The sequence below is a fragment of the Hordeum vulgare genome, chromosome 2H (assembly GCF_904849725.1).
Source record: "Hordeum vulgare subsp. vulgare chromosome 2H, MorexV3_pseudomolecules_assembly, whole genome shotgun sequence".
NCBI classification, from domain to species: Eukaryota; Viridiplantae; Streptophyta; class Magnoliopsida; order Poales; family Poaceae; genus Hordeum; species Hordeum vulgare.
This window is the reverse complement of record NC_058519.1, coordinates 62526652-62598270: the sequence shown is the minus strand read 5'-3', so window position 1 is coordinate 62598270 and position 71619 is coordinate 62526652. Positions and strand designations below refer to the sequence as shown.

The 71619-nt window shown below is 43.7% G+C and overlaps 4 protein-coding genes across 4 annotated transcripts; 2 read left to right on the top strand and 2 right to left on the bottom strand.

The window, feature by feature from the left end:
• Positions 1–46006: 46006 nt before the first annotated feature.
• On the top strand, positions 46007–47759 carry LOC123425002. Its single transcript, XM_045108677.1, has 3 exons — positions 46007–46176; positions 47237–47399; positions 47495–47759. Exons 2-3 carry the CDS (start codon positions 47238–47240, stop codon positions 47540–47542), a joined length of 210 nt encoding a protein of 69 aa, XP_044964612.1. The 5' UTR covers positions 46007–46176; position 47237; the 3' UTR covers positions 47543–47759.
• Positions 47760–48167: 408 nt separating this feature from the next.
• LOC123425001 lies at positions 48168–50710 on the bottom strand. The gene is made up of 3 exons (XM_045108676.1): positions 49956–50710; positions 49059–49860; positions 48168–48439 (listed from the first exon to the last, which is right to left on the bottom strand). The coding sequence occupies exons 1-3, from the start codon at positions 50301–50303 to the stop codon at positions 48417–48419; spliced, it is 1173 nt and encodes a 390-aa protein (XP_044964611.1). The 5' UTR covers positions 50304–50710; the 3' UTR covers positions 48168–48416.
• Positions 50711–51322: 612 nt separating this feature from the next.
• Positions 51323–55991, bottom strand: LOC123425000 (E3 ubiquitin-protein ligase SP1). Its single transcript, XM_045108675.1, has 11 exons — positions 55744–55991; positions 55606–55658; positions 54476–54600; positions 54293–54388; positions 53502–53639; positions 53361–53426; positions 53139–53251; positions 52950–53060; positions 52456–52499; positions 52277–52376; positions 51323–51813 (listed from the first exon to the last, which is right to left on the bottom strand). Exons 1-11 carry the CDS (start codon positions 55818–55820, stop codon positions 51711–51713), a joined length of 1026 nt encoding a protein of 341 aa, XP_044964610.1. The 5' UTR covers positions 55821–55991; the 3' UTR covers positions 51323–51710.
• A 231-nt stretch (positions 55992–56222) lies between these two features.
• Positions 56223–59815, top strand: LOC123424999 (DEAD-box ATP-dependent RNA helicase 57). Its single transcript, XM_045108674.1, has 11 exons — positions 56223–56528; positions 56612–56748; positions 57046–57137; positions 57254–57350; positions 57444–57524; positions 57603–57835; positions 58341–58535; positions 58612–58702; positions 58995–59117; positions 59245–59395; positions 59477–59815. The coding sequence occupies exons 1-11, from the start codon at positions 56285–56287 to the stop codon at positions 59677–59679; spliced, it is 1647 nt and encodes a 548-aa protein (XP_044964609.1). The 5' UTR covers positions 56223–56284; the 3' UTR covers positions 59680–59815.
• The last annotated feature ends 11804 nt before the right edge of the window (positions 59816–71619 follow it).

Below are 71619 nucleotides of genomic sequence, written 5' to 3'. Positions count from 1 at the left end.
CAAATGGAATTTATTGGAGAGAATTAAACGCAACTTTGAAGACTAGGAGCTTGAAGAAGGTAAGGAGTCAGGTATGAATTTCATGTTTGATTGCGTTAAATCCTTTGTTGAGACAAATACCTTTAGTGATTTTAGTGCTAAGTATGGACTTGACTCGGAGATAGTAGCTTCGCTGTGTGAATCCTTTGCTGCTCATATTGATCTCCCCAAAGAGAAGTGGTTTAAAATCCTCCTCCTTTAGAAGTCAATGTAGTTAAACCCATTCCAGTTGAAGAGAAAGTCATTGCCTATAATGATACTGTTGTTCCCAGTGCTTACATTGAGAAACCACCTTTCCCTGTGAGGATCAAGGATCATTCTAAAGCTTCAACTGTGATACATAGAGGCTATATTAGAACACTGTGACAGCCCGATGCCGACGTTCCAAAAGATTCCCCTTTTCTTTCCGTTTCCGTCGTGTGGTTATTTTTATTTGTCGCATCATCATCACATCTTGCGCATCATCAGCATTGCATCGGCATCCCGTTCCCGCCAGTTTTCAAAACTTGCATCCGTTGTTAGTTGCCGGTTCTCGTCGTTGTCCGTTCTGAGCCCGACCACACATGCACGCGCCTGCGGCATCGTCAAATCTTGTTTTCAAAAGTGTGCGTAAAACTTTCTCTGATCAGGGTGAAACTTGGCATGCGGTCGTGATTAGTTATAGGTAGGCCGCCTGTCAAATTTCATCGCGATCGGAGTCCGTCTGGTACCCGAATGGTCGACCATAGCGGCACCGTATTCGGTCTACCGTCGGACGTGTCCCGGTGTTTTAAATCGTGTTGCCGTGCCGCCCGTTTTCCCTCTCTTCCCCGCCTAGCCCCTCTACACAGTGCACCGACCATATGCGTAGCCTAGTCCCGAAACCTCCCGAAACCCGAACCGGGTGCTCGTGACCGTTGGGTCCAGATCAACCCGGTTTTACCGCAAACCATCATCGGTTTGTCCATTGGACTCCCTAACCCAGCTATTTTCGATCGTCCGATTTAATTGGAAGGTCCAGATGCCATTTAGTCTAACCCAATTACTGTATATAGTCAACCTAGACCTAACCCGGGCGTACACAACCCCTGGCCTCGATCCTCTCCCCTTGTCCCGACAGCGCCGCCTCCTGCCCAAAATGGAGAGCCCGCGCTCAACCCTTTCCTCGATCCCGCCGCCCTCCTGCTCGCAGCCCTAGACCCGAGCTCTTTCCCGCCTCCGTGCTAGCGTCAGCGCGCAGTTCCCTGCGCCAGCCGGTCCTCCGATCGAGGCCTCGATCACGCAGTCGGTCGGCTCGTTCCCGCTCGATCTGGATCGAGCCAGATCCGATCGGGAAGGGGCGTTGACCGAGGGAGCCGACCTCCCTGTGCCCTGTGCAGAGCGCCAGCCGCCGCGGTGTCCCGCTCGCTCGCTCCCCCGCGTGGGCTCCCGCGGTGCCGAGCCCCCCCCCCCCCGCCGCGTTGACCGACGCCAGCGCCGCAGCGCCCTCCCTGGCCGGCCCCCTCGCTCGCCCTGGGCTTCCCCGCTGCGGCCCAGCGACCAGGCCGAGGCGAGGCCCCTTCGCCCCAAGCTAGCCCAGGCCGCGACCGACCCCCGAGCCCACCGCACCAGGCCGGCCCAAGGTTAGTTTCCCTTGCGCCCCTGGTCCCTATTCCTCGCCCCCAACGCTCTGTAATTATTTTGCGCCCACCTGCTCGGCCCATTAGGATTTAGGTTGATTTCGGAATTAATATAAATTCTAGAAAATAGGTATATATTTAGATGCCCGTATCTTTTATTCCTTGTGTCAGAACGAGGCGTGTAGTATATGGTTTTGGTGTAGAATTTCGCGTAGAATCCGAATTATAACTTGCATATTTGTTTGACATCGTTTAGCGTGTTGTATGCCTAGATTCGTGTGTTGTCTATAATGTTTTTGTCCGTAGTTATTTTTTCGTGCGCGTCCGGATTGCTCGAATGCCTTAGATAAAATGTCCATGTTTTAGGAATCCCTTTGCCATGTATTTTAGAGTAGTCATTAGTATTTTTGCGTGTAGGGATTTTCCGCTAGTTTATGTCCCGTGTTTAGGATTATATCTCGCATTTACGTGTGGCAATATTTCGTGTTGCAACCCCACATGTTTTATATGTTTTTGGGGGATTTTTCTGTGCAATTAGTTTTAGCTTTTGAGTAAGTTAGTTCGCGCGATATTTTGCCATGTTGCCCTCTTGTCTATTTTGTAGGATTTATTCCGAGCTTCGGTTGAAGGAGTTGTCAACTAGAGATTTGCCGTTTGATGTTTAGTATAGCCCCTGGTATTTTTAGTTGCAATAGAAATCCATGTTTAGGTGTGCTTTGGTTGATCTTTACTTGCAAGGAAATAGTGATGTTTTAGAGATGCTGAAATATTTTTTGGTCTGGAATCTGTTATATTTTGTTGTTGTCTTGTCTTGCTTCTATCTTGCGATCTGTAGCTCTTTTGAGGTTGGTGCAATGGAGTTAGTTGTAGACCTTGTGATTCTCTAGCATGCTGCGAATTTTCATGCCATTTGGAGTCCTGTAGCTTATGGTTTTGTTGTTGTCAATATGCCTTCAGATTAAAAACTGCACTTTCATGAAGTGTTATTTTCACTAAGTCTGAAACTGTGTGTGAGAAGCCATTTTGTGACTTCTTTTCCTAGTGATCCTTGATGCCATGCTAGGTGTTGTTGGTTGTATGTTGTAGTGCTTCTTTCCCTCTATCGTGTCATGCCTTGGTTGAGCATGTTGGGATTTTGTAGCTCGTAGTTGTGGGGTGTAGAAAAAGCTATGTGGCTGATTTTGGCAGATTGTAGTGATTTCTTGTTTTGCTCGTAGTTGTTGAACCGTAGCTCCGATTTGATCGTGTCCTATATGAATCTTGCTTAGAATCTCGTGTAGTTTCATTTTGTCTTGCTGGTTGTATGTTTTGAAGTGCTCGTGACCGTCATTGCGCACATTTTGCATTCATGCCATCATATCTTGCGGTGTCCGTATCTTTTGAACCGTAGCTCCGTTGGAGATGTTCTCTATGTGAAAATTGCTTGTAACGGCGCGTAGAATCACGTGAACCTATTTTTTTTTTGCTGTTTAACAAGTAATTAAATGTTTTAGTTCAGATCTGGACAGAATTGTAAATTAACATGTGAGGTCATCTCGGAGGTGCTATATGTCATTTCCGACCTCACTTAAAATGCCTAGATAGGTAGATTAATTACGCTTCACCTCTTGCCATGCTTAATAACATTTAACATTGCCGAGTACCTAATCGGGATAGAACTTAATAATTAAACGTGGAGTTTCGTTAATATGCAACCCTTTGCATATTGAACTTCACTTAACGTGTAGTGTCTGTTTGTGTGAATTGTCATGTCGTGACTTGCATGTATTCAGCTGCTCATGCATCATTTGTGTTGTGCATCGTGTGGTGAATTCCGTTTGTTGATTTGTGTTTCCGGTTTGCATCGTCTCGATAGAGTTCCGCAGCGTGCCAGATTGTGAGGACCCGTTCGACTACGTCGGTTCGTCTGCTTCACGGAGGCATTCTTCTTCCAAGCGGGATCTCGGGCAAGATGACCATTTCCCCAGATACCATTACTATCATTGCCATGCTAGTTTTATTGCTACTATCGGTTATGTCTCGTTGCCTACCACATGTTAAATATCAGCCTCTCAACAATGCCATGAAAACCTTCAACCTGTTCAACCTAGCAAACCACTGATTGGCTATGTTACTGCTTTCTTAACCATGTAGTTAGCGTTGTTAGTTGCAGGTGCAGTTGCTTCCATGTGAAAGCATGGGTTCCTTGTTATACCACCATATTAATGATATTTAATTTAATGGACCTATATACTTGGTAAAAGGTGGAAGGCTCGGCCTTTCTAGCCTGGTGTTTTGTTCCACCTTTGCCCCCCTTAGTTTTCGGCTACCGGTGTTATGTTCCATAATTGAGCGCTCCTAACACGATCGGGGTTATTATGGGGACCCCCTTGATGATTCGTTTTAGATTAAAGCTGGTCTGGCAAGGCCCAACTTTGGTACTACATTTGCTTAATAACCTAATAAAATTGCATAGGGACTTTCCAGACCCCGAGGATATTTAATCAACCCCCGGTCCAGTGCTCCTCATGAGTGTTGGTCCAAAACAGAGCAGCTTATTAACGCTACCCTGGGCAACTCGACATTTGGCATGGTAACCATCGCTCATCCGTCGTGTCCTGAGAACGAGATACGCGTCTCCTATCGGGATCGTCGACACGTCGGGCGGCCTTGCTGGATTAGTTTTACCTTCGACGAAATATCTGGTGCATCGGGATTCCGGTGATGCTTTGGGTAATCTTAGAGTTGAGGTTTTCCACTAAGGAATCCGACGAGATCGCGAGTGTCGTGATCGAGGATTTCTATGCGGCTTGTGGTAATTTGTGATGGACTAGTTGGAGCACCCCTGCAGGGTTAAATCTTTTCGGAAAGTCATGCCCGTGGTTATGTGGCAACGTGGAAACTTTGTTTAACACTGGTTCTAGATAACTTGAAGTTAACTTAATTAAAACATGCCAACTGTGTGCGTAACCGTGACTGTCTCTTTCGTGAGTTCCTTCTCCAATCGAGGACACGGTGGGGTTATGTCTGACGTAGGTAGGTGTTCAGGATCATTCTTTTGATCATCAGTAGTTCACGTCCGATATGCGTAGATCATCTCCCTCTTATTTATTGTACTCGTAAGTTTAGCCACCAAATATATGCTTAGCCGCTGCTGTAACCTCACCACTTAACCATACCTCACCTAATAAGCTTTGCTAGTCTTGATACCTTTGGAAATGAGATTGTTGAGTCCCCTATGGCTCACAGTTTACTACAAAACCAGTTGCAGGTTCAGGTAAAGGTTACTTGACGCGAGCACGTTGATTGTACATTTGGAGTTGCTTCTTCTTCCTCTTCTTCATCGATCTAGGATGGGTTCCAGGCCGACAGCCTGGGATAACAAGGATGGACGTCGTTCTTCTTTTCTCGTTTGTTTTCGTCCGTAGTCGGACCCTGTTCTTCTTCATGATGTTTATGTATTGTACTGTTGTTACTCTGATGTAGCTTGTGGAGAGTGTAAGCCAATTCTATATATATATCCCTTCTTTTCAGTGCATGTACTTGTAACGATATCCATTCTTGCGACACGACGAGATGCGCTTCTATCCCTGATGAGGCCCTCGTGCCAAATTGAGGATAGAGTCGCATCTTGGGTGTGATAAACACCTACACCCCCTGAGCAAATTAGAGTTGAACCTAGCATTGCTATTATCAAAGATCTTCTGTCCGGCGATGTTGAGGGACATAATATTCACTTCTGTGAAGATGCTGCTAGAATTGCTAAACCTCGCGTTAGACACAAACATAGGCCTGTTGTTGGCATGCCTGTTGTTTCTGTTAAGATAGGAGATCATTGTTATCATGGCTTATGTGATGTGGGTGCTAGTGTTAGTTCAATACCTCAATCCTTATACGATGAAATCAAAGATGAGATTGCACATGTTGAGATAGAGCCTATTGATGTCACTATTCAGCTTGCCAATAGAGATACTATCTGCCCTGTGGGAATTGTTAGGGATGTTGAAGTCTTGTGTGGTAAAACGAAGTATCCTGCTGATTTCCGCATTCTTGCTACCGCACAAGATAGCTTTTGTCCCATCATATTTGGCAGACCTTTTCTCAATACTGTCGATGCTCATATTGATTGTGAGAAGCAAACTGTCACTGTTGGCTTTGAAGGTGTGTCACATGAGTTCAATTTCTCTAAGTTTGGTAGACAACCTCATGAAAAGGAGTTGCCTAGTAGGGATGAAACTATTGCCTTAGCTTCTATTGTTGTTCCCCCTACTGATCCCTTAGAGCAATACTTGCTTGAGCATGAAAATGATATGCATATGGATGAAAGGGATGAGATAGATAGAGTTGTCTTAGAATAATATCCTATCCTTAAGAATAACTTGCCTGTTGAACTGCTTGGGGATCCACCCCCACCAAAGGGTGATCCTTTGTTTGACCTTAAACAGTTGCCTGATACTCTTAAGTATGCATATCTTGATAAAAAAGAGATATATCATGTTATAATTAGTGCTAGCCTCTTAGAGCATGAAGAAAAGAAGTTACTAAAAACTCTGAGGAAGCACCGTGCTGCTATTGGATATACTCTTGATGATCTTAACGGCATTAGTCCCACTCTATGCCAGCACAAGATTAAAACTGATCCTGATTTCAAACCAGTTGTTGATCATCAAAGGAGATTAAATCCTAAGATGGAAGAAGTAGTTAGAAAAGAAATACTAAAGCTCCTGGAAGCGGGTATTATCTATCCTGTTGCTCATAGCGATTGGGTGAGTCCGGTGCATTGCGCCCCTAAGAAGGGAGGCATTACCGTTGTCCCTAATGATAAGGATGAATTGATCCCTCACAGGATTATTACGGGCTATAGGATGGTGATCGATTTCAGGAAATTGAATAAAGCCACTAGGAAAGATCATTACCCTTTGCCTTTTATCGACCAAATGCTAGAAAGGCTGTCCAAACACACACACTTCTGCTTTCTAGACGGATATTCTGGTTTCTCCCAAATACCAGTTACACAATTTGATCAGGACAAAACCACTTTCACCTGTCCTTTCGGTACCTTTGCTTATAGATGTATGCCTTTTGCCTTATGTAATGCACCTGCCACCTTTCAAAGATGTATGATGGCTATATTCTGTGACTTTTGTGAAAAGATTGTTGAGGTTTTCATGGATGACTTCTCCGTTTACGGGTATTCCTTTGATGATTGCCTCAGCAACCTTGATCGAGTCTTGCAGAGATGTAAAGACACCAATCTTGTCTTGAATTGGGAGAAGTGCCACTTTATGGTTAATGAAGGCATCGTCTTAGGACATAAAATTTCTGAAAGAGGTATTGAAGTCGATAAGGCTAAGGTTGATGCAGTCGAGAAAATGCCATACCCCACACATATCAAAGGTATAAGAAGTTTCCTTGGTCATGTTGGTTTCTATAGAAGGTTCATTAAAGACTTCTCTAAGATTTCTAGGCCTCTTACCAATCTCTTGCAAAAGGATATTCCTTTTGTTTTTGACGATGATTGTGAGGAAGCCTTCGAAATACTTAAGAGGGCTTTAATAACTACACCTATTGTTCAACCACCTGATTGGAACTTGCCTTTTGAGATCATGTGTGATGCCAGTGATTATGTTGTTGGTGATGTTCTAGGGCAAAGAGTTGGTAAGAAGTTGAATGTTATTCACTATGGTAGTAAAACTCTAGACAGTGTCCAAAGAAACTATGCCACTACGAAGAAGGAATTTTTAGCAGTCGTGTTTGCATGTGAAAAGTTCAGGTCTTACATAGTTGATTCCAAAGTCACTATTCACACTGATCACGCTGCTATTAAGTACCTCATAGAGAAGAAGGACACTAAACCTAGACTTATCAGATGGGTTCTCTTGCTACAAGAATTTGATTTGCACGTTGTCGATAGAAAGGGTGCTGATAACCCCATAGCAGATAACTTGTCTAGGTTGGAGAACGTTCTTGATGACCCACAACCTATTGATGATAGCTTTCCCGATGAGCAACTTAATGTCATCAATACTTCACGTAGTGCACCGTGGTATGCTGATTATGCAAACTATATCATTGCCAAATATATACCACCTAGTTTCACATACCAGCAAAAGAAGGAATTCTTCTTTGACTTGAGACATTACTTTTGGGATGATCCTCACCTTTATAAGAAAGGAGTAGATGGTGTTATTATATGTTGTGTACATGAACATGAACAGGGACAGATCCTACAGAAGTGTCATTCCGAGGCCTACGGAGGACACCATGCGGGAGATAGAACTGCACACAAGGTATTGCAATCAGGTTTCTATTGGCCCACTCTCTTCAAGGATGCCCGTAAGTTTGTCTTGTCTTGTGACGAATGTCAAAGAATAGGTAATATTAGCAAGCGTCGGGAAATGCCTATGAACTATTCACTTGTCATTGAACCATTTGATGTTTGGGGCTTTGACTATATGGGACCTTTTCCAAAATCCAAGGGGTATACTCATATCCTAGTTGTTGTTGATTACGTCACTAAGTGGGTAGAAGCTATCCCCACTAGTAGTGCTTATCACAACACCTCTATCAGGATGTTGAAAGAAGTTATCTTCCCTACATTTGGAGTCCCTAGATATCTAATGACCGACGGTGGTTCACACTTCATTCATGGTGCTTTCCGTAAAACGCTTGCTAAGTACGATGTCAACCATAGAATTGCGTCTCCCTATCACCCTCAGTCCAGTGGTCAAGTAGAGCTAAGTAATAGAGATATTAAACTGATTCTGCAAAAGACTGCCAACAGGTCTAGAAAGAATTGGTCTAAGAAGCTCGATGATGCACTATGGGCTTATAGAACTGCCTATAAGAATCCCATGGGCATGTCTTCGTACAAAATGGTGTACGGTAAAGCATCTCATTTACCTCTTGAGCTAGAGCATAAAGCTTATTGGGCAATCAAAGAGCTCAACTTTGATTTCAAACTTGCCGGTGAGAAGAGGTTATTTGATATTAGCTCGCTTGATGAGTCGAGAACTCAGGCATATGAGAATGCCAAGTTGTTCAAAGAGAAGGTTAAGAGGTGGCATGATAAGAGGATACAAAAGCGTGAGTTCAATGTAGGAGATTATGTCTTGCTATATAACTCTCGTTTAAGATTCTTTGCAGGCAAGCTTCTCTCTAAATGGGAAGGTCCCTATGTTGTTGAGGAAGTATATCGTTCCGGTGCTATCAAGATCAACAACACGGAAGGTAATTGTACGAGAGTGGTAAATGGGTAGAGAATCAAGCATTATATCTCAGGTACTCCCATAAATGTTGAAAGCAATATCATCAATACCATAACTCCGGAAGAATACCTAAGGGATATTTATCAGCCTGTTTCAGACTCCGAAAACGAAGAGGTATGTGATTCGGTAAGAAAACAGAGTCCAAAACTTTTCGAGTAGGAAATTTTCTCCGTTTTAGAATATTTGAAAAAATACAAAAATTGGAAGTAGTCCGGAAAGTGCGCGAGGAGGCGACAAGCCTGCACGGCGCGGGCCCACCCCCTGGCCGCGCCGTGAGGGCTTGTGGCCACCTCGTGCGCCTCCCGGACTCCGTTTTCGTGCAGGGTACTCCTTCTGGTCTGGAAAAAATCATTATATATACTCCCGTTTGGTTTGACCCCTGCATCACGCAGGTCTCTTCTGTTTTTCGTTTCGAGCATGTTTTCTGCCGTAGATTTAGGTCAAGATGTCTTCTCAGGATTCAGAGGGGGAGAGCTATGTGGCTGATTACCTCGCTAACCCCAAGGTCTATGGGGACTTGGATCCTTATGGCTGGACCACGGATGAGGAAGAAGATTATGATCCCAAGGGGAAGGAACAAACAAGCTCCGATGAAGAGGAGGCTCCTCTACCTCAACCTGGACATACCCATGTGGAGTTCAAGAAGTCGAGCCTCCCTCACTCGGGGAAGAAGCCTAAAACTTTGTTTATCCCTTCTTGTTTCTTGCAGGAGAGCAAGCAGGAATTATGTCAAAGGGTGTTGAAGCTTGAAGAGGAAAATGATGATCTGAGGGAACAGAATTTTATGCTCAGGTGGAAATTAAACAAGCTCAAGACCTGTGCAACAACTCCTCCACCTTCACCACCAAAGGAAGACAACTGAGCATTGGTATGGGCAATCCCCTTGGCTTGTGCCAAGCTTGGGGGAGTTGCCCCGGTATGGTATCACCATCACATCTTTTTCCTTTACCTTCGTTTTAGTTTGTTCCTTTTCAGTTTTCTTTCTTTTTCTCTAGTAGTTTTAAAAGTCTTAGTGTTTTAGTATTAAGCTTTTCTTTGTGTCACCCCCGATGTATTTGAGCTCGTGAGCCATATAATAAAGAGTGTCTTAGTTGAAGGGCTTTGCCTCTTGCCATGATCAAAAGAGTGAGAATAGAACAAAAGCATGAAAGATCATGTAATGAACTTATGGGAAGTGATAGCTTCACATATAAAAAGAATGATGATTGAAACTTGTTGAGGGTAGGCAAACGTAGACCCTAGTCATTGTTGCAATTAATAGGAAGTGATAAAGAAGGAGAAGTTCACATATAAATATATGATCTCTGACACCATCTATGATTGTGAACACTCACTAAACTATTGCATGCCTAGAAGTAGATGTTGGACAAGGAAGACAACGTAATGAATTGTGTTTGCTTGGCTCTGAACAATGTTATATGATTAGAGATCCCTTAGCATGTGACGATTGCTTCCACCTCATATTAGCCAAAACCTCCCGCACTAAGTAGAGATACTACTTGTGCACCTATAAACCATCAAACTAGTTTTGCCATGAGTGTACACCATACCTACCTATGGATTGAATAAGATCCCTCAAGTAAGTTGTCATCGGTGCAAGCAATAAAAATTGCTCTCTAATATGTATGATCTGTTAGTGTGTGGAAAATAAGCTTTATATGAACCTGTGATGAGGAAGACATAAAAGCGACAGACTGCATAATAAAGTTCTTTATCACAGGAGGCAATATAAAGTGACATTCCTCCGCACTAAGAGAACACGCATCCAAACCTCAAAAGCGCATGACAACCTTTGCTTCCCTCTGCGAAGGGCCTATCTTGTACCTTTACTTTTTGCCCTTGAAAGAGTCATGGTGATCTTCACCAATTCCTTATTTCGCCTTTATCTTGGCTAACGTCATATGCTAGGGAAAGATCTATATTCATATGTCAACTTGGAGGTAAGTATTCATGAATTATTATTGTTGACATTACCCTTGAGGTAAGCAGTTGGGAGGCAAAACTGTAAGCCCCTATATTTCTCTGTGTCCAGCTGAAACTTTGATCTCATGAGTACCAGTCAGTTGTAGCAATTGTAGAGAACGAAAGAATGATTGAGTATGTGGATTTTCTTTACAAGCTCTTATTTGGCTCTTTCTGATGTTGTGATAAATTGCAATTGCTTCAATGACTAAAGGCTATCGGTTGTTACTTCTCGGTAAGGTTCTTGATCCATGCTTTACTTTGTGAAGGAATTATCACTTTAGCATGAGAGATTATATGTTGGTATTGTTGTTCTGATCTTGATCATGATGCATGCATGTTCGTATCTTGTTTTGTCGACACCTCTCTCCCTAAACATGTGGACATATTTATTGAGCTAAACTTTGATCTCTTGAAGGTATTGCTGGTTGGATTACTTGGTGGAAGAGTTTATGTTCAGATCCTTGATGCTACTCATTACCTCTCTGGTCATGAATATGATTATGCTTTGTGAGTAGTTACTTTTGTTCCTGAGGACATGGGATAAGTCATGCTAATAGTAGTTATGTGAATTTGGTATTCGTTCGGTAATTTGATATGTTGTATGTTGTTTTCCTCTAGTGGTGTTATGTGAACGTCGACTACATAACACTTCACCATTATTTGGGCCTAGAGGAAGGTATTGGGAAGTAGTAAGTAGATGATGGGTTGCTAGAGTGACAGAAGCTTAAACCCTAGTTTATGCGTTGCTTCGTAAGGGGCTGATTTGGATCCACTAGTTTAATGCTATGGTTAAACTTTGTCTTAATTCTTCTTTCGTAGTTGCGGATGCTTGCGAGAGGGGTTAATCATAAGTGGATGCCTGTCCAAGTAAGGGCAGTACCCAAGCGCTGGTCCACCCACATATCAAACTATCAAAGTAACGAACGCGAATCATATGAACATGATGAAACTAGCATGACAGAAATTCCCGTGTGTCCTCGGAGCGTTTTTCCTCCTATAAGACTTTGTCCAGGCTTGTCCCTTGCTACAAAAGGGATTGGGCTACTTTGCTGCACCGTTGCTACTTTTGTTACTTGTTTCTTGCTACGAATCATCTCACCGCACAACTACTTATTACCAATAATTTCAGTGCTTACGGATATTTCCTTGCTGAAAACCACATGTCAGATCCTTCTGCTCCTCGTTGGGTTTGACACTCTTACTTATCGAAAGGACTACGATTGATACCCTATAATTGTGGGTCATCACAAGCCTACGATGAGATTACTCACGAACGGTGAAGAGCATCATGGAATTGGCGATGAATGAAGGTTGATGATGACGATGGCGACGATCTCTCCTCTCCGGAGCCCAGAACGGACTCCAGATCTGCCCTCCAGATGAAGAACGGGAGGTGGCGGCGCTTCCGTATCGTAAAACGTGATGAACTCTTCTCCTTGATTTTTTTCCGGACGAAAGGGACTAAATAGACCTGAGATTGGAGGCGGTGGAGCGTTGTGGGCCCCACAAGCCTGCCAGGCGCGGCCAGGGTGGCCTTGCCTGGTGGGCTTGTGGGCTCCACGCTCTACTTCCTTCGCTGATTCTTGTGCCAGTACTTTTTATATATTCCACAAAAATTCTCCGTAAATTTTTAGGTCATTCCGAGAACTTTTATTTCTGCGCAAAAACAACACCATGGCAATTCTGCTGAAAACAGAGTTAGTCTGGGTTAGTTCCATTCAAATCATGCAAATTAGAGTCAAAAACAAGGGCAAAAGAGTTCGGAAAAGTAGATACGACGGAGACGTATCAACTCCCCCATGCTTAAAGCCTTGCTTGTCCTCAAGCAATTTAGTTGACAAACTGAAAGAGACAAAAGAAAAACTTTTACGAACTCTGTTTGATCTTGTTGTTGCAACTATGTCTAACTCATAACCAGAATTTCAGCAAGATCACAAGCTAACCACATAAGCAAATGACATCTAGGTCTCATGGTAAACTCATATAAAAGGCATAATCAACTAGCGAGCAAATAATAATAAGTCTCAAACGTCAACACTTCAATTAAAACAATCATGAAGCAGTACGAACAGATGGTATCTCGCTAGATCTTTCTGAGACCGCAAAACATAAATGCAGAGCACCTTCAAAGACCAAGGGCTGACTAAACATTGTAATTCATGGCAAAGAAGAGCCAGTCACAGTCATACTCAATAACAGTTAGAAGCAAAGCATAAAAATGACAGAGGTGCTCTCTAATTGGTGCTTTTATAAGAAGAGGATGACTCAACTGGAACATAAATAGACAGGCCCTTTGCAGAGGGAAGCATTGATTTGCAGAGGTGCCAGAGCTCAAGCTTTGAAAACAGAGATAATAATTTTGGGTGGCATGCTTTCATTATCAACGCAATGACTAAGAGTTTTCATCATCTTCCACGCTACACATGCTATAGGCGGTTCCCAAACAGAGAAGTAAAGTTTTGACTCCCCCACCACCGATCAATCACACTCCACGACTAGCCGAATCCTCGGGTGCCATCCATACCAACATCAATCCAGGGGGAGTTTTGTTTGCAATTATCTTTTCGATTTGAGCATGGAACTAGGAATTCCAATTACCGGCCCCTTTCTCGTGAATGATAGTGAATAAACACATGTCGAGGATAACACGCCTAGCATGGAAGATACTGATAGCCCCCTGTCACCACATGAGCGGTTCGAGCATGCAAAACAGATTGTTTGTTGAAGATTTAGAGAGTGGCACCTGCAAATTTACTTGGAACTTAGTGCAGCAACTGCTTTGCCGTTTCACAAAGTATCCCTTCTAGCCCTTGCCTTTCTCGAAACGTAGTGGTTTTACTAGCCATCAACAATTGATGCTCCTTCTTGATTTCTACTTTCGCAATGTCAAACATCGCGAATTGCTCAAGGATCATTGTATCTATCCTTGATATGTTATAGTTCATCACGAAGCTCTCATAGCTTGGTGGCAGTGACTTTGGAGAACCATCACTATCTTATCTGGAAGATCAACTCCCACTTGATTCAAGCAATTGTCGTACTCAGATAATCTAAGCACACGCTCAATGATTGAGCTTTTCTCCTCTACTTCATGGAAAAAGAATCTTGTCGGAGGTCTCATACCTCTTAACAAGGGCACAAGCATGAAATCACAATTTCATCTCTTTAGAACATCTCTTATGTTCCGTGACGTTTCAAAACGTCTTCGACGCCTTGCTTCTAAGCCATTTAAGTATTTTGTACTGAACTATCGTGTAGTCATCAGAAACTTGTATGTTGGATGTTCACAACATCTACAGACGACGCTCGAGGTGCAACACACCGAGTGGTGCATTAAGGACATAAGCCTTCTGCACAGCAACGAGGACAATCCTCGGTTTTACAGACTCAGTCTGCAAAGTTTGCTACCATCAACTTTCAACTAAATTTTCTCTAGGAACATATAAAAACAGTAGAGCTATAGCGCAAGCTACATCGTAATTCGCAAAGACCATTAGACTATGTTCATAACAATTAGTTCAATTAATCATATTACTTAAGAACTCCCACTCAAAAAGTACATCTCTCTAGTCATTTGAGTGGTACATGATCCAAATCCACTATCTCAAGTCCGATCATCACGTGAGTCGAGAATAGTTTCAGTGGTAAGCATCTCTATGCTAATCATATCAACTATACAATTCATGCTCGACCTTTCGGTCTCATGTGTTCCGAGGCCATGTCTGCACATGCTAGGCTCGTCAAGATTAACCCGAGTGTTCCGCGTGTGCAACTGTTTTGCACCCGTTGTATGTGAACGTTGAGTCTATCACACCCGATCATCACGTGGTGTCTTGAAACGAAGAACTGTCGCAACGGTGCACAGTCGGGGAGAACACAATTTCGTCTTAAAATTTTAGTGAGAGATCACCTCATAATGCTACCGTCGTTCTAAGCAAGATAAGGTGCATAAAGTATTAACATCACATGCAATTCATAAGTGACATGACATGGCCATCATCATGTGCTTCTTGATCTCCATCACCAAAGCACCAACACGATCTTCTTGTCATCGGCGTCACACCATGATCTCCATCAACGTGTCGCCATCGGGGTTGTCGTGCTACTCATGCTATTACTACTAAAGCTACGTCCTAGCAATATAGTAAACGCATCTGCAAGCACAAACGTTAGTTTAAAGACAACCCTATGGCTCCTGCCGGTTGCCGTACCATCGACGTGCAAGTCGATATTAACTATTACAACATGATCATCTCATACATCCAATATATCACATCACATCGTTGGCCATATCACATCACAAGCATACCCTGCAAACACAAGTTAGACGTCCTCTAATTGTTGTTGCATGTTTTACGTGGTGACCATGGGTATATGAATTGCTGTTTAACCTCATACAAGGACCTCCTCAGTCAAATCCGATTCAACTAAAGTTGGAGAAACGACACTCGCCAGTCATCTTTGAGCAACGGAGTTACTCGTAGCGATGAAACCAGTCTCTCGTAAGCATACGAGTAATGTCGGTCCGAGCCGCTTCGGTCCAACAATACCGCGGAATCAAGAAAAGACTAAGGAGGGAAGCAAAACACACATCACCTCCCACAAAAACTTTTGTGTTCTACTTGAGATTACATCTACGCATGAACCTAGCTCATGATACCACTATTGGGGAACGTCGCATGAGAAACAAAAAATTTCCTACGCGCACGAAGACCTATCATGGTGATGTCCATCTACGAGAGGGGATTTCCGATCTATGTACCCTTGTAGATTGCACAGCAGAAGCGTTAGTGAACGCGGTTGATGTAGTGGAACGTCCTCACGTCCCTCGATCCGCCCCGCGAACCGTCCGACGAACCGTCCCGCGATCCGTCCCACGATCTAGTGCCGAACGGACGGCACCTCCGCGTTCAGCACACGTACAGCTCGACGATGATCTCGGCCTTCTTGATCCAGCAAGAGAGACGGAGAGGTAGATGAATTCTCCGGCAGCGTGACGGTGCTCCGGAGGTTGGTGGTGATCTGATCTCGGCAGGGCTCCGCCCGAGCTCCGCAGAAATGCGATCTAGAGGAAAAACCGTTGAGGTATGTGGTCGGGCTGCCATGGCAAAAGTTGTCTCAAATCAGCCCTAATACCTTTGTATATATAGGTGGGAGGGGAGGGGCCTTGCCTTGAGGCTCAAGGAGCCTCAAGGGGGTCGGCCGAGCCAAGGGGGGAAGTCCTCCCCTTCCAAACCAAATCCAACTTGGATTGGAAGGTGGAGTCCTTCTCTCCTTTCCCACCTCCCCCTTTTTTTCTTTCTCTTTGATTTCTTATCCTTTGGCGCATAGGGCCTTCTTGGGCTGTCCCACCAGCCCACCAAGGGCTGGTGCACCACCCCCAAGGCCTATGGGCTTCCCCGGGGTGGGTTGCCCCCCCCCCCCCCGGGTGAACACCCGGAACCCATTCGTCATTCCCGGTAACTCCGAAAACCTTCCGGTAATCAAATGAGGTCATCCTATATATCAATCTTCGTTTCCGGACCATTCCGAAAACCCTCGTGATGTCCGTGATCTCATCCGGGACTCCGAACAACATTCGGTAACCAACCATATAACTCAAATACGCATAAAACAACGTCGAACCTTAAGTGTGCAGACCCTGCGGGTTCGAGAACTTAGCTGGTCAAAAAAAAGAACTATGTAGACATGACCCGAGTGACTCCTCGGTCAATATCCAATAGCGGGACCTGGATGCCCATATTGGATCCTACATATTCTACGAAGATCTTATCGTTTGAACCTCGGTGCCAAGGATTCATATAATCCCGTATGTCATTCCCTTTGTCCTTTGGTATGTTACTTGCCCGAGATTCGATCATCAGTATCCGCATACCTATTTCAATCACGTTTACCGGCAAGTCTCTTTACTCGTTCCGTAATACAAGATCCCGCAACTTACACTAAGTCACATTGCTTGCAAGGCTTGTGTGTGATGTTGTATTACCGAGTGGGCCCCGAGATACCTCTCCGTCACACGGAGTGACAAATCCCAGTCTCGATCCATACTAACTCAACGAACACCTTCGGAGATACCTGTAGAGCATCTTTATAGTCACCCAGTTACGTTGCGATGTTTGATACACACAAAGCATTACTCCGGTGTCAGTGAGTTATATGATCTCATGGTCATAGGAACAAATACTTGACACGCAGAAAACAGTAGCAACAAAATGACACGATCAACATGCTACGTCTATTAGTTTGGGTCTATTCCATCACATGATTCTCCTAATGATGTAATCTCGTTATCAAGTGACAACACTTGCCTATGGTCAGGAAACCTTGACCATCTTTGATCAACGAGCTAGTCAACTAGAGGCTTACTAGGGACAGTGTTTTGTCTATGTATCCACACATGCACTGTGTTTCCAATCAATACAATTATAGCATGGATAATAAACGATTATCATGAACAAAGAAATATAATAATAACTAATTTATTATTGCCTCTAGGGCATATTTCCAATAGGTAGGTATGGTGGACTCATATGGAACAACTTTGGGTTTATGGAAGTGGATGCACAAGCAGTATTCCCGCTTAGTACAAGTGAAGGCTAGCAAAAGACTAGGAAGCGACCAACTAGAGAGCGACAACAGTCATCAAAATGCATTGAGATTAACCAACAATGAGTGCAAGCATGAGTAGGACATAAATCACCATGAACATGAATATCATAGAGGCTATATTGATTTTGTTTCAACTACATGTGTGAACATGCGCCAAGTCAAGCCACTTGAATCATTCAAAGGAGCATACCATCCTATCATACTACATCATAGTCATCTCAAAATTCATGTTGGCAACCAAGACAAACCATTATAAGCTCCTAGCTAATTAAGCATGGCATCAGAAACTATGATATCTAAGTTGTCATTGCAAACATGTTTCTCTCACAACAAAGCTGAATCAGGAACATGAGCTAGTCATACTTACAAAAACAAAATAGATCGAGTTCATACCAGCTTTTCCAGGCTCAGTCACTTCATCATATATCGTCATTATTGCCTTTCACTTGCACGACCGAATGATGTGAACAATAGTAAGAGTGCTCGTGCATTGGACTAAAGTTGCAATCTGCAGGCAAACACAAAGGAGAAGACAAAGTAATATGGCTCTTTTACAGCTAAACAGGTATGCATGCGAGAGCCGCTAAACATTGTAACCATGGTCTTCTACCTTGACCCAAAGAAAAAGAAAACTATTTACACGGGAAAGGTCCCAACAAGCAAAAGAAGAAAAAGAAAAACTTTTTGGGTTTTCTCAAACTAGACACACACACGAAAAGAAAACGAGAAAAAGAAAATAAACTAGCATGGATGATACAGTGGCAAAGTATGAACACCGACTAACAAAGTGAAAGCATAAGCAAGAATTTAAAGTCGGTGAGAAACACGTACTCCCCCAAGCTTAGGCTTTTGGCCCAAGTTGGTCTACTCCCAAGGAGGGAAATAACCAGCTCGAGGGTACTCCGGAGTGGACTGAGGATGCCACTGCTATGTGAGCTCCTCTGGCTCCCACCGATAAACTGGCGTCTGGTACTCGACTCGTGGCTCGGGCACGGGCACCTGTGGTTAGCCTAAGCCCCAATATGCATAGTCCGAGGGCATAATAATGTACCTGCCTGCATGAAGATTGAACAAAGAAGGAGCACGCAAAGTAATAGTCTCACGAGTACCCTGACTAAATACCAGGTTATAAATCATCCTTCTACTTATATCTCTATAAAGAAAGTCATGGCAAACCATGATATCATAATGTAGATATCTCTCGAGAAGAAGAATCTCTTATTCCTCGTCCAGTCTAATAGGTATCTCAAAGTGTCTAGCAAGACGGTAGCATAGATACCTCCATAGACAACGCCTTTAGAACGGTTCATGTTCAACCGTTGAGCTACTATAACGCCCAAGCTATAAGTTTTATCATTATAAAGGGCTTCGTGCAAGACCGCAAGATCTGGGGAGCTAAGGGCCCCAGCTTTCCCACGGCCAATCAAACATTTTCCCACGAATAGTGAGAAGTACCGAAGCACGGGAAAATGTATGCTAGCAGCTCTAGCGCAAGACACTCCTCTCTCCTCTCCTACAGAAATAGTATCGATGAAAGCTTCCAAGTCCCGTGGACGAGGTCCATGAATATCCCCAACAAAAGGCAATTTGCAAACATTGCAAAAATCTTGGAGTGACATGCGCTGGGGGATATCATATAATTTGAACTCAACCATAGGAGGATTCTTCCTAGGGTAGAAGTTAAAGCTTTGTACAAAGATATTAGTGAGGAGGAGGTATTGCGGACACTTATCTTCAACGAAGGTGGTAAGGCATGCGTTCTCCGCCAAGTGATAAAAGTCATCATAAAGTCCGGCGGCGCGTAAGAACACATCGCTTGGCCACTCGCACGCTCGAACTTCTGCAACTCGAGGGACTGGATACTTGGGCTTCTTCTCACTTCCATCATCCTTGGGGTCATGGCTTGAAGAGCCTCTTAAGAACCTCCTCATCTTTTCCTTTTTCTATCTCTGAAAATTTCTGATTTTTTAGTGACTCTAAGGAAAAGTGAACAAGGCTCAATTAAACTCGTAGCAACTACTCCGACAAGTGCCTAGAAGCCATATTACGCATCAAAACTACTTGGGACCAGCTAAAATTAGCATGCAAATCTCAAGAACATGGTCACCAAGGCATCAAAAATACGCGAAGTATAAGGCACTAGAGCAAAAACTAATTGGACCAATGGAGGAGTCACTTACCAAGGAGTAATTTCCCCAAAACAGTTCGGAGAATGGTGCTTTGAGCAAGGAGATCGAAAATCCTATCAAGAAGAGCAAGAACATGGGTTTGAGTTGCGAAACGATTTTTTCTGGAGGTAGGAGAAGCAAATGGGAGCTAGAATGAGTGGAAGGGGTGCACGTGGGCTCCACAAGCCTGGGTGGCGCGGCCAGGGGGTGCCCGCGCCTCCAGGGCTTGTGGCCCACTGGTGCAGCCCCGAGACTAGCTCTTCGTCTTAGTATTTTTCAAAAATTCCAGAAAAAAACATACTTGATTTTCACGACGTTCGGAGAACTTTTATTTTCGGGGTACTTTTCTACGGGATGCTAAAAGCAGAAAACAGGGAAAACTAAACTAAACCTATCATTTTTCTTCTAAGCAACCGAAGGTGAAAGCTTGGAACAGAGGTTTGTGACTCCTCGATTCATCCATCTCATGGTCATCAAAAGAAATCCGTCAATGAGGTTGATCAAGTCTCCTTGACAAACTTTTCGAATCGCAAAAGAAGACGGAGAATTTCCGAATAGTCACTAGGTTACCTCAATGGGGATGTGTATCTCCCCAACGAGCAAATCATACTTCATCTTAACACGAGGAATAGGGCATTCAAAGCTCCCAATAAGAATCGATGAAGTTTTTTCGATAGCATTGATGAAATGTACTCGATATTGTTTCTTTGAAAAGTGCACCGTATGCTCATTACCGTTGACATGGAAAGTGACATTGCCTTTGTTGCAATCTATAACAGCCCCTGCAGTGTTTAAAAAGGGTCTTCCGAGGATGACCGCCATGGCATCGTCCTCGGGAATATCCAGAATAACAAAGTCTGTTAAGATAGTGATGTTAGCAACCACAACAGCCACATCCTCGCAAATGACGATAGGGAAAGCAGTTGATTTGTCAGCCATTTGCAGAGAGATTTCAGTGGGTGTCAACTTATCCAGTTCAAGTCTAGGATAAAGAGAGAGAGGCATAACACCAACACCGGCTCCAAGGTCGCATAAAGCAGTTCTAACGTAGTTTCCTTTAATGGAGCATGGTATAGTGGGCACTCCGGGATCAACTAGTTTCTTAGGAGTTCCACCCTTGAAGGTATAATTAGCGAGCATGGTGGAAATCTCAACCTCAGGTATCCTCCTCTTATTAGTCACAATATCCTTCATGTACTTAGCATACAGAGACATTTTGAGCATATCTGTCAAACGCATTTGCAGAAAGACAAGTCTAATCATTTCAACAAATCGCTCAAAATCCTCATCATCCTTTTTCTTGGATGGTTTTTTAGGAAAGGGCATGGGTTTCTGAACCCATGGTTCCCTTTCTTTACCATGCTTCCTAGCAGCGAAGTCGTTCTTATCGTATCTCTTATTCTTAGGTTGTGGGTTATCAAGACCAACAGGTTCAATCTCCACATCCTTATCATTGCTAGGTTGAGCATCATCATGAACATCACTATTGATATTATCATTAGGCTGATGTTCATCAACAGATTGTGTTTCAGCATCAGAGACAGAGACATCGTTTGGATTCTCAGGTGTAGCAGCAACAGGGTTGCTAGTGTGCAAATCCCTATCATCTTTCTTCTTCTCACTAGGATGACTAGGTGCATCAGTGCTAACTCCTTGAGAATCTTGTTCAATTCTCTTCGGATGACCCTCAGGATACAAAGGTTCCTGGGTCATTCTACCGCCTCTAGTGACGACTATGACAGAATTGTCATTCAACTCATTAAGCAAGTCATTCTGAGCCTTAAGTACTTGTTCTACCTGAGTAGTAACCATAGAGGCATGTTTACTCAAGAGCTTAAGATCATTGACATTTCTGTCCACACAAGCACTTAAATGACTAAGCATACGAGCCTTCTGTTCCAATTGTGTGCTAACATAATCATTGAAACTTTGTTGTTTGGCAACAAAGTTATCAAATTCATCCAGGAATAAGCTAGCAGGTTTATCAAAAGGAATATCACTCTCATCGAATCTACGAAGAGAATTTACTTCTACTACCTGTATCGGGTTATCAAGACCATGGATCTCTTCGATAGGTGGTAGATTTTTGACATCTTCAGATTTAATGCCTTTCTCTTTCATATATTTCTTAGCTTCTTGCATATCTTCGGGACTGAGAAATAGAATACCTCTTTTCTTAGGAGTTGGCTTCGGAGGTGGTTCGGGAATAGTCCAAGCATTCTCATTGCACAAGATATTGTTCAATAGGATCTCAGCTTGTTCTACAGTTTGTTCCCTAAAAACACAACCAGCACAACTATCTAGGTGATCTCTAGAAGCATCGGTAAGTCCATTATAGAAGATATCAAGTATTTCATTCTTCTCAAGAGGGTGATCAGGCAAAGCATTTAGTAGCTGGACGAGCCTCCCCCAAGCTTGTGGGAGACTCTCTTGTTCAACTTGTGCAAAGTTGTATATTTCCTGCAAGGCAGCTTGCTTCTTATGGGCAGGGAAATATTTTTCAGAGAAGTAGTAGACCATATCCTGGGGGCTACGCACACAACCAGGAGCAAGAGAAGAGAACCAGGTCTTAGCATCATCCTTTAGCGAGAAAGGAAACAGCTTGAGGATATAGTAGTGGCGGATCTTTTCCTCACTAGTGAATAGGGTGGCTATATCGTGCAGTTTGGTAAGATGGGCTACAACCGTTTCAGACTCATAACCGTGAAAAGGATCAGATTTGACCAGAGTGATTAACTCAGGATCGACAGAGAATTCATTGTCCTTATCGGTCACAAAGATAGGCGAAGTAGCAAACTTTGGGTCGTATTTCATCCTAGCGTTCAGAGATTTTTCTTTCCACTTGCGCAGTAAATTCTCAACATCATAGCTATCCTTACACGCAAGCAAATCCTCACCTATCTCTCCCTCCATAACATAACGCTCACGCATATCTCAGGGTGGCTATATCGTGTAGTTTGGTAAGATGGGCTACGATCGTCTTAGACTCATAACCGTGGAAAGGATCAGATTCGACTAGAGAGATTATCTCAGGATCGGCAGAGATTTCATAATCCTTATCGGTGATAAAGATAGGTGAAGTGGCAAACTTCGGATCGTATTTCATCCTAGCTTTCAGAGATTTTTCGTTCCACTTGAGAAGTAATTTCTCAGCGTCATAGGCATCCTTACACCCAAGAAAATCCTCAGCTATCTCTCCCTCCATAACATAACCCTGAGGTACATGAGGCAATTCATATCTAGGAGAGCTAGTTCTAGCAGACAAAATATCAGGTTCTAGTTCAATAGTATCAGCAGTTTCAGAAGTATCATCACATCTAGTAGCAACTCTAGCAATTTATGCATCAAGAAATGCACCAAGTGGCAAAGCAGTATCAAGCATCGCATCATGCTACTTCTCAAACAACAGCGCCAGAAATGGACACGTTAACGGAGACTGGGCTTGTGTTGGTTTTTCCCTTGAAGAGGAAAGGGTGATGCAACACAGGAGCAGTAAGTATTTCCCTCAGTTTGAGAACCAAGGTATCGATCCAGAAGGAGGGTCTCAAGTCCAGAGTACCTGCGCAAACACAAACAAGCTTGCACCCAACGCTTCAAAGGGGTTGTCAATCCCTTCAAGATTGTTTGCAAAGTGAGATCTGAAGGCGGAAAGTGTAACGAAGTAAAAAAGTGTAAGGCTGAAAATATGGTGTGGAGTAGACCCTGGGGGCCATAGTGTTCACTAGAGGCTTCTCTCAAAATAGCAAATATCACGGTGGGTGAACAAATTACTGTCGAGCAATTGATAGAACCGCGCAAAGTCATGACGATATCTAAGGCAATGATCATACATATAGGCATCACGTCTGAGACAAGTAGACCGATACTTTCTGCATCTACTACTATTACTCCACACATCGACCAGTATCCAGCATGCATCTAGTGTATTGAGTTCATGACGAATAGAGTAACGCCTTAAGCAAGATGACATGATGTAGAGGGATAATCTCAAACCAATGATGAAAACCCCATCTTTTTACCCTTGATGGCAACAAGACGATGCGTGCCTCGCTACCCCTTCTGTCACTGGGTGAGGTCACCGCACGGTATGAACCCAAAACCAAGCACTTCTCCCATTGCAAGAATCATAGATCTAGTTGGCCAGAAAAAACCCACAACTCGAACAGAATTACAAGGATATGAAATCATGCATAAGAGAGATCAAAAGAAACTCAAATAAGTTTCATAGATAATCTGATCATAAATCCACAATTCATCGTATCTTGACAAACACACCGCAAAAGAAGATTACATCGGATAAATCTCCATGAAGATCATGGAGAACTTTGTATTGAAGATCCAAGAGAGAGAAGAAGCCATCTAGTTAGTAGCTATGGACCCGTAGGTCTATGGTGAACTACTCACGCATCATCGGAGAGGTCATGGTGTTGATGAAGAAGCCCTCCGTATCCGAATCTCCCCTCCGGCAGGGCACCAGAACATGCCCCAGATGGGATCTTGCAAAGACAGAAGCTTGTGGCGGCGGAAAAGTACTTTCGATGATCTCCTGATTTTTTTGGGATTTTTAGGGAATTTATAGGCGCAACCCCTAGGTCAGAGGACGCCCAGGGGGCCCACAAGCCTGTGGGCCGCGGCCTCCCCCTGGCCGCGGGGTGGGGGCTTGTGGGGCCCCTGAGGATCCCCTGCCTTGGCTCTCAAGCTTCCCGGTCTTCTTCCGTTCTAGAAAAAAAATCTTTTCGGGGATTTTCTTCCGTTTGGACTCCGTTTCAAAATCTCCTCTGAAAGGGGTCAAAAACATGGAAAAAAACAGGAACTGACAGTTGGCACTGAGTTAATAAGTTAGTCCCAAAAAATATATAAAAGGCATGCATAACATACAAAGTTTGACAAGATAATAGCATGAAACCATCAAAAATTATAGATACGTTGGAGACGTATCAAGCATCCCCAAGCTTAACTCCTGCTCGTCCTCGAGTAGGGAAGTGATAAAGAATGAATTTTTGATGTGGAATGCTACCTAACATAGTTGTCCTTTGCAACTTCTTTCACGTGACATGAATGTTTAGATCCGTAAGATTCAAAACAATAGTTTGTTATTGACATGAAAACAATAATACTTCAAGCAAACTAGTAAGGTAATCATGAACTTTCAAAATAACAAGGCCAAGGAAAGTTATCCCTACAAAATCATATAGTCTGGCTATGCTCCATCATCCTCACACAACTAATGAAAATCATGCACAACCCCGGAATTGGCCAAGTAATTGTTTTCGCACTCTTACTTTCTCAAACTTTGTGTAACTATCATGCAATACATGAGCGCAAGCCATGGATATAGCACTATAGGTGGAATAGAGTGTGGTGGTGGTTATGAGACAAAAAGGAGGAGATGGTCACATTGACTCGACATATCAAAGGGTTATGGAGATGCCCATTAATAGATATCAATGTGAATGAGTAGGGATTGCCATACAAGAGATGCACTAGAGCTATAAGTATGTGAAAGCTCAAAAGGAAAACTAGTGGGCGTGCATCCAACTTGCTTGCTCACGAAGACCTAGGGCAATTTTGAGGAAGCCCATCATTGGAATATACAAGCCAAGTTATATAATGAAGATTCCCACTAGAATATGGTAGTGACAAAGCAAGAAGCTCTCAATCATGAAGAACATGGTGCTATTATGAAGCACAAGTGTGGAAAAAGATAGTAGCATTGTCCCTTCTCCCTTTTTATCTTTTTTTCATTTGGGCTATTAGGCCTCTTTTTTGGGGGGGGTGGGCTCTTTGGCCTCTTTTTTATTCCTCACATGGGACAATGCTCTAATAATGATGATCATCACACTTTTATTTACTCACATCTCAAAAATCACAATGATGACTCCATAGGAAATGCCTCCGGTAGTGTACCGGGATGTGCAACGATCTAGCATGGCGTATGAAGTTGAAACATCTCGCTAGCTATCTTACGATCATGCAATGGCAATATGAGAGTGACGGCACAAGTCATGAGACAGAACGGTGGGAGTTACATGGCAATATATCTCGGAATGGCTATGAAAATTCCATAGTAGGTAGGTATGGTGGCTGTTTTGAGGAAGGCATATGGTGGGTTTGTGCACCGGCGAGAATTGCGCGGCACTAGAGAGGCTAGAAAAGGTGGAAGGTGAAATTGCATCTATACCATGGACTCACATTAGTCATGAAGAACTCACATACTGGTTGCGAAAGTTTTTATTAGAAATCGAAACAAAGTGCTAAACGCATACTCCGAGGGGAAGGGTTGGTAGGTGTAAACCATCGCGCGATCCCGGCCTCAACACAAAGGATGACAATCAATAGATCAATTATGCTCCGACTTCCTAACATAGCGGTTCACCATACGTGCATGCTACGGGAATCACTAACTTCAACACAAGTATTTCTAGATTCACAAAACCCTACTAACATAGCTCTTAATATTACCGAATCCACGTCTCAAAACTAATTGAGAGGAATCAAAACTTCTCTTTCTATTCAATGCACATGAAGATGGAGGTTTTTGCATCCTCTTTGGGTACCTATCACCTTTGGGACTACTTTCATAGCATAAGCCAATTACCAAGTCACGCACCGCCATGCTCTAAAAGATATAAGTGAAGCACTAGAGCAAAAGTATCTAGCTCAAAAGATATAAGTGAAGCACTATGAGCATTCTAGCAAAATCACGATGAGTGCATGTCTCTCTCTCTCAAAAGGTGTGCAGTAAGGATGATTGTGACACAACAAAAAGAAAATACTCCTAAGATACAAGATGCTCCAAGCAAAACACATAACATGTGGTGAATAAAAATATAGCTCCAAGTAATGTTACCGATGGATTGAAGACGAAAGAGGGGATGCCTTCCCAGGGCATCCCCAAGCTTAGGCTTTTTGGTGTCCTTGAATTTGGCTTGGTATGCCTTGGGCATCCCCAACCTTGAGCTCTTTCCACTCCTTATCTCGTCGTCCATGAGAATATCACCCAAAACTTGAAAACTTCACAACACAAAACTTAAACACAAACTCGTGATAACATTAGCACAAGAAAACAAACTACCACTTCTTTTGGTGCTGTAGCAAACTTGAATTCTATCTGTATTGGTGTTGGGCTACTGTATTCTCACTTTTCCATGGCTAGTACCCCCCCCCCCCGATACTAACCATAGTTTCATCAAAACAAGCAACCAACTCAACAAAAACGGAATCTGTCAAAAACAGACCAGTCTGTAGCAATCTGTATACTTCGTATACTTCTGGTACCTCAAAAAATCTGAACAATTACGACGGCCTGGGAAAAAAGCATATATACCAGCAGTAAAAAGAATCAACTCAAAATCTCTTTCTGAATAAAAATGAAAAATCATCTTATGAGCGAAAAGTTTCTGTCTTTTTCCAGCAGGATCAAACAACCATTACCAAGACTAGTCATAAAGGCTTTGCTTGGCTCAAACACAAAAAGAAACACAAAAAACACAATCACAACAGAATTATGAAAGTGTGGACGCAACAAAACATAAAGAAAAATATATAAATTCATTGGGTTGCCTCCCAACAAGCGCTATTGTTTAACGCCCTTAGCTAGGCATAAAAGCGATAGAATCACGTATCGTCGTCTTTGGTGCTCAAACCATAAGTGGCCCTCATCATGGATTCATAAGGCAATCTTATTTTCTTTCTAGAAAAGTGTTCCATGCCCTTCCTTAAAGGAAATTGAAATATAATATTCCCTTCCTTCATATCGATGATAGCACTGATAATCCTTAGGAAAGGTCTACCAAGAATAATAGGGCATGTAGGATTGCAATCAATGTCAAGCATAATGAAATCCACGGGTACATAGTTCCTATTTGCAATAATAAGAACATCATTGATCCTTCCCATGGGTTTCTTGACAGTAGAATCAGCAAGATGCAAATTAAGAGAACACTCTTCAATCTCATTAAAACCCAGAACATCACATAAAGACTTTGGAATCGCAGTAACACGAGCACCCAAATCCCACAAATCATTGCATTCATAGTTTTTGATTTTGATTTTGATGGTAGGTTCCCACTCATCATGAAGCTTTCTAGGGATCGAGACTTCCAATTCAAGTTTCTCTTCAAGAGATTTTATCATAGCTTCGACGATATGATCGGTAAAGGCCTTGTTTTGGCTATAAGCGTGTGGAGAGTTTAACATGGATTGCATAAAATAAATGCATTCAATCAAGGATAAACTATCATAATTGAATTCCTTGAAATCCACGGTAGTAATTTCATTACTACTCAAAGTTTTAACATCTTCTACTCCACTTTCAATGCTTTTAGCATCAAGATAGATGGACTCCGAATCATTGGGGCACTTTTCAACCAAAGTGGATTCATATCCAGCCCCATAATCATTAGGTTTGACACGAGAAAACAAAGATTCAATGGGAGTCACACCAAGCACTTTAAGATCTTCGTGATTCTCATCACGAGAACACGCCTTTTTAAGCCATTCATGTCTAGCACGAATTTGGGTGGTTCTTTCTTGGCTCTCAATCATGGAAACATGCATAGATTTCAAAGTTTCATCCATGTTGATTTTGGGAGGAGCACATCTAACTTTCAAAACATCAACATCACTAGACATTCTATCAACGCTCTTAGCCAAATAGTCAATTTTGAGTAGCTTTTCCTCTATGGACGCATTGAAAATCTTTTGAGAGTTGATGAACTCTTTGATATTACTCTCTAGATCATAGGGTAATCTATTGTAATTTCCATGAGTATTAATGTAGGAGTTGCCAAGGTTATTAGAGGAGTTACTAGGAAAAGGCCTAGGAACATAGTTTCCTGTAAAAGCATTGTTGTTGCCAAAGTTATTCCTACCAACAAAATTAACGTCCAAGCAAGCGTTGCTACTCTTAATCAAAGAAGACAAGGGCATATCATTAGGATCCAAAGGAGCACTTCTACTAGCAACCAAATTCATTAACTCATCCATCTTAGCACTCAACGAGTTAATTTCTTCTATAGCGTGTACCTTCTTACTAGTAGGTGACCTTTCAGTGTGCCACTAAGAGTAGTTTGTTATGATGTTATCTAAGAGCTTTGTGGTTTCCCCTAACGTGATTTCCATGAACGTTGCACCTGAGGCGGAGTCCAAGATATTTCTAGAAGCGAAATTCAAGCCAGCGTAAAAGATTTGAATAATCATCCAAAGACTCAAGCCATGAGCGGGACAATTTCTAATCATTAATTTCATTCTCTCCCAAGATTGTGCAACATGTTCATGATCAAGTTGCTTGAAATTCATGATATCATTACAGAGAGATATGATCTTAGCCGGTGGAAAATACTTGGATATATAAGCATCTTTGCACTTATCCCAAGAATCGATACTATTATTGGGCAAAGAAGAAAACCAAGGTTTTGCGCGATCTCGCAACGAGAAAGGAAAAAGCTTCAATTTAATCACGTCATTATCCACATCTTTTTCCTTTTTCATATCACAAAGCTCAATGAAGGTATTGAGATGTGATGCGGAATCTTCACTAGGAAGGCGAGAGAACTGCTCTTTCATAACAAGATTCAACAAAGCGGCATTGATTTCGTATGACTCCGCACTAGTGGTGGGAGCAATCGGAGTACTAATAAAATTATTATTATTAGTATTTGAGAAGTCACAAAGTTTGGTGTTTTCGTTCATGGTGACTTCAGCAAGCAAGCAAGCACACAAGCAAACAAAGAGCAGGCGAGAAAAAGGACGAACAAAAAGGCGAACGAAAAAGGCAAACGAAAAAGGCAAATTGGTGAAGTGGGGGAGAGGAAAACGAGAGGCAACTGGCAAACAAAGTAAATGCAAGAGATGAGTTTGTGACACCTACTTGGATGAGTTCTTGACTTAATCTTCCTCCCCGAAAATGGTGCCAGAAATCCTTCTCCTACTTCTCAAACAACAGCGTCAGAAATTGACACGTTGACACAGACTGGGCTTGCATTGGTTTTTCCCTTGAAGAGGAAAGGGTGATGCAGCACATGAGCAGTAAGTATTTCCCTCAGTTTGAGAACCAAGGTATCGATCCAGAAGGAGGGTCTCGTCAAGTCCAGAGTACCTGCGCAAACACAAACAAGCTTGCACCCAACGCTTCAAAGGGGTTGTCAATCCCTTCAAGATTGTTTGCAAAGTGAGATCTGAAGGCAGAAAGTGCAACGAAGTAAAAAGTGTAAGGTTGAAAATATGGTGTGGTGTAGACCCTGGGGGCCATAGTGTTCACTAGAGGCTTCTCTCAAAATAGCAAATATCACGGTGGGTGAACAAATTACTGTCGAGCAATTGATAGAACTGCGCAAAGTCATGACGATATCTAAGGCAATGATCATACATATAGGCATCACGTCTGAGACAAGTAGACCGATACTTTCTACATCTACTACTATTACTCCACACATGGACCACTATCCAGCATGCATCTACTGTATTGAGTTCATGACGAACAGAGTAACGCCTTAAGCAAGATGACATGATGTAGAGGGATAATCTCAAACCAATGATGGAAACCCCATCTTTTTACCCTTGATGGCAACAACACGATGCGTGCCTCGCCACCCCTTCTGTCACTGGGTGAGGTCACTGCACGGTATGAACTCAAAGCCAAGCACTTCTCCCATTGCAAGAATCATAGATCTAGTTGGCAGACAAAACCCACAACTCGAAGAGAATTACAAGGATATGAAATCATGCATAAGAGAGATCAGAAGAAACTCAAATAAGATTCATAGATAATTTGATCATAAATCCACAATTCATCGGACCTCGACAAACACACCAAAAATAAGATTACATCAGATAAATCTCCATGAAGATCATGGAAAACTTTGTATTGAAGATCCAAGAGAGAGAATAAGCCATCTAGTTACTAGCTATGGACCCGTAGGCCTATGGTGAACTACTAACACATCATTGGAGAGGTCATGGTGTTGATGAAGAAGCCCTCCGTATCCGAATCTCCCCTCCGGCAGGGCACCAGAACGTGCCCTAGATGGGATCTTGCGGAGACAGAAGCTTGCGACAGCGGAAAAGTACTTTCGATGATCTCCTGATTTTTTGGGATTTTTAGGGAATTTATAGGAGCAACCCCTAGGTCAGAGGATGCCCAGGGGGCCCACAAGTCTATGGGCCGCGGCCTCCCCCCTGGCCACGGGGTGGGGGCTTATGGGCCCCCTGAGGCTCCCCTGCCTTGGCTCTCAAGCTTCTCGATCTTCTCCTGTTCCGGAAAAAATCTTTTCGGGGATTTTCTTCCGTTTGGACTCCGTTTCAAAATTTCCTCTCGAAGGGGTCAAAAACATGGAAAACAGGAACTAGCACTTGGCACTTAGTTAATAAGTTAGTCCCAAAAAATATATAATAGGCATGCATAACATCCAAAGTTTGACAAGATAATAGCATGAAACCATCAAAAATTATAGATACGTTGGAGATGTATCACATCATCATAAGCATCATGGGCACCAGAAGTAGCATCATCAAGCACATGCGACATATCAAGATTTCTAGCATGAGGTGGTGTCGCAAACTTACTCATAACTGAAGGTGAATCAAGTGCAGAGCTAGATGGCAGTTCCTTACCTATCCTCGTAGTTGAGGGCAAGACTTTAGTTCTTGGATCTATCGGGTTCCTCATAGTGACCAGCAGACGTAAATCCCAAGTGACTCAGAGAATATAGATGTGCCTCCCCAGCAACGGCGCCAGAAAATGGCACGTTGACGGGAGAATATTCTTGACTTGGCTTCCCCGGCAACGGCGCCATAAAAAGGTCTTGATAACCCACAAGTATAGGGGATCGCAACAGTTTTCGAGGGTAGATTATTCAAGCCAAATTTATTGATTCGACTCAAGGGGAAGCCAAAGAATATTCTCAAGTATTAGCATTTGAGTTGTCAATTCAACCACACCTGAAAGATTTAGTATCTGCAACAAAGTATCAGTAGCAAAGTAGTATGATAGCAGTAGTAGCAACAGTAACCAGTAGCAGGAGAGTAACAACAGTAGCAACAGAGTAACAGTAGCAGCAGTGACAGCAGTAGCAGCAAAGTAACATAGCAAGGACCAGTAGTAAAAGACTCGTAGGCATTGGATCGGTGATGGATGATTATGCCGGATGCTATTCATCATGCAACAGTTATAACACGGAGAGATATGTAACTAGCTCCAGTTCATCAATCTAATGTAGGCATGTATTCTGTATGTAGTCATACGTGCTTAGGGAAAAGAACTTGCATGACATCTATTGTCCATCCCTCCCGTGGCAGCGGGGTCCTAATGGAAACTACGGGATATTAAGGTTCTCCTTTTAATAAAGAATCGGACCAACGCATTAACACTTGGTGAATACATGAACTCCTCATACTATGGTCATCTCCGGGAGTGGTTCCGGCTATTGTCACTCCGGGGTTGCCGGGTCATAACACATAGTAGGTGACTACAACTTGCAAGATAGGATCAAGAACACACATATATTGGTGACAACATAATAGGTTCAGATCTGAAATCATGGCACTCGGGCCCTAGTGACAAGCATTAAGCATGGCAAAGTAGTAGCAACATCAATCTCAGAACATAGTGGATACTAGGGATCAATCCCCGTCAAAACTAACTCGATTACATGATAGATCTCATCCAACCCATCACCGTCCAGCAAGCCTACGACGAGATTAGTCACGAACGGTGAAGAGCATCATGGAATTGGCAATGAAGGAAGGTTGATGATGACGATGGCAACGATCTCCCCTCTCCGGAGCCCAGAACGGACTCCAGATCTGCCCTCCAGATGAAGAACAGGAGGTGGCGGCGCCTCCGTATCGTAAAACGCGATGAAGTCTTCTCCTTGATTTTTTTCCGGGCGAAAGGGACTAAATAGACCTGAGATTGGAGGCGGTGGAGCGTTGTGGGACCCACAAGCCTGCCAGGCGCGACCAGGGGGGCCCGCGCCTGGTGGGCTTGTGGGATCCACGCTCCACTTCCTCCGCTCATTCTTGCGCCAGTATTTTTATATATTCCACAAAAATTCTCTGATGTAATCTTCTTTTGCGGTGTGTTTGTCGAGATCCGATGAATTGTGGATTTATGATCAGATTATCTATGAATCTTATTTGAGTTTCTTCTGATCTCTCTTATGCATGATTTCATATCCTTGTAATTCTCTTCGAGTTGTTGGTTTTGTTTGGCTAACTAGATCTATGATTCTTGCAATGGGAGAAGTGCTTGGTTTTGGGTTCATACCGTGCGGTGACCTCACCCAGTGACAGAAGGGGTAGCGAGGCACGCATCGTGTTGTTGCCATCAAGGGTAAAAAGATGGGGTTTTCATCATTGGTTTGAGATTATCCCTCTACATCATGTCATCTTGCTTAAGACATTACTCTATTCGTCATGAACTCAATACACTAGATGCATGCTGGATAGCGGTCGATGTGTGGAGTAATAGTAGTAGATGCAGAAAGTATCAGTCTACTTGTCTCGGACGTGATGCCTATATGTATGATCATTGCCTTAGATATCATCATGACTTTGCACGGTTCTATCAATTGCTCGACAGTAATTTGTTCACCCACCGTAATACTTGCTATTTTGAGAGAAGCCTCTAGTGAACACTATGGCCCCCGCGTCTACTCCACACCATATTTTCAGCCTTACACTTTCACTTTGTTGCACTTTCCGCCTTCAGATCTCACTTTGCAATCAATCTTGAAGGGATTGACAACCCCTTTTAGTGTTGGGTGCAAGATCTTTTGTGTTTGCGTAGGTACTCTGGACTTGACGAGATTCTCCTACTCGATTGATACCTTGGTTCTCAAACTGAGGGAAATAATTACTGCTCCTGATGGGGTTATAGTCCCAGGGTAGGGTCATAGGCCTGCCCTATAGGTCCTATCCAAGGACTACCCTTCATAGAGGACAAGACCCTTAGACAGTTCCGACTGAACTAAGGACTCCCCCATCATACAGTCGGTGACAAGCATTCGGAGCGTATTTAACGTACCGACTGAATTCCACTCTGTACATCGTAACCTCCCAGGAGGGCAACGGTCATACGTTTTCATACACCATTATTAGCATTTAAGGCGTACATTACCTGTAACGTAGGCATTTATTCGCCACTATTCCACCCCTGTCCACCGGGCCGTTATGAAGGGCAGCGCACTCTATATAAGCCGCCCTTCCCCACTGGTGTGGGGGTTGGCATTTACTGTAATCCTATATTCCACTCGACACTAAGCTCCCAAGAGCACTGAGACGTAGGGATTTTACCTCCACCGTAGAGGGGCCTGAACTCATACATCCTCGCCGTAGCTAAGGCTCTGCCCATCCTTTCGTACCCTACACATCTACTGTCAGACTTATACCCACGACAGTTGGCGCCCACCGTGGGGCAGGCGTCTAAGCGACTTTCGGCGAGTTTGCGACTTCATCTTTTCATCATGTCATCCGGCGGAGATTTGTGCATGGGTCATGAGATCCTCTTTGGTGCACTCTCCTCCATCGTCCATGATTCGGCATGGCTTCGGGATGCGCCCCTCGATGTCGAGGCGCTCCCCAGTCGCGGGGCTACGCACTTCCGTGCCGGTTCCCGCGGCGTCCTTCTTCTCCAGCAATCGGCCCCGGTGTCGATCTTCGCCCCCGTCATGCGCCGCAACAAGCGGTCCCGCCGTCCACGGCTCCAGCGTTGGGTGCGACACGCCCAGGAGCGACAAAACGCGTCCTCTCAAGTAGCGGTCCTCGAGTCGGTTGTGGTCGCGCCGCCGTCCCAGTGCTTGGACTCAGTTCCGACTGAGTTACCTTCCGAGTACTTGGGTCGCGGGCCTGCAGCCGAAGTTCTCATGGCTGATTCCCATGAAAGTCCCCTCCGAACTGGTCGAAACGAGCATGAGGTCGGCGAATCATCCGGCGCTCGTCGTCAACACCGCCGTTCTGCCAGTCGGCGCACTCGCCAGAGAAACGTCGAGGTGTTCCGCACACCCGTCCTCAACCTGGCTGCCGCTGCCAAGATAGCCGATTCCGTCCAACCGACTGATTCAGAGGCTGGTAGAGGGATCGAGCAGATCCGTGCCCTATTGCATAAAGCGCAGGAGCAAAATTTGGCGGTCTCCCAGTCGCACGACAGGATCCACAACAGTTATGTTCACGGAACACGCATCGGTCGGTTTTCAGCCCCGACTCTCATCAGCGACGCGGAGGGGGCAGCCATTCCAGGAATCCCGAAGATCGTCGCCGTCCACGCACCCCTCGGCGGGGCGGGCCTTACGGCCCCCGGCATCACGAGGATCGGCGTTCAGTCGGTGACGCGTATGATCCAAGGCCCGACGCAAGAGGGTACATCGCCCAGAGGAAGGTCGACATGAGTCGAGCCCACCGTGATGGTCACGATAGAGACCATCCGAGTGGAAGCAGGACCATCATCTCTGGTCCCGAGTGCTTCAGTCGGGCCATCCGTTCAGCTGACATCCCTCCCAACTTCCGATTGGCGATGGGAATCAGCAAGTTCACAGGAGAGTCCAAGCCAGAAACGTGGCTGGACGACTACAGAGTAGCGGTCCAGATCGGTGGTGGAGATGACCAGGTCGCCATGAAACATCTCCCCCTGATGCTCGATGGCTCGGCACGAGCGTGGCTGAACCAGTTGGCTCCGTCAAGCATCTACAGCTGGGCAGATCTATCCCGAGTCTTCATCAGGACCTTCGAGGGCACGTGCAAACGCCCTGCTGGTCTCGTGGTGTTGTGGAATGTCGCATGGGAAACAAAAATTTTCCTACGCGCACGAAGACCTATCATGGTGATGTCCATCTACGAGAGGGGATGAGTGACCTACGTACCCTTGTAGATCGTACAGCAGAAGCGTTAGTGAACGCGGTTGATGTAGTGGAACGTCCTCACGTCCCTCGATCCGCCCCACGAACAATCCCGCGATCAGTCCCACGATCTAGTACCGAACGGACGGCACCTCCGCGTTCAGCACACGTACAGCTCGACGATGATCTCGGCCTTCTTGATCCAGCAAGAGAGACGGAGAGGTAGAAGAGTTCTCCGGCAGCGTGATGGCTCTCCGGAGGTTGGTGATGACCTTGTCTCAGCAGGGCTCTGCCCGAGCTCCGCAGAAACGCGATCTAGAGGAAAAACCGTGGAGGTATGTGGTCGGGCTGCCGTGGAAAAGTCGTCTCAAGTCAGCCCTAAAACCTCCGTATATATAGGTGGGAGGGAGGGGACCTTGCCTTGGGGCTCAAGGGGGTCGGCCGAGTACAAGGGGGGAGGACTCCCCCCCCCAAACCGAGTTGGACTTGGTTTGGTGGGAGGGAGTCCCCCTTCCTTCCCACCTCCTCCTTTTTTTTCCTTTTCTCTTGATTTCCTCTTCTTGGCGCATAGAGCCCTTTTGGGCTGTACCACCAGCCCACTAAGGGCTGGTGTGCCACCCTCAAGGCCTATGGGCTTCCCCGGGGTGGGTTGCCCCCCCCCCGGTGAACTCCCGGAACCCATTCGTCATTCCCGGTACATTCCCGGTAACTCCGAAAACCTTCCGGTAATCAAATGAGGTCATCCTATAAATCAATCTTCGTTTCCGGACCATTCCGGAAACCCTCGTGACGTCCGTGATCTCATCCGGGACTCCAAACAACATTCGGTAACCAACCATATAACTCAAATACGCATAAAACAACGTCGAACCTTAAGTGTGCAGACCCTGCGGGTTCGAGAACTATGTAGACATGACCCGAGAGACTCCTCGGTCAATATCCAATAGCGGGACCTGGATGCCCATATTGGATCCTACATATTCTACGAAGATCTTATCGTTTGAACCTCAGTGCCAAGGATTCATATAATCCCGTATGTCATTCCCTTTGTCCTTCAGTATGTTACTTGCCCGAGATTCTATCGTCAGTATCCGTATACCTATTTCAATCTCGTTTACCGGCAAGTCTCTTTACTCGTTTCGTAATACAAGATCCCGCAACTTACACTAAGTTACATTGCTTGCAAGGCTTGTGTGTGATGTTGTATTACCGAGTGGGCCCCGAGATACCTCTCCGTTCACACGGAGTGACAAATCCCAGTCTTGATCCATACTAACTCAACTAACACCTTCGGAGATACCTGTAGAGCATCTTTATAGTCACCCAGTTACGTTGCGACGTTTGATACACACAAAGCATTCCTCCGGTGTCAGTGAGTTATATGATCTCATGGTCATAGGAATAAATACTTGACACGCAGAAAACAGTAGAAACAAAATGACACGATCAACATGCTACGTCTATTAGTTTGGGTCTAGTCCATCACGTGATTCTCCTAATGACGTGATCCAGTTATCAAGCAACAACACCTTGTTCATAATCAGAAGACACTGACTATCTTTGATCAACTGGCTAGCCAACTAGAGGCTTGCTAGGGACGGTGTTTTGTCTATGTATCCACACATGTAAATGAGTCTTCATTCAATACAATTATAGCATGGATAATAAACGATTATCTTGATACAGGAATTACAATAATAACTATATTTATTATTGCCTCTAGGGCATAATTCCAACACGTGGAGCTCCAGCACTGTGTCCAGAAGCAGAATGAGCCCCTGCGCGATTTCATCCAGCGCTGGACGACCCTCTACCACACGGTGGAGAACGTCATAGAGCACCAAGCAGTCTGCGCCTTCAAGGCAGGCGTGCGGTACAGAGATATGTACCTGAAGTTCGGTCGGACAGGCGACATCTCCATGAGCAAGATGATGGAGACAGCCGCACGTTATGCAAATGGCGAAGAAGAGGACCGCACACGTAGCGACAAGCATAAGGCAGTCGCCGACGGAGATGTGAACAACAATCGGAAGCAAAAGCAGAAAGCTCCATCCACTCCGCAGGCAGAGGCAGCAGCTGTTACGAATGCCAAGTTCAAGGGTAAGGGGAAAGCTCAGTATACCCCCAAGAAGAAACAATTCGTAAATTCCATCCTGGATCAGCCATGTCCAATCCACACAAAGATGGACGAAGAAGGCAACGCCATATTCCCGAAGCACACCACTCGGCAATGTCGCCTCCTGATCCAAGGATTCGGTGAGGGCCAGCTGAGTGAAAAGGACACCGAGAAGGATGATGAGGACAAGGAGGATCTGTTCCCCCAAGTCCATGCAACATTGATGATTTTTGCTGACGTGGAAAGCAAGAGTCGACTGAAGCTGGTGAACAGGGAGGTGAACATGGCAACCCCAACCAACCCCACGTTCCTCAAATGGTCTCAGACTGCGATCACCTTTGATCAGTCAGACCATCCAGCACACGTGCCCACCCCAGGGAGGCAAGCTCTGGTCGTCGACCCGGTGGTGGAAGGAGTCTGACTATGCAAAGTCCTCATGGACGGCGGCAGCAGCTTGAACATCATGTACGCCGACACTCTCAAGGGGATGGGCATTCCGATGTCCAAACTTAGCGAGAGCAGCATGCAGTTTCACGGAGTCGTCCCAGGACGGAAGGCCAAGTCACTCGGCCAGATCGCGTTGGACGTCGTTTTCGGCTCCGACAAGAACTTCCGCAAGGAAAAGCTGACATTCGAGGTGGTGGACTTCCAGAGTGCATACCATGCGATTCTGGGTCGTGTGGCGTATGCGTGTTTCATGGCCCATCCATGTTACGTGTATTTCAAGCTGAAGATTCCAGGTCCCAAAGGTGTGATCACGGTCATAGACAATTGGCAGCGGGCCGAGGAGTGTCTGCAGCAGGGGTCGAGAATTGCCGATCAGCAGATGGCTATCCTCGAGCTGGATGAGTACAAGAAGGCAGCCGACCCCGCTGACTTGATGCGTTCGAAGAAGCCAGCTTCGGAGTCCACATTCCAGTCGGCGGGAGACACGAAGAAAGTCAGCATCCACCTGACGGACGACGCCGCTGCCCCAACGAACATCTCCACCACCCTTGATCCAAAATAGGAAGCCAAGCTCATCCAATTCCTCCGTGAGAACTAGGACATTTTCGCATGGAAGCCCGCTGACATGCCAGGTGTACCCAGGGAGTTGGCTGAGCACCGACTGCATGTGGATCCTGCTTCTCGACCCGTCTGAGAACGCGTGCGTCGGTCCGCCGCGCACAAAAGGAAGGCAATCGGAGAGGAGGTGGCTAAACTTTTGGCAACCAACTTCATTCGCGAGGTACACCACTCCGAGTGGCTCGCCAATGTTGTCATGGTGCCCAAGAAGGACAAGTCTCTCCGTATGTGCATCGATTTCAAGCATCTCAATAAGGTCTGCCGAAAGATCATTTCCCGCTCCCCCGCATTGATCAAATTGTTGATTCGACTACAGGTTGCGAGCGTTTATCATTCCTTGATGCCTATTCAGGCTATCATCAGATCCGTCTGTATGGTCCGGATGAATTAAAAACAGCCTTCATCACCCCATTCGGGTGTTTCTGCTACATCACTATGCCATTCGGTTTGAAGAATGCAGGAGCAACTTTTATGCGCATGATCCAAAAATGCCTCCTTGACCAGATCGGTCGAAATGTGGAGGCATATATGGACGATATCATAGTCAAGTCACACAAAGGTTCCGACCTATTGACTGACTTGGCAGAAACATTCGCCAACCTACGTAGGTACGATATCAAGCTCAACCTAGTCAAGTGTTCATTCGGCGTTCCCAGCGGAAAGTTACTCCGTTTCTTCGTTTCCGAACGAGGAATCGATGTCAACCCCGAAAAGATCGGGACCATCGTCCGAATGGAGCGGCCGGTCAGAATACATGATGTTCAAAGGCTCACAGGTTGCCTAGCGCCTTTTAGCAGGTTTATCGCTCGACTCGGCGAGAAGGCTTTACCTCTGTACCGACTCATGAAGAAATCAGATACTTTCGAGTGGACAGACGAAGCCCAAATTGCATTCGACGACCTCAAAGCCCTGCTTTCCACCCAGCCAGTTCTTACTGCCCCGCTCAGTAAAGAACCCCTTCTTCTGTACATCACGACTACAAATCAAGTCGTCGGCACTGTTCTCACAGTCGAACGCGAAGAAGAAGGCAAAGCGTACAAGGTTCAGCGGCCAGTATATTATGTCTCCGAAGTCCTGACTCCTTCCAAGCAGAGGTATCCCCATTATCAAAAGCTTATTTACGGGATCTACATGACTGCAAAGAAGGTGGCTCATTATTTCCGAGACCACTCGGTGTCTGTCATATCTGATGCTCCGTTGTCAGAAATCCTCCACAATCGGGACGCATCAGGCCGAGTGGCGAAGTGGGCAATGGAGATGTTATACTGCGACATCAAGTTCGAAGCCAAGAAGGTTATAAAGTCTCAAGCTCTGGCTGGCTTCATAGCAGAATGGGTAGAACAACAGCAACCGACTCACATCTACTCGGCTCATTGGACCATGTTCTTCGATGGGTCCAAGATGTTGAATGGCTCCGGCGCGGGCGTAGTGATCATATCGCCAAAAGGTGACAAACTCAAGTATGTGTTGCAGATACATTTTGATTCTTCCAACAACGAGGCAGAGTACGAAGCTCTCCTTTATGGATTGCGCATGGCCATCACACTCGGCGTCTGTCGCCTGATGGTCTATGGCGACTCGGATTTGGTGGTTAATCAAGTGATGAAGGAGTGGGATGTAAGGAACCCCACCATGACTGCATACTGCAATGCAGTAAGGAAGATCGAGAAGAAGTTTGAAGGTCTGGAACTTCACCATGTTCCCCGACTGAAAAACCAAGCGGTAGATGAATTGGCGAAACTTGGATCCACTCGGAGACCGGTCCCGAGTGATGTCTACCTCGAGCACCTACACCTTCCCTCAGTAAAAGAAGATCCTTTCACAGAGGAACCAGTACAACCGAAGAGCTCAACTGATCCGACTGAAGTCGAGGTCCCTGCTGTGGTTGATTTGATCATGGAGATTCTTGCTCTCATCCCCGAATGGATTGTGCCATTCATTGCGTACATCCTGATGCAAGAGTTACCAGAAGACGAAGTCCAAGCTAGGCAGATCGTCCGCAGATCGAAGTCCTTCACCGTCATTGATGGCCAGTTGTACAGGGAAAGTGTTTCAGGCGTCCTTTAGCGGTGCATCACCCCTGAGGAGGGACAGTTAATCTTGGAAGAAATTCACTCGGGAACCTGCGGCCATCATGCCTCCTCAAGAGCAATCGTCGCCAAAGCATTCAGAGCTGGTTTCTTCTGGTTGCAGGCGAATGAAATGGCAAAAGATATGGTCAACCGATGCGAATGCTGTCAGTTCTATTCGAACAAGTCCCACAAGCCAACATCTGCGTTGAAGACAATCCCTCTTGTTTGGCCGTTCGCCGTGTGGGGATTAGATACAGTCGGACCATTCAGAACAGGACAAGGGGGATTCACTCATGTGCTGGTAGCAGTCGACAAGTTCACCAAGTGGATTGAAGCCAAGCCCATCAAGAAGCTTGACGCCCTTACGGCCATCAAATTCATGAGAGACATCATCTCCAGATACGGGGTTCCGCACAGCATAATCACCGACAACGGCACAAACTTCGACTCGGACAGGTTCAAAGGCTTTTGCACAGGCCAAGGAATCCGAGTGGATTTTGCATCCATGGCACACCCCCAAACAAACGGGCAAGCAGAGCCGGCGAATGGTCTTATTCTTCAAGGGTTGAAGCCTCGACTCCTGCGAGAAGTTGGACATGCCGCCGACGCATGGGTCACCGAACTGCCTTTGGTGTTGTGGGGCCTCCGCACAACTCTGAATAGATCTACAGGGCGATCCCCGTTCTTCCTCGTTTATGGAGCAGAGGTGGTCCTTCCGAGTGACTTGCTTCACAACTCTCCACGAGTCGAACTCTTCTCCGAAGCCGAAGCAGAGCAAGCTAGGCAAGACGAAGTAGATCTTCTGGAAGAAGAGCGCGAGATGACACTGACTCGCTCAACAATTTATCAACAAGATCTGCGGCGATTTCACGTGCGACACGTCAGGAGTCGCACATTCCAAGCAGGCGACCTGGTGCTCCGAGTGGATCAGCAGAGACCACACAAGTTGGCTCCCGCCTGGGAAGGACCCTTCATCATCTCTAAGGTGCTGAACAATGGGGCGTATCGACTTTACAACCTCGACAGGGAAACGGACGAGCCGCGAGCATGGAACGGAGATCTCCTAAAGCGCTTCTACACATGACCGCCGACGGGGACAATGTAAAGAACAAGTATCATTGAAGTAATACAAAGCAGATTGATTTCTTACAGGTTCAAAATTCTCCCGCGTTTGCAGACTCCGGTCTAAAAAACTAATTCCGAGTGTGCACTAAAAGTCGCACTCGGGGACTTAGCTGCGATCCAGAGTCGCCTAAGTACAAACTCTCTCCGAGTGTGCACTAAGAGTCGCACTCGGGGACTTAGCTGCGACCCAGAGTCGCCTAAGTACGAACTCTCTCCGAGTGTGCACTAAAAGTCGCACTCGGGGACTTAGCTGCGACCCAGAGTCGCCTAAGTACAAACTCTCTCCGAGTGTGCACTAAAGAGAATTCCAAATTAAAAGAGTAGCTTGAGAAAGGCCTTGTGACATGCATCCAAGGTGAAAAGAATCTTATTGACCTTTTGAGCAATCAAAAGGAAGTGGTTGCAAAGGAAGGAGTTGGGTTTGCACCCAAGTCCAAGAAGAACAAGAATAGGAAGGCCAAGCAACATCCCCAGCTTATGGAAATCTTTGTTAAAACCAGGGATGTTACTCATGTAAAGAAGAAGGACCAAGCTAAGGGTGGTAATGCCAAGAAGGGGAAAACCCTCCTTCCCAACAGAGCCGTCGACTTTAACCCCTCTTATGTTTTATGTCGTGCGAGTGATGGGAACGTTTTTTTGCTAAGTTTGTTGGTTCTCCTAATGAGTACATTGAATGGTCTATTTGGGTTCCTAATATCCTTGTTACTAACCTTAAAGGACCCATTAAAGAATGGACACCTAAATCCAAGCATTGATCTTATGCAGGAGTTTGCTCCTGGTGGGGTGTCATGGTTGCTTGATAGTGGAGCAACAAATCATATGACCGGAAGCAAGGACTTGGTGGTGGACGTTCATCCCGACCCATCCGTTGCCACCCAAGTCTCTTTTGGTGATGATGCGATTTCAAAGGTAGTGGGTCTCGGCAAGGTGGTAATTTCTCCGGAACTTACCACTGAAAAGGTCATGCTTGTTGAGACTCTCGCATACAATTTACTTTATGTTCACCAACTTTCACTTATGTGTTTTAGTACCTTCTTTGGCATTGACTCTGTGGCCCATTTGTGGAGCAAGACTCTTAAAGTAGCTTTTGTTGGGCATGTCGAGAATGGTCTCTATGTGATTAACTTTTCGGAGCGACCCACTAAGCCCGAGACTTGCCTAATGGCTAAAGTTGATGTGGGATGGCTTTGGCATCTCCGGCTAGCCCATGTCAATACGAGATATTTGCAAAGTCTCCTCAAAGGGGATCACGTTCTTGGACTAAAAAATGTGAGTCTCGCGAGAGATCGTGCTTGTAGTGCCTGTATTGAAGGAAAGATACATGAGACAGCTCACCACCCCACGGCTACCATCTACTCAAAGAGGACCTTGGAGCTCCTCCACATGGATATCTTTGGTCCTCCATCTTACAATAGCCTTGGGGGAAGAAAGTATTGCTTGGTGATAGTGGATGATTAGTCAAGATATACTTGGGTATACTTCTTCAAGAGAAAGAGTGAGACTCAACAAGCCGTCATCGGCTTTGCCAATGAAGCTCAACGACAACATGATGTAAAGATATTGGTGATTAGAAGTGAAAATGACACCGAGTTCAAGAATTACACCTTAAATGAATTTCCGAGTGATGAAGGAATCAAGCATCAATACTCTGCACCTTATACTCCTAAACAAAATGGTGTGGCGGAAAGGAAGAACCAGACACTGATGGATGCGGCAAGAACCATGATGGCGGAGTTTAATCTTCGTATAACTTCTGGGATGAAGCCATCAACACCGCATGTCATGGATCTAATCGGCTCTACCTCCACAAAGGCTTGAACAAGACTCTGTATGAAATTCTTACCGGTAACAAGCCCAACCTCAAGTACTTCCAGGTGTTCGGTTATAAGTGTTTGCTTCTTAAGAAAGGTGCTCGTTTGTCTAAATTTGAACCTAGAGCTCAAGAGGGCATATTTGTTGCTTATGCTACAAGCTCTTGCCCTTACCGTGTTCTCAACAAGTCCACTGGACTCATTGAGGAAACATGTAACGTAGAGTTTGATGAGAATAATGGCTCCCAAGTGGAGCAAAGTGGTATTTGCGATGTAGATGATGAAATTCCTCCCCAAGCCATAAGAAGAATGGGTGTGGGACACTTCCTGCCCGTTGAGGAACCCCTTGTGGCAGAAGGAGAAGGACAATGTTCCACTCATGTGGAACCATCACCAACGCAAGACCCACATGCTTCCGTAGAACAAACTGAAGGCCCTCACCCTATGATATTGATCAAGGAGAAGATCAACCTCATGATGGTGCTGCACCAAGTGATGTCCTTGATCAAACTCACCCCTCTGAGGATGCTCAAGATCAAGACCAAGCTCACGATCTAGAGCAAGATCAAGATCAAGACCAAGCTCAAGATCAAGGGCAAGCTCGACAAAGGTGGTAAGGACTCAAAAAGGCTCCTCCTCACCTTACCACTAAGTAGATTCAAGAAAGACGTGCTGCCAAGAATGCCGAAAAGCTCATAAAGTATTCTCATGTACTCGTGAATGTTTACGGCAGCTTAAAGAGAGGGGTAAGCACTCGCCGTCAATTAACAAACTTTAGTGCCCATCATGCGTTTGTTTCTTGCATTGAACCCCTAAAGGTATAAGAGGCTCTCAAAGACATGGATTGGGTTGAAGCCATGCATGAAAAACTCAACAACTTCAAGCGCAATAAAGTGTGGCGATTGGTGCCAAGACCGAAGGAAAACCACAATGTCATTGGGATGAATTGGATCTTTAAGAACAAGCAAGATGCAAACGGTGTTGTCACTCATAACAAGGCAAAATTGGTAGCGCAAGGCTACTCCCAAGTCGAGGGCATCGACTACGGTGAAACCTTTGCTCCCGTTACTCGCCTTGAATCTATTCGCATGTCGCTTGCATTTGCTTTTCATCATAACTTCAAATTATAGCAAATGGATGTGAAGAGTGCATTTCTTAATGGTCCCCTTAAGGAGTTGGTTTATGTCAAGCAACCCCCAGTGTTCGAGGATCCCAAGTTCCGTAATCATGTTTATGTTCTCGATAAGGCACCCTATGGCCTTAAACAAGCCCCAGCGTGCGTGGTATGAGCACCTTACTGAGATGTTACATGACCGTGGGTTTGAAGTTGGGAAAATTGACCCCACTCTTTTTACTAAGAAGGTCAAGGGGAGTTTGTTCATATGCCAACTATATGTTGATGATATTATCTTTGGTTCTCCTAACGAAGCTTTTAATGAAGAATTTGCCGCACTAATGAAAAAGAGTTTGAGATGTCTATGATGGGAAAGTTGAAGTTTTACCTTGGATTCGAAGTCAAGTAACAAAGTCAAGGAACCTTCATCAATCAAGCGAAATATACTCAAGACATGCTCAATAGGTTCAAGATGGATGTTCTCAAACCAGCCAAGGCAAACACTCCATGCCTCTCAAGTGCCATCTTGATCTTGATCCCAATGGTAAAGCTGTGGATCGAAAGGTATATCGCTCTATGATTGGCTCCTTGCTTTACCTTTGTGCATCTAGACCTGATATTATGTTGAGCGTGGGAATTTGTGCACGATTTCAATACGCACCTAAGGAAAGTCACTATGTGGCTATCAAGCGAATCTTTCGATATTTGGCTCATATCCAAACTTTGGTCTATGGTATCCCAAAGGTGCTTCGAGGTGCCTCCTAGTATGATTAAGAATCTAGAAACACATCGATACCTGAATGCCTCCATCATCGGCGAGTTAAAAATACTCTTCTCCCCCGTCCTCATGCATGTTGCGACCAATCAAACAGACACATGCGTTATTGATTGTGCCTTGGAAAATACACCACGGGATAATATTTATGAACACGGCTCAGGAGCTCACAGGACCAAAAAATCCCAGACGAAGGTAATACACCATTGATATAGTGTGTCATTGATTTGTGGTTGACGTTTGGTCGTTGTGAGATTGAATTGCTGTACCAAAACGATTGTAATCCCCAAGGTTAAGCAATGAAATATCTTTCTCTTGAAAAAAGAAAGAAAAGAAAGCAAAAAAGGTAAAAACTCCCTGCATTCTTTATTTTAAAGAAAACTCCCTCCATTCTTTAAAAGGCAAAAGAAATCCCTCCATTCCTTACAACCCACCATAAATTCTCAGGCCTTTGACGGGCTGACGAAGAGGCCCAGCTGACCCAACAACCCCCCTCACCCTCTCGTCCCCCTCTTCTTCCCTTCCCTTCCTCGTCCCTTCCAGGTCACGACGCTACCCCCAAATCCCCAGCCTCCAGATCCACCCGCCGCCGCCGGCAACCCCGTCGCTTCCCGGCCCCTGCGCGCCCCAGCCAGCCAGGTACGCGGCGATCTCCCTCCCTCCCCCCTACCCCGACCTGCGCACGATCTCTCGTAATCCCGCACGAAGGGGGCGACAGACCCCCTTCCTCCTCGCTCGATGCGACGCGAGGCGAGCGAGCGAGCCGTCGTGTGCGTCCGTGCGGTTTCGTGGACCCCTGCGTGCGTGCGCGTGGTGGATCTAGCCGTCGGTCCGCGACTCGCCGGTAGCCCTCTCGATGCGCTGGTCTGGGAGATTTTCGTCGCGTGGCGGACATTTCGATGCGTATGCTCTTGCGCTTTAGGACGGGTAACATATTTGTCTCCTCGGGCCTTGGTCTCGGTCCGATGTGGCCTACTGCTGTTTGTTTAACCTAGTTTGAGACTGGGTTATCCGGTTGAGATGCCTTTTCGTTGGGGGAATTATGTTGTTTGCTAGGTTAGTAATGCTGTGCGAGCTCATCGAAATCTCATTGGTGTATTATTAGATCTGCTGTAACGTCGTGAACGCACATAAATTCATTGGGTTCCTGATGATTCGATGGTACGAGGGAGGTTCTGGTCATGATCAATGATAGCCTAGAAAGTTCTGTGTTACTGGTAGAAGATACTCCGTCGGTCCCAAAATTCTTGTCTTAGGTTTGTCTAGAAATGAATGTATCTAAATACTAAAACGTGACTAGATACATTTATATCTAGACAAATTTAAGACAAGAATTTTGGGACGGAGGGAGTATAAGATACCTGAATTTGCTGATCATTGAAATGTTTTGTTAATGTGCTAAATTCAAATATGCTGAGTTGCTCAGAAAGAAGAATCCTTGGAATAAAGTGCCTGGGAGATGAAGTAACGTAGTGGATTGTACATTAGGCACTTGTTCCCCATTTCGATAGTTGCTTGTGGAGAGTAGCCGAGTAACTGTTAGAAATCCGCATAGGGATTATATCAGTTTCATGAGTTCTGGTCAATTTTGCTGAATCTTAGCAGTTACTCCCATGATGTAATGATTATGCTAGGACTGTCCATGGCAATTGCTCTTCCATTTAAGGGTTAGGAATGAAAGAGTAGATTTTGTATGCAGGATGGCGCACGAAGAGGCACCATTTTACCCACGTGAGAAGCTTGTTCAGAAGCAGCAGTATTTCCAGAACTTGAGCAAGCATATCCACCTTAAAGGCCGTTACGATGCGGTCATCTCCGTTGCCATTCCCCTTGCGCTTGCTGGCTCCAGCTTGTTCATGATTGTAAGTTCAAAATCCCATCTGATGCCATTGGTTGCTTGTGCTCTTTGATATTGCTTCTGCTCAGTCATTGACATGTCTTCTTGATTAACAATCAGGGTCGTGGGATCTACAACATGTCTAACGGGATCGGGAAAAAGGAGTGAATTTCTGTCGGTTTTGCTAGTATCTCAGGAAGCGGCATGGAAGCGATACTGCCCAAGCTATGATGCCATCTTCGTTTGCAAATAATATTGTCAGAGAAAGACTGAGTTCATTTCCAGTTCTCTTTTGTTGGTATTTGTGGATATTTGATGTCAGCAAATTGATGCTAAACTGGCAATGATGATTCTATAACATTGGCATCATTATCCTTTCTGTTAATTGTGTTGTTTATGTTCTACGTTTCCTTTCAACTGATGTTTTGTTTGTGCATTCATGACATGATTTCTTGTCTGTGAATTCATGAGTTTGTTTGTATGGTACGCAGCAAGTTCCTACGTGGTTTGAGGTCCTGAATATACTGGCTAATATGAGTCCATCGGGATTATATATTGTTTGGCTTTGTTGTTATCTAGCTGGATTATATATTGGGATTATACATCGAGTTCTTTTTAGAAAGAGAGTAGTTTCCTTGAGCTCCATCATAAGCCATTTCATTTCTGCAATTTTAGGTTGCTGTTGTTTTGCCCTGGGAATCAGAATGTAACGCCAGAGTCGTTTGGAATGCCAATTACCCTTAGGTAGTACCATCTTCCACCGAGCCTGGCGCAAGGAAAGGGATGCCAAGGCTAATCAGTAACATGATAGCATCGTTAACACAGTGCATTAGAACACTTCAAGGGACGCTAGGTATATAACCATTTACACATGTACTACTCCCAAATTCTCAACTACCATTGCTGCAACTAGACTGAATCAGAACTTCTAGAGCTTCACTCCTCCCATGTCGCTTTAAGCTAAAAATGGAGAGATTGCCCACCTTAAGAAGGGGACTGAATTAGAACTTCTAGAGCTTCATTCCTCCCATGTCGCTTGAAGCTAAAAATGGAGAGATTGCCCGCCTGAAGAAGGGGATGAGACATGAATCAGCTTCACTGGACAAAGCATAACATTTCAGGCCATTTGAACAAGAAGAAGATTGGCAGAAAATTCTCAAAATAGAAACAACCCAGGAAAAACTCTACGCACAGAATGAGAGTCTTGACAAACTGATACATGCCATTTAACCCCTTCTAGACAAGCACACAGAGTTATCAGAAGGCCTTTTAGTCCGTGCAAGCGGGCAGCGTTGCAATCTACACTAAACAACATGCAAGACAGAGTGTGTTCTTGCTGATATAGCATAAGATAACCTCATAGTAGAAACTACTACTCCTTCCGTCCCAAAATTATGTCATGGTTTTGATTTGAACTAAAACCACACTGAAACGGAGGGAGTACAATGCCATGTTCATAGAGAAACATGGATACATATGCAAGTCTAGAACAAAAGCTAATAGCTCATCTATCTCCAAAATCGACATACTAATTATCTAATTGATAGGAATGTAGGCTACAGCCTACAGGTTCTACCTTGTTGTATCCAAAATGCCAATGGACATTCAGAATAAGAAAGCCTGAAACTATTCTTGCAATGAAGCACGACGCGTTCATATAGGATTTGAGGATCAGTCAACATACCATTAAGCATCTTGAGTATGTACTCCCTCCTGTAGATTTCTGGGAGTGCCAAGAACATGCCCATTTGGTCCGGTTCCTTGGCGAAAACACTCGCGGCGTTGACCACTTCGCTTCCTGTAAACCCAAGCTTTTGCATTTCAGCAATGGCTCTTACTCTGACATCCTGTTGGGGCACCTCAGGCGATGACCTTTCTTGCAGATCAGTATGAGGCTCAATAACTGCTTCAGTTGCGCTGCCATTCTGGGTGATGCTTCGAAACTGATCATGTGCATCCTTGAACTGTTCCATGGCTGTTGCGGCCGTGCTCGCATCCTGAACAACACTCTGAAACCGACCGTGTGCATCCTTGAACGCCTCCATTGCCGCTGCCATGGCACCGGCATGCTGAACAACGCTCTGGAAGTGACTGTGCACATCCTTGAACAGCTCCATCGCCTCCGCCATCGTGTCGACGTGCTGGCTGGCGCGTTGATAGTGACCACGAACATCCTTCAGCATGTCCGGAGGCAGGTGATCCGATTCAGCCCTCTTCCTTTTACCGCCGTTCCTACATCTCTCCTGCGTTGTTTTATAGCTCAATGTAGCATCCAAGGAGCAAGAACCAGACGGTCCGGTGCACGCACCGTCTTCCTCCTCTTCATCACCTCCATCTTCGCTCATATCCCCATTCTCCATGCCGGCGGCCGCTTCCTCAGACACTTCCACCGCCTCCCTGGCCGCTCTATCCTTGCCATACACCGCGTCGAACGCGTCGAAATGCGGAAACGGAACGCCGTACATCCCCCTTGCCCTAGGATTATCCTGCAGAGACCAAACAAGCCAACGTCCATTCATGGTAGTACATCATCAAGAAAGACACATTTGCCAACAACACTAGCTAAAACATGGCGGCTGACTTTGCAGTAGTCGTCGTAGCGGTGCTTGTCGCAGCGGAGGACATTCCTGGAGGCGTCCCAGGAGAAGCCCGGCGAGGCGAGCATGTCCTTGAGGGCGCAGAACTTGCGCTTGAGGACCTTGAGCCGGGAGTCGACGTGGGGGCTGGCCCTGATGGCGCGGCCGGGCAGCCGCCGCGCGAGGAGGGCCTCTATCCCCTGCGTGTAGCAGTTCTTGAAGGCCCCACCGTCGGCCCTGAACCTGGGGTCGGCGGACACCTCGCGGAGGGCCCTCACCAGCTCCTCGTCCTCGTCCACCGTCCACTTCCTCTTGTTCCTCCCTCTGCCCCGCACCACCTTGGCCTGGTCCATCCCGCTCTCGAGGAAGGAAGACGGTGGCGAGGGGAGACGGCTGCCGGGGGAGATGGAGATGGAGATGGGATTGGGATTGGGAATCCGGGGCCGCGGCGAGGGTGGGGAGGGGAGGATTACCGGTCTAGGGTTACGGACGGAACGGATGCGCAGCGGCGGCTGGGACTGGGAGTAGCTGATCCACCACGTCACCACGTGCAGTGCGAGGGTATGCGCTTTGGATTGCGGTTCCTCGGGTCTTTCCACCTGCCCAAGGTTGGTTTGGGAGTGGTAATCCCAATCCCTGATACACCAAACCACTAAAAGTGTAAACCATACCCAACTCTTTCGAATTTGTTTCCCATCTCCTCGATTTAAGCTCAGTTTTGCAGTTCCTGAGATGTGTTTCGCTGTATCTCTTTCATAACCTACCGCTCTGGAAATAAACTAGATCCTTTTTCATCTCATTTGCAAGACAAAAGTTTGGGGATTTGTCCATGGCAAATCCAACGGTTTTTATGGTAATTTTAGTGATGCGAGGAAGCCAGGTTTAGTTGACATGATGGCAATTTCCTGCTGAAAAATACACTGACAGATTTGCCATGCGTGTCAACTAAACTTGCTATAGTCACTAAAATTATCTTAAAAACATTTGATTTGCCATGATTAAAAAAACAAACATTTGGGTGTTATCGGGATCCTTTTAAAAAAAAACTTCCTTTCATCCGCAAGATTCTAAAAAACACATAAATAGAAAAACATTGGATTGAAATGTAATGTACATCTCGATCCTAAATGATTTTGGTTTGTTTGATTACATCATAGGAAAAACAAAGGATTCTATCAAAGAGATTTGAGTAAATGCTGAAATTCCTGGAATATGGTACAAAGGAATCCTTAAGAATAATTCCCAAGGATTTTAATCCTCAAAAATTCATACCAAAATAATCTTAATCAAAGGAGCCCTTATGGTCTGGTTTATAGCTTTGTCCCACCTTCGAATGTGACAAAATCAACGGAGCACAGAGCACACAAGAACATCAATAGAGGGTGCCCGATATATCAGAAGATGTGATTATCCTTTACAGTGTCAAACAACAAAGCATTTCCTTTGGGTAGAATCAATTGACCCACCACTAGCATCCGTAAGTGCTGTTAGAAACAAGGAGTTACACAAGAACACTCTGTACACAACTGTAAAAGTACAAGCAAGATCAGTAACTGTTGAAGAAGCATGACTTTGCATCGCTTCAAGTTCCGTCTGTAAAACAAACTCCCATGACAAGCTTCAGCTCAGTTCTGCATTCCAGATATCGGCACACTGGCAGCCACGGCGATGACCGGAACTTTTAGTATCAGGTGGTTTTGAAAGATGTTGGTTCACCTGGCATGATCAAGCGCATGATTTTGCATCATATAGTGCCGCCATCAGTGACGGAATGTTCTGACAGCTTGGTCGATTCTTCGTCGGCAAAGTGGACAGTTTGTAACGTGAGAAGAGCAGTTCATACAGCAACACATGTGGCCACACCTGTAATGTATGATTGAAAATTTTGGTGGGGACAATATAAAAGTGCAGAGGTAGCAGGGAAAGATGTGCTTATCAACGAGCATTGGTGTTGATAATATAATTCAGGTGGTAAACATCTTCATAATAAGCAGAGCTAAAAATGTAAATAAAGTCAACGATGTCAGGGGCAAATAAACACAGATAGAAGGCTGCACTCGTGCCCACAAGGTACCTCGCCAAGTGGCTCAGGCTCAGTTCTCGACCAAATGAAACAGTAAACAGTACAAATGTTTACTACATATGCTCAGGATTATCCACAATGAAGATGTAAAAAAAAACAGCTTCATTATTAACATAAAATTATACATCCTCTGTTCCTAAATGTAATATGTTTTGGCAGTTCAAAATTTGAACTGCCAAAACGCCTTACGTTTAGAAACAGAGGTAGTATGATGAAATGTGGAGTGTAAAATAAGGTACTTACGGCACAAAAACTGCATTATACTCCTGTTCAAGGCATATGACACATATTTCCAATACCATTTGATCCTTCTTAGGCTCTCCGTCTGATGTACCATTGCCCCCTTCATATAGTAGTTAAATATATCAAAAGACAGGAACTAGTACTCACAAGACAGCCTAATTACTCTATAAGAAAATCACCTTCAGCTTCCCTAGCCTGCCTTTGTGCTGCAGCAGCACGAGCCCTGTATGGACAAAATGAATACATAAGTTTACGTAACACCAATGTTCCGAAACTCCAAACTAAGAAAATGTTTGGTGCTTGCTAAAGTATATTGGTAGTCAGCCCCATGCATGATTGCTAATTTGTGGTACTGATTGAAAACAAAAAATAGTTCCACGAGTAAAACATTACACATACAGTGTCTTCAGTGCACCTTTTTTTTTAACTGCATGTGACCTTTAGATAAATATATTAGCTGCAGGTTGACAATGCAGTTTTTGCAATTGAAAAAGCATAGGGAGATTAACATACTACTCAGTGATCAAGATTTAAAAAGGGACATAATTCTGATGATGGCAAACACAGATGAACGACCCTCCTGAACAATTGAAAACAAAAAGACCGAAATTGCTTTCCAAAGAACATGCCCCCTTTGTTATTCTAAATAAAAGAACCTATTGTTTGTCCATACTTCTTGTGAAATTCACGCTGGCGCTTTCTTTGTAGAAAATGATCAAGTGCACGCTTAGCAAGAAGAAAGACACCAAAAGCTGCAAAGCCCATGGAGGCAAGTTGGTATAACCTGTTGTAAAAAGACACACCATTATCAGCAAGGTCCCTTAACAAAGAGTTAGAATGTTCTAGTACATAATCTCCCTACTTGGCCCATTTTCCGAGATTCAAGATAAGTTGATCGATGCTTTTTGGAGATGCATAAAATGGTCCTTTGTGTGGTCGCTGTATCCGAATAGTTCCAACATCATCTTTAATGGCCTGGTCATATAACATAAGAATGCAGAACAAAAGTAAGGGATTACAAATTTTAGCCGTGTCAACAAAAATTCGCAGTGCCTTGAAACCCAATGAAATCTACAGGTATTACCTCACCAACAACAGTTAATGAAGTTCCAGTTGGAAGAACCCTTTCAGTTCGCTTTACTCCGAGCATCTACAAAGATTAATGCTAAATTATGAATAGCAATCCTATAAGCACTGGTCTTGCTCAAAATGTGATTAGACAAACCTTCAATCCTTGTAAATAATCTAGAGTTCCACGTACAAGGGTTCGCCCCGACTCCTCAAAAACCTCACTGGCAACAGTTAAAATTAGCCCGGCAGCAGAACGAGCGCCAACAACGTAGACACGCCCAGTGCCATCATCCTGGTGATGAATTAGGTGTTAGAAAAGAACTGAACTTGCAAGGCATTACAAAATCATAAGATATTTCAAGTTAAATTAACAAATAGTGAATTTAAAATTACAACTTATCTTTTCTTTTACGAGCAGTCACTTCATTTATGTTCATATAACAACTTCACCTGGCTTAAGCTTATGCATATTGTTTTTGTTAAACAAGTATAGGTATATCATCAATACATTAACTACTGTCGCCATAAGCTATCCATAGCACATAGCACCACATATAGGTGCTAATTGATACCAAATATTTTACTGTTTCGTATCCTCCATGAACAATAGATGATTTAACATCATCAGCAAGCTTAGCTTTGTGCCATATATACTTGAGTTAGCAACCATGCGCACAATGCTGGCCATTAATTCTAACACATTTTCTCACCTATAGCACTATCTTAGCAGCTAGGGATGCATATGCTCCTCTTTCATATAAATCTGGTATACAAACAGAGAAGGTAGTCTGGACTCCAGAAGTACAAACAGAGGGACCCAAGCCTTGCAGAAATAAACTTCTAGATAATTCCATGTTTGGATACATAATAGCAATAATCAAACTAAGGCTAAATTAAACTACATGTATTGACAGAGCAACAAAAAGAGAACTAGAAACACATTACCAGGTACCATGGAACCTCTTTGCTAACAGAAAGCATCACAGCAGAATCTTGAATCCAGGATCCAGCATCATTGTGCTTCAGGAAGTGTTGCTCTGCCTACAAAGAACAAAAAGTTAGCACAGTGCCACAATTACTAACAACAAGCCCATCAACTAATAACGAAAACAAAGAATCAGTAGCTACCGTTTCCTCGACTATCACACCTCTCATACCACTTTGTTGGCATATAAGTGGCGTATCTGAACTAACTCGCCCAGAAACTGCCACTACAAGTGGCAGGACTTTACTTGCAGTGTCCAAGATAGCAGCTGTTGAAGAGAGAGAAGAAATGTTAAAACATATCCTCCTTTTTACCCATTTAACCAAGCATACCAAATGATAATTTCCATAGAAAGTATATCACATGTAAAGCATGCTGATAGGAAAGGTCTAACTCTTGACCATATATGAAGTAAATGCTGTACTTTGACCATTAGTTAGTAGTTCCCATGCTGCTAGCTGATAGTACTTGCTAATTTCAGTTGTCTTCATTGTGGTGCATTCCCAAAAAAATTAGGAAATCAATTTAATTTTGTTGAATTGTGAAAATTGCTAATTTGAACTTATCTAATAAACTTATGATAGCACGAGTAAGCTATAGTACTTCTGGCAAAAAAAATTGTGTTTATATTACAAAAAGAGAGATTTGAAGGATTGGAGTATCACCAAAGAACTAGGCATGGGCAGGGGTGTGTGGAAGCTTGCTATCCATGAGTTGGTCGCGAGATCTTATGGGTTTCACCTCTAGCCTACCCCAACTTGTTTGGGACTAAAGGCTTTGTTGTTGTTGTTGTATTACAAAAAGAATTTGTAAGAGTGAATGCCCATGAAAAGAAATCTTGGCTCCATCACTGGTGACAGTGCGACACAGACATACTTATCTACCTACAAACACAGAGAAACCACTGACAGACAAACTGGGTGCCATTTTACCAGTGGATAGCACGGAATATCAAAACCAGCTGCAGACCAAACCATTGACATGGGAGGCTAGGACACGGGTGCAGGCGGCGCCCCGCAAAACTCAACTATTAGCTCATCACTGGCTGTAAATTTCACACTACACTTGTACTGTGGTATCGTCCCACTTGCATCCCTAGGCTGGGATCAGATTAGCTCAGAGCATCAGTACTCGCCGAAAACCAGAGCTCGACTGAGTTTCACCGCTGCAGTAACCAATAAACTGCAGGCCAGTGTATCACTACTCCTGTCCTGAAGCCAATCTCAGACAAACTACAACAACAGAGCGACAGGGCAAACCCTAGCTCACCCACCCAAATCCTTCAGGCTGCCTGTCCTCGCCACCGATCGCAGCACCTCCGCGTCCCTGAGGAGCAAGCAAAATCACCACCAATCAGCACCCCAAAAATCGCCTAACAGGAAACATTCTACATTAAAAAAAAAAACCTCACCTCCCGCTGCTCCTCCCGAGGAGATAGAGCGCCGCGGCGCTGAGGCAGCACCCGACCCCGCCCCACGGGACCAGCATCTCGCGCGGAGAAATCGTCCGGCGAGCAGCAGATCCGGCGCGCGGGAACGGACGGCGGGCGGGATTCCGGCGAGGCTGGAGCTACGGATTTTTAATTTAGGGCAGGATTACGGCGAGGCGGGCAAGGCACTGGATACCATACCAGAAGCGGAAGCAGACGGCAATGGTCATGGTCTGCGGGCCCCACCTGTCATTCACTTCTTTGCTGAGACGTGGGGCAGACGGCCGGATAAGCACGCCAGCGTGGAACCCACGGCGACCGACGCGCGGGCCGGATGGCGTTCGTGGCCAGATCGCAGCCGTCGATTATTTGACCCGCAGAGATTGCCCGACCTCTCTGGCTTACATGTGGGGCCAGGCGAGGATGCCGAGCTCATTTCGCTGCTCGTGGGACCGTGCTAGGGTTTAAGACGAGGAGCAGGAGGAGGTTTCCCCGGCGGCGGCGGCGAATCCAAACCCAAACCATGGAGGAGAAGCCGAGCCTCTCGTCGGCGCTGTTCGCCGGCACCCGCTTCGACCGCAAGCGCTTCGCGGGGGACATCGCGCGGTTCCGGACGGGCGCGCGGCCCGCTGCCCCCGCCCCCGCGGCCCCCGACGCCGCGGCGCCGGGCCCGGAGAAGAAGCGGAAGCGCAAGAGCAAGAGCAAGGCCAACGCGAAGAAGATCAAGAGGAAGAAGAAGCGCGCCGACGGGGCCGCCTCCGCGCCCGGTGAGGCTTCGGTTCCTGCTTGCTTGGTGCTTTGGAGCTGCTGTGCTGGTGGTTTGATTTCCGCTGGGTTTGCTGTTCTGCAGATGTTGTGGAGGGGTTCAGCGTGTTCAAGGGGGCGGAGGCGAAGGAGGCGGTTGAGGAGCCTGTGGAGGTGGTGGTTAGGGAGGACGAGGACGAGGCCGTCGTGAGGCGTCGGAAGGAGGCAGAGAGGGAAATCGAGGTAACGGTGTTTTGCGTTGCACTGATGAATGTTCGTATTCATGGTTCAGTGTTTGCATCTATTTTGGTATAAGCATCTAGGCAAATTCTGTTGAGCTGAATTAGTAATCACCATATATGTTATTTTGCAACAAATAACTTTGCATATGTAAATATCTGGTCAGCAAAGTGGTTTTGTTATGATTCCAGCACGAACTTGATTGAATTGAAAATACTGGTAGATTTTGACTCCCACTTGGTATGTCTGCAACTGTAACCACTGTACTATTGGGTTTTAACCTTTTGTATTGGTTTCTAGAGAGCTGCCATTCTCCGGAAGAGGTACGACATCCACATTTCGGGACATAATGTTCCAGCACCACTGGAGAGCTTTGAAGAACTGGTTTCAAGGTTAGCATTTCTGTCATTGTGGATTATTGACATGCTGCACTGCAGCAACATCAACATCATGTCTTTAAGTAATCATTTGAAGCTGTTAAGCTGAGCCTTTTTTACTTGCACACTAGGTATGACTGTGATTCATATTTGGTTGGGAACTTGTCAAAACTTGGGTTTCAAGAACCTACACCTATCCAGAGGCAGGCCATCTCTATTCTTCTTTCAGTGAGTGATTGTTTACTCTCTTTTGGACTTTAGTTCCTTTGGCATGGAGAAATATAGTTGTTTAGATTAATTATTCCATATTGCTTGTTTCAGGGCAGGGAGTGCTTTGCTTGTGCACCTACAGGCTCTGGCAAGACACTTGCATTCCTGCTCCCTATGCTTATGAAAATCAAGGTATTAATCTTCATGGTCTTGTGTATTGTTGTGTAGATTTGTTGGACATGCTTTATGATGAGTATATTGTTCTAATAGCCAGGGTCTAAAGGATGTGTTAAGGCTGTTATTCTTTGCCCCACAAGGGAATTGGCAGCACAGACTACGAGAGAGTGCAAAAAGTTGGCAAAAGGGAGGAAGTTTGGTGTCAAACTAATGACCAAAGATCTCTCACAAGATGGTAATTTCAAGGATATGCACTGCGACATCCTTGTATCCACCCCACTTCGTTTGGACCATGCTATACGAAAGAGAGACCTTGACTTAAGTAGGTCTGTGATCATGTTATGATTTTTCTGTTTAGCTATTTAGCATATTACAATTATTTTGACATAAATAATGTATTAATAGCACTCCTGATACATTGTGATCCGTTTTATGTTTGATCATAATTGTTACTTAGGGTTCCAATTAATAACATTTTCATCGACACTAAATGATTGTATGGGTACACAGATAGTACTTGTACATTACAAAATGGTAAATTTTACCGAAATGAAAAGAAATTAATTTGATCAGAAAAACTGTGGCTTTTAAGTGTTTTCATTTATAAAGAAATACTGAGTAACCTGCATTACATTCATTGCTAGTGATTTTGTTTCAGAATCAAAACATATCAAGACCAAGCCAGCTATACCTTTATTCTCTGTTCCATATCATCTTGGTCATTTGTGTTGTCATGTGGTTTACCGAGGAGCCATGAATTTGCATTTTGCTTAAACATTTTCTTTCAGATCTGCGCAAACTTCAGCAATAACACATAACTGCCTCATGCAGGGTGGAGTACCTTGTGTTGGATGAATCTGATAAACTTTTTGAGCTTGGATTCGTCGAAGTGATTGATTCAATTGTCAAAGCATGCTCGAACCCTTCAATAATTCGTTCTTTGTTTAGTGCCACATTGCCGGAAACAATAGAGGCTCTTGCACGTACAATAATGCATGATGCTGTTCGGATCATTGTGGGAAGAAAGTGAGTATCCTATTCTTGTGAACTAGCAGATGTATTTTGCATGGGATATCTTCATAATGTAATTTTCAACTTGCAGGAATTCAGCTTCCTCAATGATCAAGCAAAAGTTGATTTTTGCTGGAACAGAGAGGGGGAAGTTGATAGCTCTTCGCCAAAGCTTTGCAGAAGTATGTTGTGATCTTTCACTCGCAGTTTCTTTCTCCTGGTTTCCATGCATTGCGTTGTTTTAGAACTGGTTTGTACTTGCCATGCCAAACCATCAGACTGCAGCATAATGCATTAATGCATGCCCGCATATGAGTAGCAAAACTAAGCCCTATATTCTGCTGCTCGTAGCCGTAAACTCACTGCTTGCAAAGTATTTAAAATGTTGAACTGCACATTTGTCCTTACTAGAAAGGGGTCTTGTGTGTGCGTGTGTTTTGAAACTTACTGTTGTTGTACCGTCTTCAATTGTAGTCCCTGAATCCTCCGGTATTGGTCTTTGTCCAAAGCAAAGAGAGGGCAAAAGAGCTCTACAGAGAGCTGGTATATGATGACATTAGAGTTGATGTAATTCATGGTGACCTTACTGAAGAACAGGTATACTTTTGCATAATGTGCTGATACTTATTTTGATTGATGCTCCTGTTGTTTTCTGTTTTCACTGGTTTAATATTGTTGATGACATCAGGCTCACCGACTGAATTCTGTATTTCCTTACTTTTAGCGTCAAGATGCTGTTGACAACTTGAGAGCTGGAAAAAGCTGGGTGCTAATAGCAACAGAGGTTCTTGCGCGGGGAATGGATTTCAAAGGTGTCAACTGTGTAATCAACTACGATTTCCCTGAGTCCGCGTCTGCCTACATTCACAGAATAGGTAAGAAAGATGCTCAGCTTTCCTGCCTAGACACTGTTGCTGCAATAAGATTCTAAACCCCATTCCCTTGTTATATTCTAGGACGGTCTGGAAGAGCAGGCAGGTCGGGGGAGGCAATCACGTTCTTCACGGAGGAGGACAAGCCGTTCCTGCGGAATATTGCCAACGTGCTGGTATCTTCGGGCTGCGAGGTCCCTTCCTGGATGGTGGCATTGCCCAAGCTCAGGAGCAGGAAGCACAGGGTGGACAGGGACCGCATCTCCTTTTTAACCGACGAGGATTGAGAGAGTGATATTGTGTAACCGTAACAATTTTGTAGAGATGACACGTTTGGCCTCAGTTTTCCCTGTTTGAATGCCTGGTGAGTGTATCATTCAACTTTTCTGACTAAAACCTGAGATGGGCGTATTCATGTGAGCATATCTTTTGTGATTCGTTACAGTTTTAGTGCGTTGGCTGTTCGAATGTCATTTCACTACTAATCGCAACTCATCCGCTAATTCTGAAACATCAGAGGACACTATTGATACAATAATCCTACATCTATGAGCAGGCTACGGATGTTTAACGGAAAATTCCATCTCTACCCCTGCCCCCCACTTGAATTTCATCCGGGTGGACCCCCTCTCACCCCCTATTTTCATTCTAAGCCTTCATGTTACAATGTCTAAGAGCATCTTCAAGGAAAGTGCCCTTCCGCTCCCCGGCTCAAATGAGCTCAGTAAAATCGAAAAAAGACAATTCATTTTAAAAGTTCTTTTTGAGCAACATTGACAAAAATTCTAAGTGCATGTAAAAATTTGCCTTGAAATAACATTCCTATAAGGGGTGACAAAAAAAATCGATACTCTGAAAATGCGCATTTTCAGAGTATTGTTTTTTTTAACGTCTTATAGAAATGTTACTTCAGGTCAAAATTTTGCATGCGTTTAGAACTTTTGTCAATGTTTCTTGCAAAAAAATTCAGACTTTTTGAATGTTTTTGATTTTTTTTGAATTTACTGTTCACCGAGCTCAAATGAGCTCGGGAGCAGAAACTCCATGTTCCATCTTCAACTTCTTTATCCCAAAAATAACCGTGTTTACATGAACTTAGGGCAAAAAAACCTCTCCAATAGTTTTTGTGAAGTGGCGAGTTAAGATAATCCTGTAACATTGGCCTTTCTTCCCATGGATGATGTTCTTTCTGAAAAGTTTTGGCGGCCTAGTAACCACCTAAAACTTTCCAACGTGTCGCCTTCGCCCCACCAGAATGTGTAGCACCGCCGCCGCTCATCTCGTCGATGCGCCGCGGCACCACCGTCGCCGTCCCGCTTCAACACACCGCTTCTCGCCGCCCCACGCCTCATAGTAGGGCTTGATGGTCTTCTTTTCCTCTTTCTTTTATGTTTTTTTGTGCATGTTTGTGATGTTGTCCCAACAGGCTATGTTACTCTACTGTATTTGAACCTTGTGTATGGTCGGGGTGGTGGCTTTATTTATAAAGTGAGGCGAAAGCCCATTTCAAGAATTAACTTTTGAAGAAAGTTAATGGGTTTTGTTAGAAAAACATCACTAAATTGATCAGCTTTGTTGTATCATGGTTCTTGCCAAATTTCTCACTGGCTATTATGATCCGAGAGACACATCAAACTACTTTTAAGAGCATCTACATCCGGACCATCCAAAACGTTCGAACGCGTAGCCCGGTCATTGTTCAGACATGAAAGAAGAGAGAAAAAGCCACCCAACCAGATCTTCCACTTTGTCCTCCTATCCACACCAAATATGGGGATGTCCTGACATGTTCGGCCAGCCCTCCAAGCAGAATGTGACCTGCCTCGGATCACCTTTTATATTTTTTTATTATTTCCTTTCCCTCTTCACCCACACCAATCATATGCATTTGAGTGACGATTCGGGAACATACATGGTTGCATGCATGCGTAGATAAAGGTTTGAACGAAACATGCCCGGACGCTGTCCTGACCTAACCGCGTCATTTGAGGACCATTTTTGTTGTTTGTGATTGTAGATGCTCTAAGGAACAATGATTATCATGGTTCTTGCATTAACGACCATTTGCATTAATACATCATCATTATCATCAATGTCGTCACTTTGCTCGGTAGTGAGACAAAGAAAGATAATATCATCATCATTATCATAGGAGCTCTTGGATTAGGACAATGAGGAGGAATTCTTTAGGGGTGCATACATGTGTTGGGTTCACGCCAACCAAAAAGCCCCGCTTAACCGAAAATGGGGACTTGTGCTCTCTTTTCCCATTTTTTTCTTGCGAGTCCATATGTAAACAACTAGGAAGCTATTATGCCTAGTTTGATACTATATGATCACGATCTCCCACCACAAAGAAAGATTCTGTGATGTATAAACATGCACATACATTGAAAGAAGTCCTAACATGGTACAAAACTTAATAACCATTTTGAACATAATTCGACCATGTATGCAGGTATAGAAAAATAAAAATAAAACATGATCTTTTTTAACATACATAATAACAATGATGATGTAAAACAGAGTTTGTATTATTAAATCTAAAAATCTAAATTACATACTAAATTCATATTCTAATACCAATATATGTAAAATACGGAATGCTTTTCTGTACATAATAAAATAAATGTAAAAGATAATTGAATTTATATATTAAAGTATGAAAATATGCTATGCCATTAATTATTTATTTTATTTTTCTCCAAATAGTTGGTCAGTAAAAGACGTAAGTGCGCTCTAGTGTTCATTCTTTTGACATTCATCCCTGTGAGATGTGTCAGCCATTATTAGTTTCTTGTAGGTACTAGCCATTTTGTTTCTTTATTTTGTCATGTCTATTACGATATTCTCTATGGAGAATCGAAGTTGCAACTCTTCCATCTTTTCTTGTGATGATGCTCTTAATGCATATCTATCATGGTACAATTGCACATATCGTCATGTGAATGTGTACCAAAATAGATGTCCTATATGACTTTCCATTTCTTTTTCTTTTTCGTAGTTTGTTTCATATTGGACAATTTTCTTCTTCCATCTATGTTTGTATGTCAACATTATACTTGCCTTTTCCTTCTTAGTAACGTCTACTCCATTTTTGATGAACTTTAACCTTCTCCCACCGGTACAAAAGTGTAAAGTTTCGGCATGACTACTTTTTTATACATGGTGAGAGCTTTTTGCACAAGGTGTAAGTCGCATTGTCCACTCCCGCATAGGCATATTTTATCCTACAATAAACACAAAAAGGCAAACAACTTTCTTATTACCTTTTTCCTAGCGTCCCTTTGATTTTTTTGTTTCTCCTCACGCCGGCCATTTTTATTATTAGCCGCTGTGGCGTTTTTATAGTACACCTCTTTTTTTGTTGTTGTTTACATTAATAAGTTCGATGAAATTATTCAACCAATAGGTTATTTACGATATAAAGTATATATTTAGTTCTTCAAGAAATATTTATATGTGGAACTTATGGATTACTCGACTAGTGCTAATGTGCGATAAATTGATTAAATTATACTTTCCTTAAAAAATGTCAAAAAGTTCATCACTGAAAAAATAGAACATTTCAAATATGGAAATGATGGGATTCTCAACTAAGTGCCACTGTGCAGTAAAATTTATTACACTTCAGAAGTTTTCTCAAGTGGGAAATAATTGAAAAATGTTTAATGGTTGAAATTTTTGCAACCAACTGCTAATTTGCGATAAATAAGATTGTATTCTTATAGATTAGTTAAATGAAAAAAATAAAGCGCTAATCCATGATAAATAAGATTATATCTTTGAAAGGATATTCAAGGAAAAATATGATGAAACATCAACACATTGCCCCTTTTATTGTTTTATTTTTCTTCAAGGAACTTGTAGAAATATAGTCAATTTTATCGACATTAGCACTTGGTTGAATAACTCCACTAGGACCATATTTAGATGTATTTTTTAATGAACTTGAAGATATATAATTTTATTTTAAGGAGATTGTTGATTTGTAATCAATTTTAGCACACATTATCACTTGGTTGAATAATTCCAACATTCTTGTACTTAATACCTTTTTTCAAGTAACTTGTGGACATATAATTTTTAATCTATGATAGTCACTTGGTGTAATAATCCCGCCAACTCCGCTATTGGAAACAAAAGAAAAGTAGTAGAGGCATGGGCAGACTAAAATAAGAATAATTCGTCCGACAAAGGAGAAAGAAGAAAAAGTGTAATGACACATTAAAAAAAGTGCAATGATCACTGGAGGAAAATAATAATAATTTTGTTTCATTTACATGTGTATTGCAAGTTAAAATATGCCTATGTGGGTGGGCAAAGCGACTTACAATTTCTGCAAAAACCCTCGCCATGTATAAGGAGACGGGTCAAAACATTACACATTTGTACTAGTTGGAGATGGTTAAAGTACATCGGAAATAGATTAGATACTCCGAAGAGGGACAAGGCTAATGTGCAAACTCAAATGGAAGAAAAAAACTTGTTCGATAAGATACAAACTGGCAAAAGTGAAAAAGAATGGGAAATTCGTATATGATATCTCTTTTGGTACACTTTCACATGTCGGTGTTCAATTATAACATGATATGCATTACGAGTATTTGCAATAAAAGATTAGAGAGGTGCAACTTCGACTATGTAAAGAGAAGCTTGAGATAGGCAGGATCAAAAATAGGATCAAAATGTGTAGTGCCTATAAGGACCAAACGATGGTCGAGACCTCTCACATGGATGAACATAAAAAACAATGAACACGAGAAACACTAAAATGTTATTGTTGTTAGAGCATATATCTCCATATGTGGTTTTGGTAATTGATGACAATTCCTATGGACTAATGGTTGCCTTAAGTTATATTTATAGGATTTGTCCATAGGCACTTCTTGAAGTCCATCTGTTGGGTTCAAGGAGTTTATATGATGACCAAGATGGTATTCAATGTATTATCCAAAGAATGGTCATAGAGACACTAGGTTGATCAAGATCTCAGACAAAGAGTAAATCAAGATGATCAACACACAAAGCGTATAAGATGTACCGAGAGGGATCAAGTGATCACATGGTATGGTAAGCATTGTCCATTACGTGTTTGTGTACTAACCCATGGTCTTTGTGAGAGTCCTATGTGGGGGTTAGGTGTGCTTCCATGGGCTTGCGTCAAAAGGAAGATCTCATACAACCCATGAAGGATGACTTCAAGTGGTGATCGTCATCAAGATTGTGGTGTGCAAGTTCAAGTGGATCAGCACGAATATATCATTGAAACTATTGTTAATGATCATGTGTTGATAAGGACAAGCTCATGTGCTAACAAGGACAAGATCAAGATAAGCATTCCTGAGCACTACATGCTTGATTCTTGTGGATGTTCACATGGTGGACAAATGAAGATGAATACATAAGCTAGGATTTCCACATTGTGTATGGGAGAGCTGCTTGAAGACTTCATCATGTCTTGCTTTCAACTTAGGCCAAGAAGGAACAACAACATCAAGCTCAAGTGAAAGGGCTAACTCAAAGGTATCAGTTCCTTTGACGTTAGTGGTGCGGAGTGATGATCAGCGAATAAAAGTATACACTCAAGTATGGATCATCAGTACCCCTTTTATGATTCTTGAGTCTTTAGGGATCCCGCACTATTAAGAGGGGATCACAGGTTTTGCGATGAACTTGCTCAAACTGCATCTCTACTTTTCTGCTCATACCACATCTCCACTGCTCTGTTGTTATCTGAAAACAGAACCAATGCCTCAGACATCCGGCTTCCTCCGGACGTCCGAGGGACGGACGCCCGACCACTTCGGAAATCCGGAACCTTATACCAGAGAAATCCAGAGTCAAATAACTCGGACTTCCGGCTCTCTCTGGACGTCCGAGGGCCGGACGTCCGGCTCTCTCCGGACGTCCGAGGCCCGGACGTCCGAGCCCCTTCGGAAAACCGGAACCTTGCATCAGAAGAAATTTGAGTCAAATAACTCGGACTTCCGGCCTCCTCCTGTCGTCCGAGGGCCGGACGTCCGGTCCCTGTTCGACTACAAAGTGGTTCCTGACATATTTACACCCCTCGGACGACCGACCCCTGTCGGACGTCCGACCCCTTGTGGGTGTCCAGACATCCGAGAACTGCCGGATGTCCGACCACTGTCAGACTTAAGTGACCCCAACAGTCACTTTCCCTTCTCCACTATAAATACCCCCTCCCACTTCCTGAGAGGGTGCCCAACACAACCATATCCTCATAAGAACACATTTCTACCTCACACACATTTTCTCACACCAAATCTTAGACCCCAAGAGCATTTGTGAGCCCCTTTGAGAGTTGTTCCAATCAAAAGATAGATCGTCTCCCTCTCCTCCTCTCAACCCAAGCTATTTGAGATTTGAGCAAGTTTTGAGCATTCCCCGTGATCTTCTTACTCTTGGAGGTTGGAGACTCCTAGGCGGTAGGAGTTCTTCGGAGAGGACTCAATCCGTGTGATTTCCCCTGGAAAAGTTTGTGAGGGTTTGGAAGCCACCTCAAAGGCTTACCACTAGTGGTTGAGAAACGCTTTCGTGGTGTTATCTCAAAGGGAGAATAGGGTGAGCCTTCGTGGCGTTGGTGTGCCTTCGTGGTAACATCCACCTCTCTAACGGTGACTAGCTTCCCTCCAAGGAAGTGAACATCGGGATACATCTTTGTCTCAGTGACCTTGGTTATCCTTAACCCTAACTCCTTACTCGTGGTTTACTTGTGTTACTTGAGCATACATACATTGCATATTGTTTGTGATCATTATATTGTGTTGGCTATTTCTTTGTACAAGATTAATCATTCAAGCATACCCTCTATATCCACACGTTCACACTTGCAGCTTTTGATATATTGTGTGCTATAGTGTGATCTAGTATCTTGTGTCGTTCACCTACTTATCGTGTGATATAGCTCAAGTAAGTTTGTGTAACTTACTTGTGCTTGTTAGTAACCGTGTTGTGTCCATCTTGGTAGATCGTGTTGTTGGTGCACGTTGCGGTGCCTATTGCATTTAGGATTTGTGCTTGAAAAGTATCCTCTTAGTTTATTTCCGCATTAGGTTTAAGCCAAATCCGAAGAAGTTTTTAAATAGCCTATTCACCCCCCTCTAGGCGTCATCGTGGTCCTTTCAATTGGTATCAGAGCAAGGTCTCTCTTTAATTAGGTTTCACGACATAGAGAGTATCAATGTCGACTATTGGATTAGTGCACAATGATACCTTTGACTTTGATGGCACAAATTATACCCTATGGAGAATTCGTATGCTTCATCACTTTCGGGCCATGGGCCCAAATACTTTACAAATTGTTCTTGTAGGGATTGCCGACATTAAGGATGATGCATCTTCATCTACTAATAAAATGTATCTTGATTGTGAGGCTTTTCTTGCCATTCATCGAACCATAAGTCCTGAAGTGTTTAAGTCTATCTCGACTTGCAAGTCAGCTCATGAAGTTTGGACTAAACTTGAAGATATATATGGTGGGTCCAATCTTGATGAAGACGATATTATGATGAAGGAGTTGGTGCATGAGCTCTTCACTCTTTTCGATCATAAAGAGTCCATCACTACTTCCATATCCGATTGCTTGCACACCTCAGCATCTTCAATCTCACAAGGTAATGACATGGTGAGTGAAGAAATATATGTTGATGAAAATGTCATAGCCTCTATGGACATGAGCATATCTAGCACCACACATAGTGTAAATTATTGTGCTAATAGGTCATGCATTTCACTTAAAGATCCCTCGACAAATGTCTGTGGTGATATGCCTGCTTTCCCGTGTCCTCTTGATCAAAATATCTTGTTTCTCCCTAGTTGCTCTATGACTAATCATTTAGGGAAAATCAAGAAATGAGAAGTACTTTTGACTAATGAAGAATCTGATTCACCAAAAGAATCATCATCAACTCCTCCAGTTCAGATGTGCCTCATGGCAAGAGGTAATAATGAGGTATCATCTTCCCTGTGCAATAATGATGATATTTGTGATGAGGATGATGATGATGACTTGACTGAAAATATCTATGTGATCAGTAAAATTCTTCATAAAGCTAAAAATAACGCTCTTCAAAGATTCCAAGATGTTCTTGCTTACTTTGAAAATTGTAATGATTCACTTAATCATGAACAAGCTAAAAGTGAACAACTTGAACATGAACTTGAGAAGAGTCATCAAGCATGTAGAGACTTAAGATCTTCAAAAGGAGAGATTGAAGTTGCTCATGATAAACTTAAAAAGGATTTTGAGGTCCTTCTCCTTGAATGCAATAATGTCAAGGGAGAGCTCATCAAAACCTCTAAGATCTATGAGGAGCTTCAATCTACTCATGAGAAGTCTCTATTTGCTACTTACTCCTCTCATATTGTTGATGATACTTGTACATCTAACTCTACCTCATTTGAAGTATCAACATTGAAGGAGAATATTGAGCTACGTGCTCAACTTGATTTACTAACTAGCAATTATGGGAAGTTGGAAGAAAACCAGGTAATGCTCACAAGCTCTCATGCCGATCTTCTAACATCCTATAATGTGCAAAAGTTAGCTCATGAGGCTATCATCACCAAGGTAACATCAAGTGAGCCTCATGTGGACAATGGCACTACTTCTAGTCAAAGTACTATATTTCCATGTGCTAGTCCTCGTAATTCGTCTACTCATAATGTTGCTACCTCGTGTGATGAATTACTTTCCTTGCCTTGTTGCTCTAACATTGAAGCTTACACTTCCTCTAGTACTTGCATTGATACTAACCGTGCAGAGGAAATCAAAGAGCTCAAGGCCCAAGTCACTTCTTTGAAGAAAGACTTGGAACAATGTCATGAAGGGACGTACACACTCAACAACGTCCTGTGTGAGCAAACATCTCCGAATGACAAAAATGATGTTGGAGTAAACTCAAAAAAGAACAAGAGGGGCCTAGAACAAGTCAATAATTCGGCCAAAATCATTTGCTTCAAGTGCAAAGTTAAAGGGCACCATGTTAGATCTTGCCCTCTGAAGACGAAGTCTCAAAGTCACAAGCAACAAGGGAAGCGGCCACAAACTGAATCACATATTCAGCTACAAGTTGAAGGAAGGCCTCTTCCCAATAAGACCCAAGCCAACACTCCCCGAGGTGAGAAATCAACTGGGAAGAAAGCAAAGGGTAGATGTTGCTACTTATGTCGTGAGAAGGGTCACGTCGCTTCGTCTTGCACAAGAGGTAACTTATCCAACCCAATCACTATTGATGATATCTATTCCCTTGGGAAGGATAAGGTTGGCAATGTGTTTGCCAAGTTTGTTGGTACTCAAAATGGTGTCAAGAAAAGAACCATTTGGGTTGCCAAGCCTATTGTGATTAACCTCTTAGGACCCAACGTAGTTGGGGACCAACAAGCTCAAACTTGATCAATAGGTGACTATGGAGGACATTAGAGACTTGGATACATAATGAAGAATTAAGGGGTCTTCATTATTCATATTATCTCAAGCCAAGTCATTTGGATTATTGAGTTTCTATCTTATATCCAATGTGCCTCCTTACGATAACTTATACTTAAACTGTTTACATTGTTAGGTGCTTGCCCCTTTGCATGTTGTGATTTTGTACCTTGCATGCGTTTGTATATGTTGTGCTTCCAACTTGCTTATCTTGAGTAATCGAGTATGTGTATGTTGGTTTGCATATCATGTACATGTGAGTCTTGTATTGAGCCTTTTTTGCATCTTGTTTGTATTTTTGTTGGCTCTTGTGAGAGATTAATGGATTATCCCATTGTGGGGGAGTGATGTGCTTTGCACACCTCACAATCCTATAAATGTGTATACATGGGGAATACCACTTAGTTTTGATATTTCAAGATTATCTAATTTCTATGTGGTATGTCTTACTCATGAGAAATTCAAATTCTATATGGTCCATTAAGTATCTCTTGTTGGTTTTAATTTGCCACTTGTTAATATTGTTGGTTTATCACATTATGGGGGAGTAATATGCTATGTGCATATTACAAACCTAGAAAATGTGTACATTTGAGGTGTTGCCACTTAGTGTTGATATTGTAAATTATCTTGTTCCTAGGTGGCATGTTAGCTCTACAAGTGTCATTTGCTTGCGTTTTATGGGTAAAGATGATCTTAGATATATTTGCGATCTACCAATGAGTATCACTTCCAAAATACTTCTTGTCCTTGATAATTGGTATTCCCATCATGTGATAGGAATTGCTAATCGTCTTTACATTGGATTTTGTGTTTCGTTTGTCTTCCTTGCCTCTTATGGATCTATTTTAACATGTCTAGTGTTTTTATAGATATAGAGAAAGTGATGATCCCATCATGTGCATTTTGTATTTAAATGCAAATTCTATATAATGCACGTCCCTTGGGGGAGCTATCCTATTTTCTTTAGAACACTCTCTTTATTCACCCATCATAAAATCTTTTGATCCCCATCAAGTGTGTGTTGATGGGAGGCAAGTCTTGCTCTTTATGATGCTTTGTGCCATCATGAGAACTTGTCGAGGGCTTGGTTTGTTGGAACCTAGCTCTCTTTTGGAAATTAGATACCTCGTGTTTGTTTTCCTTCAATTGGTTTCTTGTTTCCTTTTATTTGGCATGTGTCAATGGATATCTCATTCCTTGAGGTATCTTTTAATTGATATCCTTCAAGTGATAGTTATTTTTTGTTTAGGATCTTATTATCACTTGATACCTTGTCGTTTGGTGACTTATCAACTTTGTGTTGAGTTGATTCTTGAGAGTCTTGAGCATGCATATCTACTATATACAATTTCTTTTGCTTGCTTTCCTTCTTTGACCCAATATATAGGGGAAACTCCACCTTGTCATAAATTGGCTAAAGTGTGCATGAAATTCAAATTCATATCTATATGCACATATGTATGTGGAGTTTGTCCTATGTATTGATGGTTTTCTAACTCTTTGGTCCCAATGAGTTTGGGCACCATTTTGTTTGTTTTGCTGTTCCAGGAACAACTGGAGATGCATTGGATGCTCGACTCACCTATAAGGAAGGTGTTGAGACCATGTGATTATTAGAGCCAAGTTAGGATGATCAAAGAACAACTATCTACTACATCAATCCAATGTTGTCTCGGTAACAAGTATCCACTTCATGCATTCTTTTCTTGCAAAGGCCCCAATCTGTCTTTTCTTTTCCAGGTTGCATCATGGCATGAATCTCTTGATTCGTTCTTGTAGTACTTGTTTGCTTTCTCAAAGCATCCGAACGATGATGTCTTACTACTAGTTGGGATGTCTTTGATGTTCGTATGTTGGAAGTTCATATTGTACAATAAGAAAATATTAGGCCATGTGCTATGCTTCCAAGCAAAAGATCTCATTGATATATTTATGACTTCCTTTTGGATATCTAGTTTGTTCCTTCTTGTAACCATTTCGTGTGTACATCCTTCTTTGTGGATATATATCATCATGATTGTCTTCTACTTAGAATCTTTTACACATGAGAGAAGTTACATCTCTAATTGATATCCTCTTTTCTTTCACGTCCATCGTTGCATTTCCTTTTTCAGTTTTTGGTGGCTTCGCGAAAGGATTTGTTTTGAGTGCGTATCTTATTTTCCTACATCTTGATGCACTCTTTGGCCGTGAAGATTATTTTTCCTCATGCTTGTCTTGATGAGGGTTTTGCCATTTCAATTAGTATCCCTCCTCTTGACAAGGTTCTTACTTCCTATCTTCACAATGGGTTGTCACAAGCGTTGGTTCTTATTTTGTTTATTAGTAAGCTTGTGAACCCATTTTCTAGTATGTGTGTGTGGGAATGATATGTCTTGCACTTTGTATCTCATTTCATCAAGACTATGTTGATGAGTAATGCTCATCCTTATCTTAGTCTTCTCAAGTGCTTTGCCATGACTCACACACATTACTTTGGTTGAGCCTATTCTTAAGTTGCTTCTTTTATATGTTGCTCAACCATTTGTTTTGTGCAATTGATATGCTTATTGTCTCATCTATCTTCTTGCACTCGTTGTGTGTTTTTATTAATTTTGGGGGAGCAACGATCCTATTTTGTGCACCTGTATCAAATACAAAAATCTCGTATTAGTGCACAAATCATGGGGAGCTTCTCTAGTTTTTGATAAAACACTCTGTTGCCTTTATCATAATATCTTTTATTCATGTGGTTCGAAGGACCATATGATTGTTTGTCCCATCTGGAATCTTT

Coding starts and splice junctions, on each gene's coding strand:
- LOC123425002 (XM_045108677.1), top strand. CDS start 47,238: ATGGCGCACGAAGAGGCACCATTTTACCCACGTGAGAAGCTTGTTCAG. Junction 47,400..47,494: donor GCTCCAGCTTGTTCATGATT/GTAAGTTCAAAA, acceptor ATTAACAATCAG/GGTCGTGGGATCTACAACAT.
- LOC123425001 (XM_045108676.1), bottom strand. CDS start 50,303: ATGGACCAGGCCAAGGTGGTGCGGGGCAGAGGGAGGAACAAGAGGAAG. Junction 49,861..49,955: donor GCTACGACGACTACTGCAAA/GTCAGCCGCCAT, acceptor TGGTCTCTGCAG/GATAATCCTAGGGCAAGGGG. Junction 48,440..49,058: donor CATACTCAAGATGCTTAATG/GTATGTTGACTG, acceptor CCCCTTCTTCAG/GCGGGCAATCTCTCCATTTT.
- LOC123425000 (XM_045108675.1), bottom strand. CDS start 55,820: ATGCTGGTCCCGTGGGGCGGGGTCGGGTGCTGCCTCAGCGCCGCGGCG. Junction 52,500..52,949: donor CAGCGTGAATTTCACAAGAA/GTATGGACAAAC, acceptor TTGTCCATACAG/GGCTCGTGCTGCTGCAGCAC. Junction 52,377..52,455: donor GCAGGCTAGGGAAGCTGAAG/GTGATTTTCTTA, acceptor TACTATATGAAG/GGGGCAATGGTACATCAGAC.
- LOC123424999 (XM_045108674.1), top strand. CDS start 56,285: ATGGAGGAGAAGCCGAGCCTCTCGTCGGCGCTGTTCGCCGGCACCCGC. Junction 57,525..57,602: donor CTATGCTTATGAAAATCAAG/GTATTAATCTTC, acceptor TTGTTCTAATAG/CCAGGGTCTAAAGGATGTGT. Junction 58,703..58,994: donor TTCGCCAAAGCTTTGCAGAA/GTATGTTGTGAT, acceptor CTTCAATTGTAG/TCCCTGAATCCTCCGGTATT.